The sequence below is a fragment of the Muscardinus avellanarius genome (assembly GCF_963383645.1).
Source record: "Muscardinus avellanarius genome assembly, chromosome: 9".
Lineage (NCBI taxonomy): Eukaryota > Metazoa > Chordata > Mammalia > Rodentia > Gliridae > Muscardinus > Muscardinus avellanarius.
This window is the reverse complement of record NC_137795.1, coordinates 108,429,273-108,499,269: the sequence shown is the minus strand read 5'-3', so window position 1 is coordinate 108,499,269 and position 69,997 is coordinate 108,429,273. Positions and strand designations below refer to the sequence as shown.

Below are 69,997 nucleotides of genomic sequence, written 5' to 3'. Positions count from 1 at the left end.
CAGAGATGATCCCTGGAGTTGGGAGTTTAGGAGGACTCTGGGCTTCTCCACCCCCTCTGCTGGAGAGACAGCTGAGCAAGGGCCCAATGGAGAGTGACTGGGCCCTTCGCCAAGTTGTCCAGAGGAAGCGCTCAGGATGCGCAAAGAGAAACCAGGCCCAGGAGCGAGTCCACGCCCTGTCCCCGCCAGCATGGGCACCCCACTCACAAGTCCTCGCACCCCTCGGCTGCACCATTCTTCAGCCCCAACCCTGTCACGCAGCCTGTGCCCAGGCAGCGCTCCAAAACTTCATACAGAGGGGACGCAAAGCTGGGCGTGGTGGTGCACGCCTGTAATCCCAGTACTTGGGAGGCTGAGGCTGGAGGATCACAGGTTCACAGCCAGCCTCAGCTACTTAGTGAGGCTCTCTGCAACTCAGTGAGACCCAGTTTCAAAATAAAGAATAAAAAATAGAGCTTGGGGTATAGCTCAGAGGTAGAATGCCCCTGGGTTCCATCCCCAGTATAATAATAAATAATGATGATGATGATGATGATGATGATGATGATGATGATGCAGAGAATGCCAGGGGCAGCAAGACTGAGGGGCTACAGGGCGTGATAGTGCACGCCTGTAATCCCAGCACTTGGGAGGCTGAGACAGGAGGATCTCAGGTTAGAGGCCAACCTCAGCAACTTAGCAAGACCATGTTTCAAAATAAAACACAAAAAGAACAGAGTACAACTTGGAGGTAGAATGCCCTTGGATTTAATCCCCAGTATTAAATAAATAAATACTGGTGATGCCACGACTCCTTCCCCCTCCCCCCTGCAAACTTCTCTCTCCCTCCTGTGTGATTCTCCTGTCTCCGCCTCCCGAGCACCCTGGGCCTCACACATGCTGGACCAGTGCTCTACCACTGAGCTACACTCCCTGCTTCTCCTCCCCTCCCGCCCCCCCCCCTTTTTTGGTTGAGACAGGATCTCGCTAAGGTACTGAGGCTGTCCTGGAACTTACCATCCTCCTGCCTCAGCTTCCTGAGTAGCTCAGATTCCGGGGTGGGCGCCACACACACTATAGACCCCACTTCTTAATCTTCCTGCCTCGGCAACTATTTCAACATGAATTCTGAAGAGAGTACAAAGAACCAAGGTATAGTAGAAGGCAAATTGTGTGGGCTGAGTGTTTTACTGTGATTTTTAAATAAAAGAACTCCCGATTCCCTCTCACCCAAATTATCAGCACATGGTCTTGTTTGACCTCTATTTCTCCCCCACTTTTTCCGGGCGGAAGGTCCAGAGGATTCTGAGTCAGCCTGAAAACCCAAAATTTTTTAATTTTTTAATACAAAATACAAGCAAAGGGTACACATACTTAAAGCGCAGAAGCAGACACGAAGTCCTGGAAACTCTTCAGTAAAAGCAAAGCAGGAGTTTTTTTTTTTTTTCCTTTGTCTATAGAGATATGTACAGAGACTGAGATATGTAAAAATTAACATCAGAAAAGACCATCACACAAGTCTACTGATGTAGGTTGCATCTATAAGTCACATGGTCAACAAAATCATGTTCACTCCAACCCCATTTCATTTAAAGAAAAAAACTTTAAATAAAGTGCAAACCCAAATTTTCAACACCTCGCCAGGGACGTCCCACCCCAGCCTTGTGCAGAGATTTTCTAAGAACATGCCAGGCAGCATTTTAGTCTGAATGATAAGGATCCCGGTGTTAGAGTAAGCACATCATAACTGTAACTAAGAGACACTGATGATACTATAATATCAAATATCTGGGTGGTGTCAGGTCTCTCCAGTAGCATCTATATTTTAAACTGACTTCCCGCTGAAAGCAGCCCACACCTTCCCCGGCAATTGTTATCAGGGTTTCTTTACTCTTATTACTTGATTCTTTCTCTCCTCCTGGGCACAGCTGAGACAGGAGAGTTGATGTGTTGCCCTATTTAAATGTCTTCCGTTTTTATGAGCAAACTCTTTGGCTGTGTTAATTCCCATTGAAAAATTACTCAGTTTCTTGAAACCAGAAAAGAGAGAAAGTTCTAACTGTGGTCCTTTCTGTCCCTCTCTATATTAGCCAACAACCTTCATGTCGTCTCTAAAGGACAATCCATTGTTATGACTCCCTTCTTTGGGGCGCTCCAGAAGCTCACGGTTCTACACACGAATTCATTCAACACAATTTCCTGAACGCCTAACGTGGCCCCTGACTGGGCGTCATCTCTATTCCGACATGAACGTGGCTCCCCGGGGCACTAGACAGAACCCGCTCTCCACTCCCGCGGCGTCAGTTCTCGGGATGGGCAGCAGAGGGCGCCACTCTCCTGGGGCGAACGTTTCCCCAAAGCCGGGGTACCCGCCGAGTCCTGGGGAGGTCCTCCATACCAAGTGAAGAATCGCACACAACTTGAGCTTTAAGCGTGAAAGAAATCCCATTTGTTGGGTGCATAAACAAAAGAGGGAGACAGGATTGGCACAATCGCCCCCTGGCAGGCTCCCCCGCGGACGCCGTAGGCAGAGCCTATGGCTTCTGGGTTCGGTTTTCTCATACTAACTTTCCCAGCAGGACAACGCTGGGCAGGACAGCAGCGCATAAGTACTTAGCGCCCGGGCCGGCCTTGCTCCGGGCGGGGAGAGAGTGGACCGTCCTGCGGCTTCCGAGCGCACGTTTGAAGGCCAGAATGAGCAAGCTAACCTAAGCTAGACAACTGCTATAGCTTGGATTTTTTATTTTCTTTTGATACCAGGAATTGAACCCCGGGCGCAAGAGCTCCGCCAATGAGCTGCATTCCCAGAACTTAAAAAAAAAATGTGTGTGTGTGTGTGTGTGTGTGTGTGTGTGTGTGCGCGCGCGCGCGCGGAGGTGGGAGACGGGGGTTGGGACCCAGGGGCGTTCTACCTCCGAGCTACACCCCCAGCCTTATTTTTTTATTCTTCATTTTGAAACAGGGTCTCACTGAGTTGCAGAGGGCCTCACTAAGTAGCTGAGGCTGTCTGAGAACCGCGATCCTCCTGTCTCAGCCTCCTGGATGCTGGGATTACAGGCGTGCGCCACAGTGTCCAGCAAACTTTTGACATTTTAATTTTTAAAATTTCTTCTTCTCCAATGAATGCATTTAAAGGAAAAGTTTTCCTTTAATTCATTGCACAAGTTTTGGTGGTACTGGGGTTCCCGGAAACCCTTCTACCTCCAGGCTACACTCCCAGACCTATTTTATTTATATATTTTTATCTGGAAACAGGGTCTCTTAAGCCAGCGAGACTGGCTCCGAGCCTGCGCGATCCTCCTGTCTCCGCCTCCCAAGCGCAGGGATTACAAGCGTGCGCCACCATGACCGGCGATTTTTTTTTTTTTTTTTTTTTGAGGTACTGGGGATTGAACCCAGCAGCTTACCTCTGAGCTACACCCTGAGCTCTATTTTTTTATTCTTTATTTTGAAACAGGGTCTCCCTAAGTTGCAGAGGGGCTTACTAAGTAGCTGAGGCTAGTCTCGAATCTGTGATCCTCCTGTCTCAGACCCCCAAGTACTGGGATTACAAGTGTGTACCACCACGCCCAGCTCTCATAGATATTTCATAATTTCCATTATTTTTTTTCTTTGAACTGAATTATCCAGTTTTCAAATTCCTGAATATATAGATTTTATTTACTATCTTTTTTTTTAAAAGATAACAAAGATAACTTAAGCCGGGCGTGGTGGCACTTGCTTGTAATCCCAGCATTCAGTAGGTTGAGACAGGAGGATCGTGGTTCACGGACAGCCTTGGCTACTTAGTGAGGCCCTCCACAACTCAGTGAGACCCTGTTTCAAAATAAAGAATAAAAATAGGGCAGGGGGTGTAGCTCGGAGGTTGAATGCCCCTGGGTTCCATTCCCAGACTTGTAAAAAAAAAAAAAAAAAAAACCTTAAAATAACTTCCAGTTTTTTCCCAGCATGCTCACAGAACAGCCTATGCATGATATTTGGTATTTGTTGAGAGTTTCTTTAGCACCTAAAATGGCCTGTTGTATTAACTGATTTTAACCTGAATTTTTCATATTGTAAAACGTTCTGAATACGCTCCAGGGATGGCCAGGAAAACAGCCCTGTTTCCTAATACTCTCTAAGCTTTGGGAAGAAATGGCCATGATAGATGGGAGTCAACCAGGAACTGGAGGAAGCTCTCAAAGTGCTTGTGTAATTCCAAGTCCAGCAGAGGCTCAGAGTATGAATCCAGCCTAAAGCAACGTCAGTAACCAGGCCATCAACCTGTCCCCAGGAGCTTCCCAGTGTCAGACACTGCGGACCCCACACCCGCCCAGCCACACCGCATCCCGCAGCCACGCCCTCCGAGAGCTTGAACTTGGAAAGTGAGCCAGAGAAGGATGCACACATGCAGCTTGTCACTGATTGAAGATCAAGCGAATCTCCGAAAAACAGTAGGGACACAGGCACAATGGCACACTCCTGTAATCCCAGAACTTGGGAGGCTGAGACAGGAGGGTCACAGGTTCGAGGCCTGCCTCAGCAATTTAGTGAGACCTTCAGCAACTTAACAAGATCCTGTTTTGAACTACAAAATAAAAAGCCTGCGGGTGTAGATTGGAGGTAGAATGCTCAGGGGTTCAATCTCAGTACCGCCCCCCTCGCCACTCCCCACCAAGAAAAACCAAAAGATAACCAGTGAGGGCTGAGGCCGGAGCTCAGTAGCTAAGCGCTTTCCCCGCAGGCACCAGGCGCTGGGTTCCAGGCCCAGCACTGCAAAACAGAACACAGCAGTGAAGAGGCCCAAAGTCGTGGGGGATCATTTACCAAATGAGAGGTTTGCCTGGTAAGTTCGAGGCTCTAAAGAAGCCCCAACTGCACTGGAGAACACACCCTGAGCAGACGGCTCCTCACTCCCTCCTGGGCACGGCCCCCATCTCTGCTTTGCGCTTTCTGCCGCCCTCGCAGTGGCCATGGGTCCAGGGCAAGGGCCTGAGCACAGGGAAGCCATTGAGAGGCTCCCTGGACACACAGGGGTGCAGGGATTAAGGCCTGCCCAGGGGACGCCCTAGACAGGTGTCCACCTCTGCCTCCAGGAGGCAGGGAGGGGAGGGTTTTACGTGACATAAAAACCTTCAGAAATGAAGACCCAAGCCGGGCGCGGTGGGCACGCTGGTCATCCCAGCACTCGGGAGGCTGAGACAGGAGGATGGAGGTTCGCGGACAGCCTCGGCTACTTAGTGAGGCCCTCTGCAACTCAGTGAGACCCTGTTTCAAAATAAAGAATAAAAAATTAGGCGAGAGGTGTAGCTCAGAGTTCTGCAGAATGCCTCTGGGTTCCATCTCCATACCCCCTCCCGAAAGAAAAAGAAAAAAGAAAAAAAGAAATGAAGACCCCAAGGGACCAGCTTTTGGACAGTTGCTCAGGTACTAGAGACCGAGGGGCGATGGGAGGGGCTGGCCCAGGGCCGCTGCTGCTCCGGGCGCTTGCTCTGGAGTCTCTGCCACTCCCCTTTCCTCTGGAATGAGTTTCACGACCTCCTCCAGAGGAAAGCCAGTGCCTTCCTTCCTGCTGCTTCCGGGGAGGAGAGCGGCCTTCAGGCCTCTGCTGGCTTCTCACAGGCCAAGGTCCTGCGCTTGGGGATGGTGTGTCCTGAAACCCATGGACGCCAAGCGCAATGACAGGAGGACAAGCAGGAGGGAGCGAGGGAGCACAGGCTGGGGGCTGCGGAGAGCTGGGATACCATGACCTGCCGGCCTGCTGAAACAAGTTCCTTTTTACGATCAAATAGACTCTTCTTCTGTTCCAAATGAGCCTCCCCAAGCCCTGGAGCCAAATATAGTCCTTCCTTTCTTCACAAGCCTCACATACCCCCGCGGTGACTCCGGAGCGTGCAGACCTTCTGTGGAGGCTGCTTGACCCCGGCGCATCAGCCGGTGCCTCTCGGGGGGCCCCACGTGCCACCACACCACCCTCTCCAGGAGCCTCTCTGGCCCCACCCAGGACACGGTCCCACTGCTACTGCTCTCTGAATTCACGTGCTAGAAACACGATCTCAGGGGACCGGAGCAGGTTTCCACACCCAGAGACAGATCTACTCAGCTCCTCACCAGGGGGAGAATTCCTGGTGCTTCCCAGGAAGCAGAATAGCTCTTGCGCCAGTCGGAAGCATTGCATTTGAGGTGCTTCCAGAGTCCAAAGCCAGGTTCAAGAACAAGATGAGTATCTATCGTGCAAGGTAGGTCTCTAAACTGCAAGGGAGGGGCCGGGCGTGGTGGGCACCCTTGTCATCCCAGCATTCGGGAGGCTGAGACAGGAGGATCCGGGTTCGTGGCCAGCCTCAGCTACTTAGCGAGGCCCTTTGGGACTCAGTGAGACCCTGTTTCAAAATAAAGAATAAATAATAGAGCTGGGGGTGTAGCTCAAAGGTATAATGCCCCTGGGTTCCATCCCTAGTACTGCAAAATAAAAATAAAAATAAACTGTAAGGGACCGTGAGCTTCCAGAAACAAAGAACGTTTGCTCCAAGGTGACTGCTGGGAGCAGAGACGATGGGCGCTGTGGGAGGAGCAGAGGCTGGTCAGGCACGCAGAAACAGGCGAGACCAGAGCAGGAGCAGCGCCTTGGCTAGACGTGAGGGCGTCCTTGCACCCTGAGGCCTTGGACACCACCCATCACCCGCCCAGGTGGGTCTCTGTTCCTCACCAGCCAGAACTTCCTCGGCCAGCAAGCTTGGTAGCCACTCCCACGGTGGGCCAGCCCTGGAGCCTGGCATCCCGACGTGAGCACTCGCGGTGGCCTACATCTCAGGTACCAATGGGAATCACCCCAAAGTTGCTCAGCAGGCCTGCCCCACTGTGGGCTGAGCAAGCAGTAGAGACCACGGAATGATCCCAGGGGCTCTAATACCTGTCACCCTAATGCAAACAGCGGCCATGATCCAGGGGCAGGGAGGCTGGCATTAATTCATTGCTGTGGTTTTACTGTTGTGTGATACTGGGGATTGAACCCAGGGGTGTCCCACCACTGAGCAAGACCCCTGGCCTTTTATTTTAAAACAAGGTCTCACTAAATTGCTGAGGCTGGCCTCGAACCTGCGATCCTCCTGTCTCAGCTTCCCAAGTACAAGGGTTACAGGTGTGCACCACCATCCCCGGCCTGCTGTTGTCTTTTAAGTTTTCTACAGTCTTTGGGCACTGTGTTACCCTGAACATAACTCCTGCAGACATGATAGAGGCTGAGATACAAGCCACCAGCCTGCTCCCACCTACGCCCCCAAGGACCACTCCTCACACTAGCCAATGTCAAGAGAACATTTATTCCACTCGGTCAGCTCCAGCAGGCGTCGGCCAGCTGCACAAATAGTCAGCCTGGATGTAGCCATCGAGGGTCCCTCCTGCTCCCAGCTGCCCCCAGCAGCGTCCATCGCTGGTGCAGGGAGCCAGCCCACAGCCCAGTAAGATGTCCCTGCAGGTAACTCCCATGCCCTCCTGTGCCCTCCTCCTCCAGCACTTGCTGACAGGTGTTTCCTGAGAGTGAGGAGCCCAGCCCTGCGCTAGACTCAGTTGGCGTTCAAGAAGAAAATGGCACGTCCTTTGTCCTCAGGGAGCTCGCTGTCTAGTTGGGGACTCAAGACACACACACACACACACACACACGCGCACACACACACACACACACACACACACACAGACTGGAGCCTAAGACCAGACGACACATAGCACTCGAGCACGCAGAGGTGTGTCCGCGGGGTGCTGTGGGCCGCCGCAGAGGAGGCTGAGCGGGGGTGGGGAAGGAAGTGGATATTTGAGTGCAGTACGGAGGAAGGCACGCACAATTAGCAGGGAGGAGACACGCTGGACGATAGCGCACAGGATCTGTTGCTGTCACTTCCCCTAGATTGGCCCGGGATAGGGGCCGCATGGAAGCTTCTAGGGGGTAGAGTGGCCTTCAGAGTGCCCTGCAATCCCAGATGAGACATACCGGAGGCATCCAGGAAGAACCCACAAGCCAAAGTGCGTGAAAGACGAGACCAGCAAGATGCCAGGGCAGGAATCCATAGGTTTCTATCCAGGCCCGGTGGGTGCCACTTTTTCTGATGGGCGGTTCATTTTGGGGAGACAGCTGTGACTTGGGGGCCCCAGGCAGACCTGTTCAGATGTGAAGGCAGGGGTCCTTGTCCCCTCTACCTGTGTCCATTTGCTTGGGGCCCTGTGGGACCCCAGGGGCTTCTCCTACAGCCCGGAGCCACGAGCACCAGGAGGGGCTCTCGAGCTCCTCCCCAGCTCTCCCACCTGACGCCAACTGGGCGGCACCTGGCCAGGCAGGGGACCCACTGGCCAGGTTGGCTGAAGGAAGCAGGAATCCTTCTCCCTAGGGTTGACCCAGCCCAAATGCAGCTTCCTCCAGCTCCTCCACAGTCAGCAGAGACCCCGAGGAGAAAGGGCAAAGAGTTCCCCCGTGAACCCAGACACACAGAAACAGTGCAAGCCAACCTGGGAACCTCCAGCGACATCAGAAACCAGGTTCCAGAAACCTGGGGCACTGGCAGGGCTGAGAGAAGGGAGTAACTGAAAGTATCTGCCTCCGAATTCTTTATTCCCAGAGGAAAGAAGGCGGGGGGGAGAGCAGCGCTGCCTGCGTGGTGGTCTTACTGGGGCTCTGTGAGTGTCAGGTAAGAGGGGCGGCAGGTGACGTCCTAAGGGCTGAGGTGCTCAGCCTGGAGTCCAGGGCTCCTGAAATTGCTTGAGATTTTTGAGTTGAATTGAGCATGTGTCTTTTCCCCGAGGAGGAGGTCCATAACCTTCATCAGGTTTTCAAACGGCTGCATGACCCCAAAGTGCTAAGAATTTTTCTGGCTCAGAAAAGAAAGCAAAGCCTGTTAGTACCGAGCACACACGGGGGTGGGGGAGGTTCTGCCCCAAGAGCCAGGTCGCCGCCGAGCCGCCGACTTGCCACGTTAGCTTAGACTGGTCACTTCCTGTCTCTGGGCTTCAGCCAAGTGGTGGTCACGGCAGGAGCAGGCACCGACTATCCACACAGACGGCTGAGATCCAGGGCCAGGCAGCCAGGAGCCGGCCTGGGAGTTTTCCCGCGGGGTCTGGAGTCAGCCTCTAATTCCAGCCTCTACCAGGCCGCCGCTCCAGGTCACTGTGGGGCACTTCCAGAGGTAGGTCTCCATAGGGATATGTCCTCATGCCAGGGTGCAGTGCCAGCCAGGCCCCCGTGGGACTCCATTCCTAGTCTCTGTGCCCAGACGCGCCCTGCACCTTCTGAGTCATGAGGTCCTGCCCACTTCACATCTGTTCAGAGAAACAAAGAGATGAGGTCAGGTCTGGGGCCCTGACAGGGCCTTGCCCACCCGCCCACCCCTCTGGTGCTGGGAGGGACACTCAGCTGGGCCACCCTGATCTGTCCAAGGTTCTGAGCAACTCCTCTTACCCTGTACCAAGCCCTGCCAGGGTTATTAATCCTGTTTCACATGAGACACCTTGGCTTCAGGGAAAGGGAGTGGCGCCAAGAACCCCAGGACCCCGTTTCGTCCTTCTGACTTTTTCTTTTTCTTTTGGTGGTACCAGGGATGGAGCTCAGGGCATTCTACCTCCGAGCTACATCAGTCCTCAGCCTGCCTTTACTTTTTATTTGGAAACAGGGTATCGCTAAGTCGCTGAGGCTGGTCTTGAGCCGGTGATCCGCCTGTCTCAGCCTCCCAGATCCAGGGATTACAAGTGTGCTCCACCATGCCCGGCACGTTTAATCTTATTCTTTGCCAACAAATACCAGCCTACATTGCAACAGCTCTCAGGGGTGGCTGGCGGAGGGCAATGGATCCCTGAGGAGCCACCCAGCACCGATCTTCCAGCGCTTGGCACAGGTCCGGGCAGCGAGCAAGGACTCTCTCTGAGAGTGGAGGTCCTCCCAGAGGCCAGTGTCGAAATCCTACCAGGTCCATTTATCAGCAATAGAGTTAAAGGGTCTTGGAGTTCAGAATCCAAAGCAAAGCCCTGGCCTTGCACCCCATCCAGTAAGCATAACTATGATCTGGGCAAGCTGGGGCGAGCCTCGGTTTCCCCTCTGCTGAATAGCTTGTGCCCCAGAGAAGCAACAGCTTGGAATCGGAGGTCCTGGGGGCAAGTTCGAGCTGTTCCCAATCTCACTGCAGGACCTGGGTGGAGTGTCTTAGCTGGTGTCTCGTTTTCTTTGGCCTGGGTGACCCCAGGGCTCCGAATCTTCCAACTGTCCCCACAATGCCTGGCGGTCCCCTCTGAAAGCACCGTTCTGAGCTCACTGCACCTATTACTAAAATCGCAGATGTCCCTTAGCACAAAGCCCCTTGTCGGGCAAACTTCCGCCTCCACCAAGGAAACCTCACCTTGCTTACATGGGTGCTCTTTTCCCGGAACGATTCGATTCATCCCAGAGCCACCAAACTCCCGCGTGAAGACAATCGCCCCCGGCCCCAGAGCACTCCACAGGCTGTCCCCACTGTAGCCCACAGCCCTCCGTATAGGGAGCAGTGGCCCGCATGGGTGTGACTCCCACCCAACCCGAGTGGCCGGGCCTGGGGTCCACACAGGGGGTGCTCAGCAAAAGCTCTCTGGACAAGTCACTAGTAGTAGGCAAATCCTCACAATGCCCCAGGGAGGAGGAGCCTCGCATCTTTATCCCCAACTTACAGATGAACAAACTGAGACCCGAAGTGGACTGGCTTCTCAAGGACACCAGTCAGTGGGTGCAGGAGGCAGGAGGCCTGGGGGGCTGAGGTTGGGCCCAGGGGTCGTGGCAAGCGGCCCACTCCAAGTCGCTCTCAACTCTGACATTCTGGGAAGGAAGATCCGGCAAACAGCTGGTCGTAGAGAAACAGACATCGGGCCTGGCACCCCCACCCGCACCCCCACCGACGGGGCGAATCCACACCACACGCCCCACTGGACACCCCCAGCCTCGGGGGGCGTCCCGGCCGCCCTCCAGCTCTCACCTGCTCTAGGCCGCGCGAGCCTGCGGGAAATGAGCGCCGGGCCCAAGAGGCTGCCTGCAGCCCGCGGGGGGTCCCGGGGGGACGCCGGGGCCGGCCCGGCCCTCGCCCCGCAAGCCAGCCCCGCCCCTCTCCCGGGACCCCGTGGGAGACAGGGCGGCCCGCGCGTCAGGGCACGCGGCCGAGGTGCGCCGCGGGGGGCTCGGGCCCGTGGCCGTGGCTGCGCTGGTGCGTCTTGAGCGAGCCCTCGCGCGCGAAGCTCTTGCCGCAGCGCGGGCAGAAGTAGGGCCGCCGCTCCCCAAAGACGCCGGGGCGGCGCGGGTGCGGCGCGGGCAGGCGCGCGTGCGTGCGCTGGTGGTTGAGCAGGAAGCGCGGCTCGCGGAAGCGGCGGCCGCACTGCGCGCACTGGTGCGGCTTCTCGCCGCTGTGGATGCGCCGGTGCGCCAGCAGGTTCTGCTTGAGGCTGAAGCGGCGGCCGCACTCGGGGCAGGGGAAGGGCCGCTCGCCCGTGTGCGTGCGCTGGTGCACCTCCAGGTTGTGCTTGCCGCTGAACGCCTTGCCGCACTCGGGGCACACGAAGGCGGCCGCGCGGCCCGCGCCCGCGTGGGCCTTCTGGTGGCGCACCAGGCTGGGCTGCTGCGAGAAGGTCCGGCCGCACAGCGGGCAGCGGTGGCACTGCTCCTCCGCGGGGTGGTGGATGACCAGGCCTCGCTCTTCCCCCAGGCCCTCCTCCCCGTCCCCCGCGGGGGACCCGCCCCCCGAGGGCTCCAGCTCGGTCATGGGCTCTCCCCGCCGCCGTCACCGGCCCCTGGGGAGACAGAAGAAGGGAGAGAGAGGGTCGGGGGCCGAGGGTCAGCCCAGAGGCCTCCCCAGACCTCCGCAGCTCAAGCCAGAGTCCCCCCTTTGCTCGCTCGGACCCCTTAACTCAGCCTGCCCTCCTCCTGGGCACTTCTCAAGGGCGCCGCCTCTTCCTGGAGACCTTCCCTGACCCCTCTCCCAGCCTGTCCTTGGTCCGCACTGCCCAAGCCCGGGGGCCTCCTTCACCACCGCCGCCGTGGCCAGGCCTGCCCCTCCTGCCCCTGAAGACCACCACTACTAGTTCTTTTTCTTTCTTGGGTACTAGGGGTTGAACCCAGGGGTATTCTACCTCTGAACTACACCCAGCCCTTTTTATTGTGAAACAGGATCTCGTCAGATTGTTGAGAATCTAAGTTGTTGAGGCTAGCCTGGAACTTGTGTTCCTCCTGACTCAGCCTCCCAGGTGCTAGAATCACAGGCACAGGCCACCTTCCCTAGCTCAGAGCTGCCTTTTTTTTCTTTTTTCTTTTCTTTCTTTCTTTCTTTTTTTTCCCCCCAGTACTGGGGATGGAACCCAGGGGCTTTTCTACCTCCGGGCTATACTCCCAGAACTACTTAATATTTTATTTGGAAACAGGGTCTCACTAAGTTGCTGAGCGCCTCACTAAGTAGCTGAGGCTGGCTTTGAACCTGCGACCCTCCTGTCTCAGCCTCCCACGCGCGGGGATGACAAGCGTGCGCCCCACGCCCGGCTAGAGCTGCCTTTTAACTGCAGCACCGAGCGTTGGGCTGCCAGCGCAAGGCCGATGGTATATTCTTGGGGTCTTAGTATTTTAAGGCATCCTTCACCTGGATCTCTTATTTCTCCAATAGATTATCGAGGGGAGGGGAGGGAGGGGGTCCACCCCAAACCTACAGGGACGAGTGGGATCACTGAAAGCTTAAAGCAGGAAACAAAAACCAAACCCTGTAAACCTGAGAGTGACCTCGTGAGTTAAACAGTAAAGGCATGAGTTTTAAAGGTGGCAGGTCACTGAGGCTGTGGGGCTCCCAGGGGCCAGGTCTCTGCTTGGTCCCTCTTGGTGTCTGCTGACCAGCAAAGCCTGGTCCAAGGCTGAGCAGCACACTCAGAGCCAGCCCCAGCCGGCTCCCTGAGGATCCTTGACCCACGACACTAGTTCCTCTTAAATCATTTCCCACCGTCCTCGCAGCGGCCCTGAGAAGGGAGCAGAGCAGGGTTGTGGAGCCCCGTTTTAAATGTGGGTCAACTGGAGCCAAGTGAGGGCAGTATACTTGTCCAAGGTCACACAGCAAGGTGAGCCAGGACTAGGCCCTGCGTCTCCTGGCCCACTGAGAAAGCTCTTCTCCAATGGCTAGCTGCTCAACACACACACACACACACACACACACACACACACACACACACACACACACCACGACCACTCTCCCAGCCACCACAGAGCCTCCATTCCCCAGGGGTCATTGCTCCCATAGGGGCACTGTCTGCTGCCCCCCTCCCGTGCACCCCAGAGACTGCAGGGCACTGGGACCCGCTCCTCAGCACACAGCCCCAGCCCAGCCCCCGGATCGCCAGGGACGCTCGTGTTCTCCAGCAGCTCCCTGCAGCCCTTCTACCAGCCTCAGGAGATCCGTCTGCAGACTGGGGTCCCCCAGACACCTCTCTGTCCCCCCTACCTTCAGGCCAGAGGGAAGGATCGCTTACTCAGAGGGAGGGAACTACCACTGGCCACAGACCCCACCCACAAGTAGTCTTCCCAGGCACCTGCCCTGGCATTTGCAAAGACCGACCATCGAAGTCCCCTTGGCTAACTCAGCCCGGCCCCACCACGGGACAGCTGCCCTACTCTTCCCGGCTACACCCCCCCACGGAGGCCCCGCCCGCCCCGAGGTCCGAGGCCGCGGCCCCTGGCCCTCCCCCAAGTTCCTCCATCCCGCGCCACACTCACAGCCCAGGCGGCGCCCCGGCTCCTCCGGTCTCCAGCGGCAGCTCTTTCCTCTAGAGTCTGCGCCGCTCGCCGCAAATACGGTAACTCTCCTGCAGCGCCTCCCGCGACCCCTCTCCCCCGCCCCCATAAAGACAGCAAGCCTCCTCAACGTCGTTCTGATCAAACAGTTGCATTGATCGGAAGAGCTCGCCCCACCCCACGCGACCCCCGCGCGCAGCCTCGCCAACTCCAGGGGCCCGAGCGACCCTGGAGTACTGTGGTAAACTGCGTCGCATCCCCGCCCCCACGACAGTACGTGGGCCGCCACCCAGCTGCCGCAACCCCCCCCCCCGGTGGGCGGCGAACCCAGCCCCCCGAGGGAGGGAATGCAAACACACACCCCTCGCCGCAGCGCCCCCCGCGGAACCTCGCGACCCTGGACAGATAGCAATTAAGTCGCGGCCCCGCCGCTCCAGGAAAGGACCTGCGCGGCTCCCGGCAAATACGGTAGAGCCCGCAGCGACCCGCCCCCAAGGGTCCGGCACCGGCCTCCGTAAATACGGTAACCACCCTCCCGCCGCGGCCCGAGCCTGGGCGGGGGACTCACGTGGCGCCGCCTCCCCAGCCCGCCGAGTCCGCCGCAGTCCCCGACGTCGCCGCAGCCGCACAGCAGCCCCGTGAGGCTGGGAGGTCTAACTCTCCAGCACCCTGGCTGGGGGGGAAATGGAGGCCGCAGGACAAGGCTCCAAGCGGGGTCCGGCTCCGGGGCTACGACGCCCCGCGGGGTGGATCGCCCCAGGTCTCCAGGGCCCCTCCGCCAGCCATTCCCTTTCAGATGCCCCAGGCCCAGATTCCGCAGCTACAGTACCATCTTCATCGCCCACATCTCAAGCAGGAGCATGGCCAGGCCCACAAGCTGCCTGCTCCGAGCCTGGGAAGAGGGGGCGCTGGAGGCAGCGCCCTTTCCCGGAGTGGGACACGCCGGAGCCCAGCGGCGGAGCGTCTCCGAGCACCTCCCCGCGCGAAGGCGAGAGGCCGCGGTCCGGGCACGGAGGGGAGAGCGGCCCTCCTGCGGGGCCTGGCCCAGCCCCCTAACCATCCCGCTCGGGTCGCAGCACTGGGATGGCCCGCGGCGATGGAGGAAGAAACGACCCCCACCCCCAGCCCCGACCCCTCCGCCGCAGAACCGCGCCCTCCGCGGTCCAGCGGGAGGCAGGCAGCCCATAAAACAGCTGCGGGTCCCACCGGGGCGGCAGAGGGTGTGAGACAGGCTGGCTCCCAGCTTCCCACTCCAGATCGATTCCTAATAACACCCTCCCCCGACGTGCCTTTGATTTTTACACAGCCCTTCCCGTATATTATCTCATGGGAACGTCCAATAACTGTGTGCATTCTAAGTTGGGCAGGGATCGTTAACCCATTTTATAGAAGGGAAAATCAAATAAAATGGAGACACACCGTGGCTTTCCCCAGAGCCTCAGCTCTAAGTGGCAGAGTCCAGGGTGGGAGGTGGGCCTCCTAACCCTTCCTGTGCTCCCCTGCCTGGGCCCAGGCCCCCAGGCACAAAGGAGGTCGTGACCTCAGTGGCCTGCAGAGATGCGGCTGGGCAATGCTGCTGGCAGGTGAAGAAACAGGGGAGAGGGGCCTGACTGTAAAGGTAAGGCTACACGGTTAAGTAGGCTTCTCTCTAGCCGGCACGGTGGGCACGCTTGTAATCCCCGCGCTTGCGAGGCTGAGACAGGGGGATCGCACAGGTTGGAAGCCAGCCTCAGCTACTTAGTGAGGCTCTCAGCAACTTAGTGAGACCCTGTTTCCAAATAAAGTATGAAATAGATCTGGGAGTATAACCTGGAGGTAGAAAGCCTCCGGGTTCCACCCCCAGTACCACCAAAAATAAAAAATAAAATAAATAAATAAATAAATAAATAAATAAATAGGCTTCTCTCCCGCCCCATAGATGCAGAGTAGGGAGGGGCTAAGGTCTCCCAAGACCCATGTGGGACCTCTTCTGGGGCAGTGGAGGATATGGCTGCTAGGGTGGGCTTTCCTGGTGAAGGCTTTGGGGGACTCGGGCCTCCCTCCCCATCTCATGAGGGTCCGGGGCTCCATGGATGCCCAGTGTGCCTTTCAGTACCTGAGAACTGAAGAATTCCAGGGGAGGGAGGTACTGTGCCATCACACACACCATTCTGAGCAGCAGTCTGCCCCGCAGGCCCAGCGCGGCCCACTCCCGGCCTCCACCGGGCCGCCACAGCCCATGCTTCCCCTGCTGCCCCTGCAGCACCTCACTGAGGCCCGCGGGCACCCCAGTTAGACATCCCGAGGAGACTGTACCCCCCCCCTTTTTTTTTTAACCACTACATCAACTTCATGAGCTTTAATTCATCAAGTACTCGTGGTTCACCTGATGTCAAGACCATGGCAATCACAAGTTCTTTTATACCAATCCAATCTGAATTGTTAATATCTATAATACTCAAGTCACACATCATCTTTCTTTTTTATATTTTTTTGGATAGAACCCAGGGGCATTCTACCTCTGAGATACATTCCCAGCCCTATTATTATTTTGAAACAGGGTCTCACTGAGTTGCAAAGGGCCTCACTAAGTAGCTGAGGCTGTCCTCAAACTGGGATCCTCCTGTCTCAGCCTCCCAAATGCTGGGATTACAAGTGTGCACCACCACACCTGGCTTTTAGCAGCATTTTCTAGATAAGCTGTGCCAAAATAAAAAAGAACACAGCCAGTGGGGGTGGGAGAGACTTCTGACCGTCTAAACCCTGGATCTCTGTGGGCACTGCCGAGGGCCTGGGGCCTCCGTTCCCTGCCACTGTGGGACTCTGAGTCGCCCCGCATCTTGGGCTCCATGCATGCACACTTCCCCACGTGTCTCCCGTCCCCACCCCGACCTCACCGGCCTGGGGAGTAAAGTGGAGACATCCTGCAAACACAGCCAGGCTTCTACCACCAGGCAGCAGTGATGGACTGCCAGCTCCATGTGGCAGCTGGACTCTGGCCGCCATCACAGGCCTGGGCTGCCCGCAGCCAAGGCACCCTGGACAGCAGCTGGCCCACTGATGCACCGTGCGGGAAGGAAAGAACAGCCCCTGCCCAGGGCTCTGCACTGCATTTGCCCCGGGGCAAACCAGCTGCTCAGATGATCCTGGGGTCTCTCGGGCAGCTTGGACCACTGCTCTGGCCACCTTCCAGTTCTTCCTGCATGGGGCTGTCCCTAGAGCTTCTTCACTACTGGGGACTTCCCATAAGCTCTTACCAGCCCCAGAAATTAGACACTGGTCCCAGATACCTCTCTCCAAAGTGCTGACCTCTAACTTGGACTTGGCACACTTCACTGTCCCATGAGGCTGTGGACTTCCAAGGGCATGGCTGTGTTTTTAGCCTTCCTGCACACCAAGTTCCCAGCACATAACGGGTCTTAGTCAGTGCTTGTTGAATGAGTGAATGCATGGAAGCAGGCTACACCGAGTCTCCTCCCATCACCTCCACCTCTTTCTTCTGGTAACAAAGTGCAGGTGAGCGGCCAGGAAGGGAGAAGCCGGTCCCAAGGCCAACAGTGAGCTGGTCCAACATGAAGATCTGGAACCTGGGAGGTTGAGACAGGGGGGTTGCAGGTTTGAGTCCAGTGTGCAGGAACTTAGCAATACCCAGTTTCAAAAGAAAAAGAGGCTGGGGGTGTAGCTCAGACATAGAATACCCCTGGAGTCAATTCTCAGAACCACATACACAAAATAAAAAAAGGAGAGAAAGAGGGGAGGAGGAGGGAAGGAGGAAGAGAGAGGGAGGAAGAGGAGGAGAGAAAAAGAATGGAGGAGAGGAAGGAGGAAGAGGTACAGGCTGGACTCAGCCCCAGCCACAACTCCAAGGGCTGGGAAGAGTGACACCCACATGAAGACTTGGGCTTGGGTATGAGGTCTCATCTTCTCGAATTAAAAGCCAAGGCACAGGCCGGGCGTGGTGGCGCACGCTTGTCATCCCCGCGCTTGGGAGGCAGAGACAGGAGGATCGCGCAGGTTCGAAGCCAGCCGCGCGCGCTGGCTTAGGAGACCCTGTTTCCAAATAAAAATATAAAATAGGTCTGGGAGTGTAGCCCGGAGGTAGAAGATCTTCCAGGAACCCCAGTACCACCAAAAAAAAAAAAAAAAAAAAAAAAAAAACCCAAGGTACTACCTGTGACTAACTCACCCGTGCCCTTAAACTTGCTGCAGGGCTGCCTCCTGAATAAAGGGATGGCTGATTCTTTATGGAGACTGAGCTAGATAAGGAAAAGCCTTTTATCTCTTCCTACAGACAGGCATGCTCTGCAAATAGCCATGTGTGGCTCAGTATTGTTGTTAGAGTAGTAAAATCATAGCTACCACTTTTATAGAGTGCTTGCTCTGTACCCGGTGCTACATGATTTATGCGGGTCACTTGCCAAGGCCCCGCTACTTAAACGGCAAAGGCAACATTTAACCTCAGAACTGTCTGACTCAATTCCCAACAAAGAAACCAAAGCTCTTTTTCTAGATTTGGGCCATGGCAGGCAGGAAGAAGATGGCTTCTAGATTCTTGCCAATAGAAGGATTACTTCTAGGTCTGTACTATCCAGTAGGCGCATGTAGCTATTTAAATTTATTAAAAGGTGGAACACACTTGTAATCCCAGTACTTAGGAGGCTGAGACAGGAGGATTGCAGGTTCAGGGCCACCCTCAGCAACTTAGTGAGGCTCCCTGCAACTTAGAGAACCCTGTTTCCAAAAGAAAAAAAATAGGACTAGGGGTGTAGCTCAGAGGTAGAACATTCTGGTTCTCTGCCCTGTATCACACACATCAAAATAATTAATTAATTAAAATTAAAGTTGAGCTGGGTGTGGTGGTGCACACCTCTAATCCCAGTACTTGGGAGGCTGAGACAAGAAGATTTCAGACTCAAGGCCAGCCTCGGCAACTTAGCAAGGCACTCAGCATTTTAGTGAGACCACTCAGCTTTGGAAGAACTAAGAGGTGACCTCCAAGGGGCGAGAGGTGCCCCGGGGTGCGTGGGAAGACACTAAACCAACTTGAAGGCCAAGGGAAGAGAGAAAACTGCCCTCCAGCCCCAGCGAGACTCAGCAGTGCGCAGGGCCTTGGCTCCCGGCAGGAAGGAGCTCACAGGGACCTGGGCTTCAGCCAGGGCCGCTCAGAAAGGACAACACTGGTGGGATACTCAGTCCCTTTATTTCTCTTCAAGTCCAGATTGGATAAGGGTCAAGTTAGTCACAGCCGCCGACCCCCTGGGGAACAGGAGCAGAAGCAACAGAGGTGGCTTCCTCCTCACGGTACCCTGGCGGCCAAGCTTGGGGAGGGGGGGACCAGCCGCCTGCAGCCCTGCGCTGACCTCACACACGTGCCAGTTCTAGGGTCAGGCCTGGCACACGCAGCACCCTGGGGGGCGGGGCACTCAGGGTTCCGCAAATGTTTACTGGCTGGCCATGAGGAGCCAGGACTGGCCTAGGAGATAAGGAAGCACCTGCCCCTCCCTTGCCGCAGAAGGCTCCATCCTTGGCGTCCCCAAGTCTGTCTCCGCCTTCCCACGGGGACCTCTGCGGCTGTCCTGCAGCCTGAGCAAGGCGGACTGGTGCTTCGGCTGACCAGTCCTAAGCCATTTCACACCAGGGAGCCTCTCCCAGGGTGCCCGACAGCCCCCTGGCTGGGTGCGCGAGGCCTAGGGCACACCGTGCAGGCAGTCCTGCCCATCAGCCGCGTCCAGGATGGAGGGGGGGGGAGCGTGGCTCTCAGCTCCCCCAACACACCCCGGGCACGCTTCTGAAACTCTCTTCTCAGGTCTCAGGGCCTCGAGGAACAGCCTCTGGCCAGGTCTCCCTCCCGGACCGCTAGGAGCCGCCGCCCCGGCTGGGCGCGGTGCGCTCCGCCTCGGGCCGCAGACCGGGGCCTAGGGCGCTGGGTGTTCGGGGCCGGGCGCGGGCGCCGGGGCCGCGCGGTGCACGCGCTGGTGCTTGAGCAGGTGCTGCTTCTGGCGGAAGCCGCGGCCGCAGGCGGCGCACGCGTAGGGCCGCTCGCCCGTGTGGTTGCGCCGGTGGCGCGTCAGGTTGGGCTTCTGGCTGAAGCGGCGGCCGCAGTCGGGGCAGGCGTAGGGCCGCTCGCCCGTGTGGATGCGCTGGTGGATGGTGAGCGCCGACCACCACGAGAAGCTCTTGCCGCACTCGTTGCAGATGAACTGGCGCGGCTCGCCCGGCCCCGCGCGCCCCCGGCCCCACGGCGCGCCCCCGGCCCCCGGCGGCGGCGCGGGGCTGCGCGCGGCGGGGGCGCGCGGGCGGGCGCGCAGCGCGGCGCGGGGCGCGGCGGGCAGGTGCGTGCGCAGGTGCTTGAGCAGGTGCTGCTTCTGGCGGAAGCCGCGGCCGCAGTGCAGGCAGGGGTGCGGCCGCTCGCCCGTGTGGTTGCGCAGGTGGCGCGTCAGGTTGGGCTTCTGGCTGAAGCGGCGGCCGCACTCGGGGCAGGCGTAGGGCCGCTCGCCCGTGTGGATGCGCTGGTGGATGTTGAGCGACGACCACCAGGTGAAGCTCTTGCCGCACTCGTTGCAGATGAACTGGCGCGGCTCGCCCGGCCCCGCGGCGCCCGCGCGCCCCCGGCCCCACCAGCCCTGGCAGAGCCCCAGCCAGGCCCAGTCGGGGCGCGCCGCCGCCGCCGCCGCCGCCGCCGCCGGGGGCAGCTCCTGCAGGCGGCCCCGCGCGTGCGCGCGCTGGTGCACGCGCAGGCCCACCTGGTGGCGGAAGCAGCGCGCGCACTCGGGGCACGCGTGCGCCGCGGGCCGGGCGTGCGTCTTCTGGTGCTTGAGCAGGTGCTGCTTCTGGCTGAAGCGCCGCGCGCACTCGGGGCAGCAGAAGGGCCGCTCGCCCGTGTGGTGCCGCTGGTGGCGCGCCAGGTTGGGCTTCTGGCTGAAGCGCTTGCCGCACTTGCCGCAGAGGTACGGCTTCTCGCCCGTGTGCGTGCGCTGGTGGATCTTGAGCGACGACCACCAGCTGAACCTCTTCCCGCAGTCCACGCACGCGAAGTGGCCCTCGCCGGCAGACAGCGCGGGGCTCAGCGGGCCCGCGGCGCCCGCGGCCGGCAGCCCGTCCTGCTCGGAGGGGGCCCACCGCGCACCCCCAGTCTCCTCCTGCGCCCCCAGGGCCCGAGGCCGCCCCATGGCCTGGCAGGGCGGGAGGCCCCGGTGCCGCTGGAAAATGTTCTCCTTGTCCTTCTCCGGAAGCTCCGTCTGCAGCAGCCGCTCCGGCTTCTCTTGCTTGGTCTTCATGGCCAGCCCAGCTCCTGGGAGAGGCAAAGGGGCAGGATGGGGAGAGGCCGCCGGGCCTGGTGCGCGGAGGGAAGGGGTGCCGAGGGCACAGCAGTGCCCAGAAGGAGGGCAACTTTTTCTTTAAAAGGAGGAAAGAAAATGGCAAAAGTTAAAGGGCAGGTTGGAGATGAGCTCAGCGGCGGAGTACTCACCAAGCACGGGCCGCGTTTGACCCCAGCACCACAAAGCAAAGTTAAAGGGAGTGGGGAGAGTCAGAAAGGACAGGAAAGGTCAGGCGGAGGTGCAAAATAGGGAGAAAAAGATATAGGAAGGATTAGAGCAGAGCGTGGTGGCGCACGCTTGTAATCCCAGCATTCGGGAGGCTGAGACAGGAGGATCGCAGTCTGTGGACGGCTTCAGCTACTTAGTGAGGCCCTTTGCAACTCAGTGTGACCCTGTTTCCAAATAAAGAATAAAAAATAGGGCTGGGGGGGGGTGTAGCCCAGGCGCAGAATGTCCCTGGGTTCCATCCCTAGTACTGCAAAATAAATAAATAGATAAATAAATAAATAGGAAAAATTAGTGAATAGCTTGGGTGTCCATGACAGGGGATTCCCCCATGCAGGGGCTGTCCTGCCTCCTCTATACCAAGACCCAGGAGATGCAAAGAAAGTTTAAGAACCGCCTGGTGAGCACCTCTGATCTTCTGATCCAGGAAGCTAGGAGAAAAAGTGTTTCAAAACATACCAGTGAGCCAGGCATGGTGGCACACACTTGTAATCCCCGTGCTTGGAAGTTTGAGACAGGAGGATTGCACAGGTTCAAAGCCAGCTTCAGCTACTACTTAGTGAGGCTCTCAGCAACTTAATGAAACACTGTTTCCAAATAAAGTATAAAATAGGTCTGGGAGTATAGCCCAGAGGTAGAAAAGCCCCTGGGTTCCATCCCCAGTACCACAAAAAATAAAAACAAAAACAAAAAGTGTGTGTGTGTGTGTGTGTGTGTGTGTGTGTGTGTGTGTGTTGATACTGGGGATGGAACCCAGGGATGCTCTCCCACTGAAGCTACAGCCCCAACTCTACTTTTTATTTTGAGATAGGGTCTCTCTAAGTTGCTATGCTGGCCTTGAGTCTGCAGCCCGCCTGCCTCAGCCTCCCATGTTCGGGGATCACAGTTCAAGAAGCCTCAGATGATAGATGTGCTGGGAGCTTTTAAGTAAGAGCATGCCCAGTCCCTCAAAGATGGGAATGACCAACCCCGAGCCACTGCCATGCCCTCTCCACTGGCTGGGTCCTGCTCAGCGGAGTCGCCTCTGTGCGTCCACACCTCACCTGCCGGGACCTTCACGTTGGGGCACCTTCATCTTCAACAAAATTAAGATCAAGAAAGTAGGCCAACACGGCCTCATCCCTGGAAGCAGGAATCGCCTGGTCTTTGTATTACCCCACTTCACTCACGAGAGTGGCCCCACACTGCTCCCACGCACACCTCTACCTGGCCACAGGCCTCCAAAGGTGCTTTGTCTGCCCAGCTCAGGGATATCAGAAGCCAGAATGAAAAGGCTTGCTGCAGACACTAAAGAATTCGTCCTATATGATCCCGGCAAAAATAACCCAGGGGTTAGAGCAAGATGGAGGCCCATTAAGGCAGCGGGGTCCCGGGGCTCTGGCTGTGTTCTCTGGAGGTGGTTGTTGGCTCAGGGCCCGTCTTCCTTAAGTTGCTGAGGGCCTTGCTAGATTACTGAGGCTGGGCTTCCACCTTCCACCTTCTGTCCTTCTCCCCATTCCTATTTTATTTCTTATCTTAAAAACAAAAAAGGTCTAATGACTCAGAGGTAGAACTCCCCTGGGTTCGATTCCCAGTAACACACACACACACACACACACACACACACACACACACACACACACACACGATGCTATAAAATAACTGGGGATAGGCCTAATAAATATGCAAAATTCCTATGAAGAAAACCATTCGGGGTGCAGTGGTGCATATGTTAATCCCAGCTACTCTGGGGTCTGAGGCAGGAAGATTGCAAGTGAGAGGTCAGCCTGGGCAACTTAGCAAGACACTAAAATAATCAATTAATTAAAGCCAGGCGTGGTGGCGCACGCTTGTAATCCCAGCATTCGGGAGGCTGAGACAGGAGGATGGCGGTTTGTGGACAGTCTCAGCTACTTAGGCCCTTTGCAACTCAGTGAGACCCAGTTTCAAAATAAAGAATAAAAACTAGGGCTGAGGGTGTCACTCAGAGGTAGACTGCCCTGGGGTTCCATCCCCAGTACCACACACACACAAAATTAAAGGGTTGGGATGTAGCCCAGTGGTAGTGCACCCTGGGTTCAATCCTTACACACACAGAGCTGCTCACAGGTGCCAGGGCTGCCTCAGCCCAGATGCAGGGCTGCTGGGGAGAACTGCCAAGAGCACATGACCAGACAGAAAAATTTTCCACTCCCGGCAGCACTTGCCCAAGAGACACCCAAACTGAGGACTGCATTTCATCACTGCGGTCTCAGAGCCAACAAGGACCCTGACCTCTGCGTGACCCCAGGAAGCTCCAAAGGGCTGCATCAAAGAAGCTGTGGGGTCAAAGAAGGGCGGAGCTTGTTTTAACCAGCTTTCCTACCCAGAGTGCTGGCTTCCCCCATCCCCAATGTAAAACACATCTCAGTCTCCACCTGGCGAGTGCGTCTCCCCTGGCTTGGCAAGATAATGGACTGGGCTTTGCCATTTTTTCCCTCCCATAGCCTCTGTCTTTGCTCTGCTTTTTGGATGCCCTTCAACGTCCTGGTTCCCACCCTCAAACTGTATTCTGGAAGCAGAGGACAGCAACCTCTGCTTGGCTAGGGGAGGGGGCGGGAAGCTGGGCGTGGGGGCACCTTCTCCTCGTCTCTTACCTGTGCTGCTGACAGGCAGGACACACTCCATCCCCGGAGGCAATGCTCAGCATCCAGTATCAGCGCCAGGGGGCCCCTGCGCTGCCATCTGGGGGAGCATAAGAAAGAGACCAGCGGCCTGTGTGTTGGGGTGAAGCCTGGCTTCCCCAGGGTCTCCCATCCTGAAGGCGGTGGGCTCCTTCTTTGAGCTCTATTCATAACCTCAGTTGAAATGAGCAGGGTTTGTGTGTGTGTGTGTTTTTTTTCCCCCTAACTGCATGAAGACCTGCTGAGCAGGTAAAAACAGCAGAATTCCTATTTTACAAAGAGGAAACTAGGCCAGAGAGGGCCCCTGACATGTTCGGAGTCCCAGAAGTGGCTAAATGTGAGAGCTGGACTAACTCAGGCCCCCCCAACTCCCAGACCAGAACTGCCCACCTCAAACCCTCAACCCGGGCAGAGTAGAGGAAGACTTCTGAGGCAGGGTGGCCCCCCTGTTTCCTAAGAGCCCCCCTCAAAGTCACCATCCATGTTCCAGCATCAACCCTACCAGGTATCTCAGTGACACCCCGTAAACGGGTGGGCTCATTCACTAGTCCCTAGTCCACAGTCCACAGATCTAGGCATTGTCATTTTTCTTTCTTTAGTGGCTGAGACTTATTATTGTTGTTGTTATTTTGTCAAAGGTTACACCCTCAGCCCTTGTTATTTTTATTTTGAAATAATGTCTCCCTAAGTTCCTGAAGGTCTCTGTGGGAAGGCAGGAGCCTCAGTCTGGTCAAGCACCTGACTCTAAGCTGCAAACTTTCCTTCTGCCATAAAAACATGATGTTTATTCTTCCTTTTTACAAGGGTGATTAGCTAACAGATAGTTACCCCAATTACAGGTGAAATTAGGATGAACTAGACCAGGCGTAGTGGAACATGCCTGCAATCCCAGTACTTGAGAGGCTGAGAAAGGGAGATCACAGGTTCAAGGCCAGCCTCAGCAACTCAGCGAGACCCTGTTTAAAAATAAAAAATAGGACTGGGGGTGTAGCTGGGAGACAGAATGCTCCTGGGTTCAATGCCCAACACCAAAAAGAAAAAAAACTGGATGAACTACACTTAACGAATTGTCATGTGCTTTTACTTGGGGACCAGCTAGGTTTATCTGTCTAGCTGGTTCTGGAGTGCAAGTCTTGTCTGTCCCAGCAATCTTGGCAGATTGCAGAGAAAGTCACCACATTTTCATAATGCTTACTCAACAACAATAACAACAAAAACTGCTTTCTTTCTCTTCTGCCTTTGTATAAGCCCCAGGAAGGCAGGGACCTTCCCTCTCCAGCTCCTGGGTGATCCCTGGCCCTACACAGGAAGTGCCCAATACTGAACTACTAATTTCACAATGGAGACTCTGAAGAGGCTGCTCCCCGGCCCCTGGCCTTCATCACATCAATAAACACTTCAAAATGGGCTCATGTTCTCTGCCCGGGAAATGGATTTCAACGAATAACAGTGATGTTTTCACTTAAAACGTACAAAAACATAAGGGGAACTGATGTAAACAAAAGCACACGCAAACACACCCAGGCACAATCATCTCTCAACCCAGCGAAGTTAATACAAGTTTGAAGATAAAAAATACAGAGATGCATGCACGTGCGTCCTCTCCAAACTCAGCTTGCTTTTCAGCGAGCTGTGGGCACTCACGGCTGACCAGGGCAGTACAGTAAGATATTTGGGGAGAAACAATATTCACAAAAAATTACAGTACACTGTGGTAACTGTTCTGCTTTATTTTTAGTTACTGTACCTAATTTATAAATTGTGTGTGTGTGTGTGTGTGTGTGTGTGTGTGTGTGTTGCTGGGTGTTGAACCCAGGGGCCTTATACCTCTGGCCTACATCTCTAGCTCTGTTTTTTTTTTTTTTTAATTTGGAAACAGGGACTTGCTAAGTTTTTGAGGGTCTCACTAAGTTGCCGAGACTGGCCTCGAACCTTCAATCCTCCTGTCTCAGCCTTCTTCAATTGCCCACTTTGCTCCTCTCCAACTAAAAGCCTCCATACCATCCCTGACCACGGAGAGCAGACAGAGCCCAACCAGCAGGTCACTGCTCCTACCAAGACTATCCCATTTAATGCCTCCAAAACCTACTGCCCTCCTGAGTTCAGGTCTCAGTACTCACCTGGCGGACTTCAGCCACTTCATGGCTCCCTCTCATCTACCTGCCCCCCAGGACCCAAACCAATCTCTCTAACTTGGAAACTAGACATGTCACCCCTTATTTATTTATTTTATTTTATTTATTTATTTTGGTGGTACTGGGGTTCCTGGAAACGCTTCTACTTCCGGGCTACACTCCCAGACCTATTATATACTTTTTTTTTTTTTTTAATTTGGAAACAGGGTCTCTTAAGCCAGCGAGGCTGGCTTCCAACCTACAGGATCCTCCTGTCTCCGCCTCCCAAGCACGGGGATCACAAGCGTGCGCCACCATGCCTGGCTCAACCCCTTATTTAAAATCATTCCGTGACGCCTGCACACATGCAGAATTAGCTAAATATTTCTTGGCAAGGCCACTCAGAGTCTGAGCTCTGGCCACCTCTCCCCGGCACTGCAGCATCGCCAATGTTCACTCCCCCACCGGCCCTGTCCTCACATCCCTGCACACCGCTGGCCTGGCCTGACCACCCCTCTCAGCCCAGGCGGGGGACAGCTTTACCCAGGAAGCCGTTTTGCATGCACCAGGCCGCAGAGGCTCCCTCTCTGTTAGCTACTTCTCTGTGCACCGTCCAACCCAGCCCCGTCTCCACAGAGTCACTGTCATCACCATACTTTCTCGGGCTGGGCCCAGACCTGGAGGCGGTGCAGTCCTGCAGTTCCAGCTACTCAGGAGGCTGAGGCAGAAGGATCACAAGTTCAAGGCCAGCCTGGGCAACTTAGCAAGATCCAATGTCAAAATAAAGTGTAGAAAAGGCTGAGGATGTAGCTCAATGGTAGAACATTTGTTTAGCTTGTGTGAGGCCCTAGGTTCAAACCCTAGTACTGCAAAAAAACACCAACACCTCTGTGCATGAAGCGCGTGCACACACACACACACACACACACACACTCCCTCCCCCCTTTTTTTTGGGGGGGTACTGCTAGGGATTGAACCCAAGGGTCTTCAGGTCTGGCTATGTCTTGAACATGCAATCCTCCGACCTCAGCCTCCTGAGTAGCTGCAATCACAGGTGTTCAACACCAACTACACATCCGAACACAGGAGTGCTTCCTTCCCCCAGCACCCAGCATGGGCCTCGAGTGCTGTACACCATGACCAAACATGGCTAGAAGGGAACATTTAAGTCAAGTGAATTTCAGCCCCAAAACAGATGAAAGCACAGAATTCTGGAAGCTTAGAGCTGAGAGGACACAAGTGCCATCTAATCTCTTCGTTTTATAGATGAACACAGAGACTTCCAAAGAACTTAAGGAGGGCCTCGCAGGGACTGTGGCTCCAGCTCCTGGGCTTTGACCACACCCAGCCCCATCGCACTCCATCTTGCCTAAGGGCTGAAGGAGGCAGCATCTTTACATCCCCCATCTTTACAGAAGAGGCCCCCTCCCCACCCCGTCCTACCCTTCCAAATTGTGGCCGCCGAGCTCATTTTCCTGGAATGACGATTGCGCTGTGTTCAGAAACACACACACACACACACACACACACACACACACACACACACACACACACACACACGCCCTCACTATTCACCCCATCCGTATCCCCACTCACTTAATGCACATCTGTCGGGCACCTACTATGGGTCACTCTGCGGGGAGCACCGGGTTCCTGCCCCCATGGACTGACTGCTCTATCAGGGAGGCGAACACAGACCCACAACAGCGGGCCAACCCAGGAGGGACCACACGCAGGCGACCCTCGCTCACCACTCGGTCCTCCCTCGGGTCCTCACCGGCCTCCCTCCTGACCTCGCTGCCCTGGCCTGCGGCCCTCCTCACCCTGGCCCAGGCTCCTTCCCCCTGGGTTGTATGGGAATGGAGAAAGTTTGGGGCCCGGAGCATGGGGGTGTGCAGGGTTCGGGGCACCCCGAGGCCCCCGCCCCATCCCTGGGCTCCAACCCGGGCCGGACAGGGCAGCTGGGGAGGAGCGGGGCCGGGTGCCAGGCCATCCCTCGCACTGCCCCTCCCCGCCCGGAATGCAGAGGGACTCGGGGGGAGGGGGCCGGGGAAATAAATACCTTTGACTTTGTAGCTAAGGTTAACGGGAACTGCCACCCCGGGGGCGACTTGGGCACCGGGCTCCCGGCCCTGGCCAGTCCCGGGGCAGGCGGGGCGGGAGCGCGCGCCGGATTGGTTGGCGGGCCTGGCCATCCCCCAGCCACCCAACCACCCGATTGGTTGTGCGGCTCAGATGACCCTCCCGGCCCTATCGGAGCAGCCCGCGGGGCGGCCCCTTTGTTCTCCCGAGCCAATAGCCGGGGGGGCTGACCTCGCCCGGCGGGCTGCCGGGAGGAGGCCGGCGAGGGCTGGCCGCTGGTTCCCGGGGCTGCCGGCCACTGCACGCCCCGCTTCCAGCACTTGCGCGTATTGACACCTAAACTCGGGGTGCACGTGCCGTTAGCCCTTGGTGGGCGCGCTGGGACTCTCCCCACCCACGCCCCAGCGCACGCCCATTCTGTGCCCCCCATTCAAAGCTGCGTTCCCACGATGATACAGCGCGCAGCCCGGTGCCACACATCTCAAGCGGCGCTTTTGCCTGTGCGTGCGTGAGCCGCGGTCCCGCAGCGCGAGGTGACAGCTGAGGTTTAGGGCTCACCGTGAAAGCACTTGGAAACGATTGTATTTAACCCCGTTCTACAGCCGAGGGAACAGCCTAGGTATGGTTGTTACCGGGTCTGGTTTCACTGCTCACGAGGGCTCGGATGAGTGGACACAGTTCCCATCTGCTTACCTGGTCCAGACAGCCAACAAGGGTGTTCAGTTCCCAAGACCTCTGACAAGAATATATCCTCACATACCCTGCCTGACTGGAAGGAAATCCCTCCCACTTCTACCTCAAAGTGGACACACTGGGTCAACTCCCGCTGGCAGGATTGTCCGCAGGACTGCTTAGAAACTGGCTTTGCAGGAGCGGGGCCTCCCTGGCTTCCTTCCTTTCGGTGCTTAACAGTCAGCCCCTAACGAAGCACCTGCCATCCGCCCAGCCGCTCCTCAGCCTCAGAACCCAACAGAAATCAGGGGCCGAGATCTGTTTTGCCACTAGATGTAGTGTGTGTGTGTGTGTGTGTGTGTGTGTGTGTGTGTGTGTGTGTGTGTGTGTGTTACTGGGGTTTCTGGAAGCCCTTCTACCTCCGGGCTACACTCCCAGACCTATTTTTACATTTTTATTTGGAAACAGGGTCTCCTAAGCCAGCGTGCGCGGCTGGCTTCAAACCTGCGCGATCCTCCTGTCTCTGCCTCCCAAGCGCGGGGATTACAAGCGTGCGCCACCACGCCCGGCTTACTTTATTAAATTTGGAAACAGGGTCTCTTAAGCCAGCGGGGCTGGCTTTGAACCTGCGCAATCCCCCTGTCTCCGCCTCCCAAGCGCGGGGATTACAAGCATGCGCCACCACCCGGCTCTATATGTAGTTTTCATGAGATATTTTTCTTTCTCTGGACTATGGCATGTTCATCTGTAAAACAGTTAATTTCCTAATTGCATACATACCAGATTGGGTTTGCAGTTATATTTGGTTTTAAGTCTATAGAAGCACTTGTGCTTCAGAAAACCCTACGCACCCCACAGAGGCGACACATGGCTAGCAGTCAGCTCTTTCAGGTCTCATTCTCACAGACTCTTTCTGGAGTACCGCAGAGGCTCCACACAGGCTCATTCCTCAGGGTTTCAGGCCCCCGCGGTCACAGCATGCCCTGGGCACTCGCTCCACCCTGGGCCTGCTTCCTCTAGAGTGAGAGCCTTTCTGCAGACTGCCATTCTGTGGCCAGGCGTGGGAAGAATGAAGCACATCTGGGTCCTGTTCCCATCTGCTAAAAAGGGAAGGCTGTATGTGTATGTCTGCAAGTTTACAGGAGAAAAAAAGTTTGGGAAACATGCCCTCAAACTCTCCTCATGGTGTAAAGAGGAAAGGTATTGGGGGTGAGGTGAGGGGAATGCAGGACTTTTGCTTTTAAATGCATGTGTATGAGCCAGGCGTGGTGGCACACGCCTATGATTCTAGGACATAGGAGGCTGAGACAGGAGGATCGCACAGGTTGGAAGCCAGCCTCAGCTACTTAGTGAGGCTCTCAGCAACTTAGTGAGACCCTGTTCCAAATAAAGTATAAAATAGATCTGGGAGTGTAGCCCAGAGGTAGAAAAGCCCCTGGGTTCCACCCCCAGTAATACACACACACACACACACACACACACACACACACACACACACCAAAAAACCCTCAAATTTTCAGAAGAGAAGGGGGGCTCCTAAGGGCAGCACTGACCCCTCCCACCTGGCAATCCTTCCCATGATGGGTCTGGATGACCCAGGCTGAGTGAGGACTCCGGATAAGGCCGGGGGCAAGTTCTTCTTGTCCTCGCTCCCTACGGCCACCTGTGTGGTCTCCTCCGTCCTTAAGAACTCTCCTCACATCTGAACCCATAAACAGTGGGCAACACAGCTCTGAAGACACCCAGTGCCCATCCGTCCATACCCAGGTCATCTCCCTGTCTTTCTTAAGGTCGTGGCCCCGGTCGGATTCTCTCTTCCCTTTATCCTCGTCCCAGTCTTCCAATATTAACCAGATGCAGAAAGACCTGTCTCCTTCCTGCACATCAACCACCTCCAGACACCTCTTCTTTCCTGGTCATCTCCCTTCACTGCAAGACATGTTCTCCCTCAAAGAGCAGATACACGTGGGCCCGATAACCACATAAAACAGCAGGAAGCTTTGAAGGTGTTGGCTTCCTTCCTACACCCCAAGCCCTACTCACCCCCACCCATCTCTCCCTCGTCTCTATATCCCTATATTCATCCTCTCTGACCTGGGCTTCATAGGGTAGGGATTGGAACTTTTGCTTTATTTTTTGGTGGTACTGGGGTTCCTGGAAGCCCTTCTACCTCCGGGCTACACTCCCAGACCTATTTTTACATTTTTATTTGGAAACAGGGTCTCCTAAGCCAGCGTGCGCGGCTGGCTTCGAACCTGCGCGATCCTCCTGTCTCTGCCTCCCAAGCGCAGAGATTACAAGCGTGCGCCACCACGCCCGGCTGGGATTGGAACTTTTGATAGGGTAGGGATTGGGTCTTTGAGCCTCCATCCCCAGGTTCCATCCCACGGTACACAGCATTTAATACTTACCTCAACCCAAAGCAGCAGAGCACTCGAATCCACCCAGAAAGCAGGTGGTGGTGGTGAAGGAGGAAGGGGCCCAGAGCCCTACAGACTTGGGCTTGTAGCTGCTGGTGGTCATCGCCAGTTACATGACCATGCACAAATAATTTCATGTTTAGGGAGTGGACGAGAGTCCTTGGAGCTCAAGGATCACGCGAGGCAAGATGGGGAACTTCTCTGCCAGGTGCCGCCATGCACACAAATGGTGCTTGTTAGCCGGGCGTGGTGGGCACGCCTGTAATCCCCGCGCTTGGGAGGCAGATACAGGAGGATCGCGCAGGTTCGAAGCCCGCCGTGCACGCTGGCTTAGGAGACCCTGTTTCCAAATAAAAATGTAAAAATAGGTCTGGGAGTGTAGCCCAGAGGTAGAAGAGCTTCCAGGAACCCCAGTACCACCCAAAAAAAAAAAAACAAAAAAAAACAAATGGTGCTTGTTCTCAGAGACTCCTGTGTGGCAGGTTCTAGGGATCGATGCACAGATCACTAACACAAAACGGGGCTTGTTGAAGCTTGACAACAGGCCCTTACATCTGCACGGAACACCCAGAGCAGGGAGGACACAGCCAGGGACCCATGGCAGGGCAGCCCCAGTGGCCCTCAGCCCAGGACCAAATCAGCCCTCCTTTCTCTTCTGGTAACGGGCACTTGGTAAGTTTGACTTCAACCCTCAAAAGGCTGAACCCTGGCCATGTGGATGTGCACCCGGTATGTAAGCAATGTGCAAGCCGGGAGCCGTCTTTGCTGCTTATATAATTGCTTGGCCATTCCAGAAATCTCCTCTTCCATAATGTCTTCCTCTGGGAGGGGCTGCAGGTGTGATCAAAGTCTGTATGGTCCACTGCTCCTCAAAAAAGGCTCTCCGTGCTAGCTCAGTGACAGGAGGGCCACAGTGGTGAGGAAGACTTGGAAGCTCTGGCTCCACCACCGGGCCAGTGGCTAACAACCAATGTCTTGGTTCCAGCTGAGAGCCGTCCATCCCTCAGTCCTCTGGAGCCCTGGTCCACCACGTAGGGAATGAGCCCAACTGCGGGGAAGGACTAGATGGTGGATATAGAGGTGCGCGGCAGCTGACAGAGCCCAACCCCCCACAGGCCCTGTTCCTCCCTCCATCCACAGCCCCCAGGAAAAGGAACACTCCTCTGCCACCGGTTCTAAAACCAAATCTTTATTCTCTAGTTTGAAAACGAAGGTTAAGTGGTTGTTCTGCTTAGATCCAACAACAGAACACGGCCCAGTAGGTAGAAGTTACAGGAAAGCAGGATTCGGTCGTTATAAGGAAGAATCTCTGACAGTCAGGATCATCCTGGGGTAGAACCAGGGCCGGGGGCTCCGTCACCTTGCTGCAGTGCTGGGGTGGGGGCTGCCTGGCATCTTCACCTAGAAACCTTGGGAAGGCTCCAGAACCCTCCCTTCATCCGACCCTCCGGCACGGGTGGCCAGCCCTGCCCATAGTGCTTTGAACTCTGGAAGGAGTGAAGGCCAGGGGTCAGACAAGACGCAGGAAAACCCTGCCCTGGGCGGGAGTGGGTGCAGCCGGGCGGACCCTGGGTGTCCTCGCGGAGGAGTAGAGGATGGGACCACTGGCAGTAGATGGGCCTCTCCAAGTCAGGGGCGGTGTGCGGGGGGCACCCACGAGGGCGGGCAGGGCACGGCGGCTCGGCTGCACCCTCCTGCCAGGAGAGGCCCGTGGGCTCCCCGGGGCGAATCCCGCTTCCCTCCCGAGTACTGGCTTACCAAGGGCTGTACCACACCTATTGAAAAGTGACCTGAAAAACACCGGGGGAGTGACCTGAAGTCACCAGTCAGGACGGGGACGTTAAGGCCTGAACGCCGGCGGGCGGGGCTCCCCTCCCCCGGCGGCGCCCCTCGCCGGGGCGCCAAGGGCAGACAGACAGCTGCTATTGCTACTTCTCGGGCCGGGCGCGTCCGCCGCCCTCAGGCGTCGTGCTGCCTCTGGTGGGCCAGCAGCCGGCCCTCGTCGTCGAAGGTCTGGCCGCAGATGGCGCAGCAGAAGGCGCCGTCGCGGATGTGGCTCTTGCGGTGCGTGATGAGGTTGGACTTCTGGCTGAAGCTGCGGTCGCAGTCGGGGCAGGCGTAGGGCCGCTCGCCCGTGTGGATGCGCCGGTGCGACACCAGGTTGGACTTCTGGCTGAAGGCCTTGCCGCAGTCGGGGCAGGCGTAGGGCTTCTCGCCCGTGTGCACGCGCCGGTGCGCCGCCAGGTAGGGCTTGTGGCGGAAGGCCTTGCCGCAGTCGGGGCACACGAAGGGCCGCTCGGGCGCGTGGTCGCGCCGGTGCGCCGCCAGGTGGCTGCCCTGGGAGAAGAGGCGGCCGCACTGCTCGCAGGCGAAGGGCCGCTCGCCCGAGTGCACGCGCGCGTGCGCCGCCAGGTGCGTCTTCTTGGCGAAGCGCTTGCCGCAGTCGGCGCAGGCGAAGGGCCGCTCGGCCGCGTGCTGGCGCTCGTGCGCGCGCAGCAGGCGCTCCAGGCGGAAGGCGCGGCCGCACTGCGCGCACGCGTGGGGCGCGGGCGCGGGCGCGGGCGCGGGGGGCGCGGGCGCGGGGCCCGCCGCGCGCCGGTGGATCTTGCTGTGCGACAGCAGGTTGGGCTTGTGGCGGAAGCGGCGGCCGCACTCGGCGCACGGGTAGGGCTTCTCGCCCGTGTGGATGCGGCGGTGCGACGTCAGGTAGGGCTTGTTGGTGAAGCGCTTGCCGCACTCGGGGCACTGGTGCGGCCGCTCGCCCGTGTGCACGCGCCGGTGCGCGATCAGGTTGGGCTTGTGGCGGAAGCGCTTGCCGCAGCAGGCGCACTGGAACGGCCGGTCCGCCGCGTCGCCGCCGGGCTGCGGGGCGGCCAGGGCCGGCCGGCCGCGCGGCCGCGGCCCCAGCGCGCGCGCCGCCGCCTCCTGCAGCGCCTCGGCCACGTGCACGCGCTTGTGCGCCACCAGCCGCTCCCAGCGCGCGAAGCTGCGGCCGCAGTTGCCGCAGATGAAGGGCCGCGCCGCGGGGCCGGGCGGGTGGCGCCGGCGCACGTGCGCGCGCAGCTGCCGCCGCCGCCAGAAGCGCGCGCCGCACTCGGGGCACGCCAAGGGCCGCCGCGCCGCCGCGTGCGCGCGCAGGTGCAGGGCCAGCGCCACCCAGCCCGCCAGGCCCTGCCCGCACAGCTGGCAGCGGAGGCCCGGGCCCGGGGCGGCGGCGGCGTGGACTTGGCGGTGCAGGGCCAGGCACGGGCCGTGGCGGAAGCGCCGGCCGCACTCGGGGCAGGGCAGCGGCAGCCGGGCCTGGCACCGCCGGCCGTGCAGCCACAGCGCCACCCAGCTCGGGAAGTGCCGTCGGCAGTGGGCACAGCGCTGGGCCCTGCCCGGCGGGGCCGCAGAGGCGCCCTGGGGCCTCAGCCTCCTGGACTCCTTCTCCAAGGCTTGAGGCGACTCCTGGGAGGGCCCCGAAAGGAGTCTGGCCTGGGCCGGGCCCACGGCCACGGGGCCCCTGCAGCGCTGCTCCAGCATCGGCTCTTCCTCTGCTGAGGGTAGAAAAGCAGAGTCACTGTGGGGCAGCAGCCCACCCCACTCCCTCCCCTCTGACCTCGGCCCCGAGGGCGCCCCCCCCAGCCCTGACGTCAGCCTATACTCCACCGCAGATTACATACTGGAATCTCGGGTTTCTGGGTAACATTTCAAGTATATCTGGTTGATAGCTTTACTGCCTTGGAAACTTCCAAGAAGGGAGATACTGACTCTTCTTGGAATTCCCCAAGTGCCAGGCAGGGAGTAACACTCCAGGGTGAGCTGCAAACATTCTGGCTACAGAATTGACCAGGAAAGATGGCCACCTTTCCCTGCATGAGCGCCTAACGCGCTCAGAGCTCCCCAGGTGCCCCTTTCCGGTGTCTACACAACTCGTACTGCCACAGGAGAGGGCCTGGCCGCTTGGTGGGGCCAGCTGAGCAAGCTCAGCCCCTGCCTCAGATGGGGCAAGCAGGAGGCATCAAAAGTGATGGGGCGGGGAGCCCGGTGTGGCGCTGCAGCCTGCCATCCTAGTACTTGGGAGGCCGGGACAGAAGGACCCTTAAGGCTCAGGATCAGCCTCAACAACTTACACCACTTCAAAATAAGAAATAGGGCTGGAGGTGTGTGGCTCGGAGGTAGAACACCCCGGAGTTCAATCCCTAGTAAAACACACACACACACACACACAGACACACACACACACACACACACACACACACTCACCAAAGAGACACAGTAAACCAAGGGCAGAGCTAGACGGCGTGTCTACATTCCAGAGAAGTAATTCCTCTAAAACGCCTGGGTTTTCAAGGATCCCCAGAAATGAAATTGCTATCACCTTTCATCAGGGGAGGCACATTTGAAACAGACTCCCTATGAACTTATGGACAACTTGCTCATTTTCAGAATTAAATTTCCAAATTATTTCACTTCTGCCTTCCTCACACGGAGAGTAAAGGCTGAAAGGCTGGAGCCCCCACCCCGCTGCGGGTGCCGCGGGAGGGAGACCGACCCCAGCTCCTGGCTGTCCACATCCCTTTCTTTTGTCCACTTTGCGGCCTCTTCTCCAGTCAAAGCTCCTTTAAAGTTCTCCAAAGGTACAAGACTGTTTCTTGGTACTGGGGGTTGAATGGGGTGGGGAGTTCTACCACTGAACTACACCCCCTTTTTTGTTTAAACAGGATCTTTGCTAAGTTACCTCATGCTGGTCTTGAACCTGTGATCCTCCCATCTCACCCTCCCAGAGCTAGGATTATAGATGTGCCACTGCAAAGTGGTTCCAAAGAGGATTTGAAACAAAGTTTCCTCTGTCTTCAAAGCTGGCTTTGAATAAAACCTATTTTTCTGCCAGTTTGACTCTGGAGTATTTGTGGAGCAGAGGAGCAGAAGCTAGCCGCTGGCCCCTGTGCCAAGCTTCACCTGGCACTTTTTTTTTTTTTTTTTTGCAGTACTGGGGCTGGAACCCAGGGGCATTCTACCTCTGAGCTATACCCCCAGCCCTGCCTTTTTTATTCTTTATTTTCAAACAGGGTCTTACTGATCGCAAAGGACCTAAGTAGCTAGGCTGCCTGCGACCTGCAATCCTCCTGTCTCGGCCTCCCAAATGCTGGGATTACAAGCGCGCGCCGCCACGCCCAGCTAGCCTGGTAACATTTTTGATGAGCAGTTTTGGGAGCAAATTTTCTGTCCTTAAGTAGCTGGCCAGCCTTACAGCTAGTTCAGAAAGCCTCCAGGAGCTTCCCAGGGGCACTCTAGATCTTAGGTATCCACTCCCGTCCTTCCTGTTAGAGCCTCAGCTACCTAGAAATGGCTTTTTGGTAAGGATCAAAGGCTACTGGTCTTGTGGTTGATGAGCCACATGGCTGCTCCTCGCGTGCACACTGAGGAGTGTGTGGCCGCAGCTTGAGGCTCTGGGCCTGGAGTGGGTCGCGTTGTGGTACCGCGACCTCAGGGCCAGCTTTGAGCTGGTCCTTTCCTCCACACTCGGAGGGGCTGCCTAGCCCACAGGTGAGACGGTGGGAGGAGCTGCTAAAGACTGCACGCTCCACTGACACACAGCGTCATCCTTGCTTTAGTTATCAAACGAGACTCTACTGAAACTTATCTTTGATTGCTTTGAGCCCATGCTTTTTTCTCTGATGAATTCACTTTGGGTTCTGAGATTAAATTACATTTTTGTTTTGTCTAGTTAAAAGCTTGTATTTTCTCTGAGTCTCTCTCTCTCTCAACTGGTTATTCAAGATTTGTTAGCCTAGTCTTTGAGATACAGATTTTCTACCTGGCCAAACTGAGAATGAATATTTAAGATTTACAGGCTGCTTTCAGATGGTATCAGATACCAGTTTGACCTTTTAAAACTAGTAAATGATAAATCTAAATCTAAGCTTTGAAATTTGTGTGCACCTATACATTTATATGCTTATATACAGTGTTTGCATGGTACCAACACTAGTGTATACCTAAGTAAGCACATAACTTAAAACCAGTCAAATTAGCCCACGTGCCTTTTGATTCACATAACTTTAGCAAGTCTGTGACAAATTCATTTGAACTGGGTAATAAGAATGTCTTTTAAATTTGGAAACTTTTTTCTGGTCTGCTAATTAATGGGGATATTTGTCTCTAGAAAGTTAAGATATAATGTTCTATACTTTCTATATCCATCGATAATCTAAAGATGTGAAAATAAGTAAATTAGCTAAATATGAGACAGGCATCTATCAACGTTCAGTTTCTTTCTTTTTTTTTTTCTTGCAGTACTGGGGGTGGAACCCAGGGGCCTTTTCTACCTCCAAGCTATACCCCCAGACCTTTTTTATACATTATTTGGAAACAAGGTCCACTAAGTTGCTGACAGCCTCACTAGGTAGCTGAGGCTAGCTTTGAATCTGTGTGATTCTCCTCTCAGCCTCCCAAGCGCTGGGATTACGAGCACTGTGCCACCATGCCCGGCTTTATTTATTTATTTATTTATTTATTTATTTATTGGTACTGGGGGTGGAACTCAGGCAGAATTCTTAAACTTAAGGAATCTTATTAGGTACTTCTTTGTTCCATGCTTATACTAAAGGAAAATACAGATTTTTTTTTTTTTTTTTTTTTTTTTTGGTGGTACTGGTGTTCCTGGAAACCCTTCTACCTCCGGGCTACACTCCCAGACCTATTTTATATTTTTATTTGGAAACAGGGTCTCTTAAGCCAGCGTGGCTGGCTTCGAACCTGTGCGATCCTCCTGTCTCTGCCTCCCAAGTGCGGGGATTACAAGCGTGCGCCACCATGCCCAGCTACAGATGATTTTAAATGCTAATAATCTGTGGTAAATTAATTTCTTATTTCTGAAATGATAGCTTTTTATATAACAAATTATAAATTGTGAGGTTTTTATTACAAGTTGATCATGAATAATAGTTCAGAAACTGTCTGTCTATACCTTTATGCAGTAACCTAGAAATTTGATGTTTGATACATGTTTTTAAACATTAGCTTTTAAAATTAGTTTGACTCAGCGGGGCATGGTGGCACATGTTTGTAATCCCAGCATTTGGGAGGCTGAGACAGGAGGATCATGGCTTGCGGATAGCCTCAGATAAAGTGAGGCCCTTTGCAACTCAGTGAGACCTTGTTTCAAAATAAAGAATAAAAAATTAAGCTAGGGGTATAGCTTGAAGGTAGAATGCCTCTGGGTTCCATCCCCAGTACCACAAAAAAAAAAAATTAGTTTGATTCATCTAGGTGTGGTACATATAATCCCAGTATTTGGGATCAAGGACAGCCTCAACAAATAGTGAGACTTTCATCAACCTAGTGAGACCCTGTTTCAAAATAAAAATAAAATAGGGCTAGGGATGTAGCTCAGAGGAAGAATGCCCTGGGCTCAATTCCTAGTACCACAAAAAGAAAGTAAAATAAAAACAACGTAGTTTGACCCTTAAATTTATTTTCACAACCACCTTGTTAGAAAAGGTTCACATTGGCCGGGCGTGGTGGCGCACGCTTGTAATCCCCGCGCTTGGGAGGCGGAGACAGGAGGACCGCGCAAGTTCGGAGCCAGCCTTGCTGGCTTGAGACCCTGTTTAAAAAAAAAAAAAATATATATATATATATATATATATAAAATATAGTAGGTCTGGGAGTGTAACCCGGAGGTAGAAGGGCTTCCAGGAACCCCAGTACCATCAAAACAAAAAAAAAGGTTCACATTGATTTACAGACCCTAAATTTGTGATTGTTAAAATTGATGTTAATTAGCCTTTGGTAAAAACAGAAGCCTGTTAAAATTAAGAAGCCTGTTTACAAGTCTCTGTAGACTAACATCAGTCCCTTTGCTGACTTAAGAGTTCAAAATAAACTGTATGGTGCTGTTTATTGAACAACTCTCCGAATTAGGATAGCATCCCAAAGTGTACTTAAGCCCTCATGGACCTGTGTGTGGGAGACTCTTTCTAACCTTAGGATAGCTGTCTCGCCCTTTAGAAGATAGAGCTAGGATTGAACACCGTGCATAGCAGTGGAGATATATACTAACCGCTTTGCATGGCTTGCTGCTCCTAGGTTTGCATATCTGACAGACCGTCCACTCCATGCCTCCACCCTGGAGACACAGTACTGCTGAAACGTGGAATGTGTAGGGTTTGGCCAGCAGCTGGCTAAAACGTGGAAGGGTCCATTTGCTCATCTGCTGTCCTATTAACTCACTTCATTAAAGCTTGCGGGCCTAAACCTTGGATTCCTCACTCTAGAACAAAACAAGGCCCCACCTCTAAAAACAAGGAGTAAAAAGCTACACATTTCACCACGTCAAGATCATCCACTCCCCAAACCCTGCTTGTTGCCCCACTCAGCAGGACGCAGTCAGATAACAGGTGACATCCCACCTCTCCCATGGAAATGGGTGGAAGATCTGACAGTGGGAAATGTAAGAGAGCAATTCAGGGAGCTTTTCCTTTTTAATAACAAAGGTATTTCCATTTGTGATTTGTATTTTATGTATAAACAGCCTAGGTTTTATTATTCTAATCAGCAAGTTGCTTCACTGCCTTCTTAAAATGTCCCTCAAAGTTGTAAAATGGATCTTGTGCTGTATCTGATGCCAACATGATACTGGAGATGGGAATTTTTGATTCACCAAGGAACTCCAAGTCAAGTGACCATAAATATAAAGGCAAAACTAACTGGGAAAAGAAAAGGGGAAGCCGGGCGTGGTGGCGCATGCTTGTAATCCCCGCGCTTGGGAGGCGGAGACAGGAGGATCGCGCAGGTTTGAAACCAGTCGCTCTGGCGTAAGAGACCCTGTTTCCAAATAAAAATATAAAATAGGTCTGGGAGTGTAGCCCGGAGGTAGAAGGGCTTCCAGGAACCCCAGTACCACCAAAAAGAAAAAAAAAAAAAGAAAAAAGAAAAGGGGAGAGGACTTCACTGTAGGAGTGGACAGCCCACGCTGAGTCAAAGTTGTCCAGGAACAAGCACGGTGGTAGATGCTTGTAATCCTAGCATTGGGGGGCAGAAATCTGAAGATCACGGTTCGCTGACGACCTCAGCTACTCAGCGAGGCCCTTTGGAACTCAGTGAGACCGTTTCAGAAATGAAAAGACTTTAAAAAAAAGAGGGTTGGGGTGTAGCTCGGAGTACAATGCCCCTGGGTTCCATCTCTGATACCACACACACACAAAAAATGCTGTCCAGGAACAGAAGAACAGTCCAGCTTTTATTGAGTGGCCAGGACAAGAAGGATCTGATATTTTTATTATAATTTCTTTAAGGAGTTTCTCTCTTGTGGAGGAGACTCACGTATCTCTTGGCATGCCCCTACACCTGGTGTTTATGGTTGGTTGATTTGATTATAAGTAGGATAAGAAAAGATATATTTCATACACTGTAAGAGTGGGGGAGAATAGAAAATTTATGAGTTAAGGTCTTAAGAGTTTGCGTACCATTTTTTATGTGTCTTATTTTCTCTACTTGTAATTGCCCCAATCACAAGATAATAGTTTTGACTAATGCTTATATTCTAGAGAAACTTAAAGTAACTTTTAAAATGCATTTATAGGTAGGATACAATAGTTTGGCAATGACTGATCTGCTCTTAGCAAAGTTTACAAAAGAACTGGCTTAAAGAACAAAAGTTCCGCCATGCTCCCCCCCCACCCCCCACCCCCGCTTGGGAGGCGGAGACAGGAGGATCGGGCAGGTTCAAAAGCCAGCCTTGCTGACTTAAGAGACCCTGTTTCCAAATAAAATATAAAATAGATCTGGGAGTGTAGCCGGAGGTAGAAGGGTTCCATCCCCAGTACCACTGGGGGAAAAAATTTTTTTTAAATAAATAAATAAATAGAACAAAAGTTCCATTTTAGGAAGATAATTTCCTATCTTTTATGCTGATTTTGTTAGGTTTTGATCACTTAAAAGACAGGTCTTAGAAGAGTTAAAGTTTACTCAAATCTTCATTTGCTCTAAAGCCTGGTGTGTGAATCTGGTTAAGTGATCTACCATTTTATAATGATGACTTCTGTTGACACAAATACTCTAAACTTTAAAATGTGATAGTCCAGATGTAATGTTGTCGATCATGACTGTTGTTCCTAACACTGTAAAGGTAACTAAATCGCTTTGCTAATTTACTAAGTTTTCCGAGTTATAGTTATGTTTCCTCTGTTTATTGTCTGTAATCATTTTATTTTTTATTTATTTTTATTTTTTGCAGGTCTGGGGATGGAACCCAGGGGCACCTGACCTCCGAGCTTCACCCCCTGCCCTGTTTTTATTCTTTATTTTGAAACAGGGTCTCACTAAGTCGCGGAGGGCCTAGTAGCTGAGGCTGTCCGCGAACCGTGATCCTAAGCCTTGGCTTCCCGAATGCTGGGATGACAAGCGTGCATCACACGCCTGGCTGTAATCGTTTTGATGAGAGCGCTGCTTCTGTAGTGATCAGGAGTCATCTGCTTTATTCATCCTCCATCCCAAAATGAATTTAAGGTAAAAAATCTTGGTATAGAATATGTATATAAGACTGGCTATTTTAAATGGTTTTATTCCCCTCTCAGTTGTACTGTTTACATTATGACCTAGTTCTTAAAGTACCTTTAAGTATATATACATATGTATGTTCTTAATTGATGGAATGACATGAATTCTCATAGACTATGTTCAAGAGCTTTCTTCCCCCCATAAAATGTACTGAGTCCTAAAGAGCTGGATACAGAATGTGCTGTTACACTTTCTACCCAGGTAGTAATTAACGCTGATTTGCACCAAAGGACTCTAGCTGCAGCCACTCCTCAGAGCAGATCCGACAGAAGTACTTTACAGAGATCGCTCTTCTTTGATTAAAGACGAGTTAAATGGTTATACTCATCAGTTCAAATCTATTATTCACTCTGGATTGCTTTGTTCTTACTAACGTGTTGTGTTTTGCTGGCCTAAGAGCTAACCGTTCCTAAATCCTTGTTGCTTAAAATTGCCTAAAAAGAAGTCTGCTTCTGCTTACTCAAACTGCAACTTCCCTTTTGATGTAGGGCTAAGCGGATCAAAGAACTAGACTAGAACTCCTGCACCATGGGGCAAGATGCCTGGCAAATCCTCAGCAGTGTCCTCAGGGAATCTGTCCAGAGACAGCACGGAACACGTGGAGTCACTTGTCAAAGCTGACCCGAAGAATCAGCCAGAGGCTGTGGAAAGAGTTCTTATGTAAAACCGCACGGGAGGCTTCCCCCGCCAAGCCATGAAGCATTTCAGACTTTGCCCCTTCAGGACTAAGCTTCTGACTACTGCGCTCCTTCCTCGACGGACCTGCACAGCGATCCAGCAGAGGACTGCAGGCTGTGACGCGAGCCTGATTCCCTCAAGCCTGAGACGAATAAGAACAGGGGAACTGAAACAGACTCCTTCTGAAACCAAAGACAGCTTGCTCATTCTGAGAACTAAATCTCCAAACTGGTTAACTTCTGAGCCTTTCCTGCATTTCCTCATAATGAGAGTAAAGCTGGTGGTTTGGCTGCCCACCTGGCCAGAAAAGCTCCCTGGCTATCTAAATCTGCACTTGTGTATTTTATTTCTCTTTCTTCCTTCCTTTCCTTTCCTTTCTCCCTCCCTCCCTTCCTTGCAGTACTGGGGATGGAACCCAGGGGCATTCTACCTCTTAAATTATACCTCCAGTCCTCTTTTTTTATTCTTTATTTTGAAACCGGGTCTCACTGAGTTGCAGAGGGCCTCACTGAGTAGCTGAGGCAGCCCGAGAACCGCGCTCCTCCTGTCTCAGCCTCCCGAATGCTGGCATTACAAGTGTGCCCCACCACGTCTGGCTTATATATTTCCTTTCTTTTGTCCACCTGGCCGTTTCTTAGTTTACAAAAGCTTCCCATGCGTTCTCTAAAGACAAAAATGTGAACCAAGAAAGTTTCCTCTATTTTCCCTCAAAGCTGGCTTTGAATAAAAGCTATTTTCCTGCCACCTTGACGCCAACTATTTGTGGTGCAGAGGAGTGGGAGGGCATAGCCAGGTAACACTTCTACCCAGTGACACTTAGAGCCTCACCCACCGGGCCTTGTGGGAAACAGCCTGGAAATCCAGTGAGCAGCCTTTCTCTGGGACAGGAGGGGAGCTTGGCGCACCACTCCCAGCACAGCCTAAAGCCAGGCCACCGCCTGTCCAGAACAGCGGGAGCCTGCCTGCCTGCCCTCCTACACCCACATGCGATTAGGACGCCACAGGAAGCAACGCTGTCCTGAATCCAAGAAACACCCACAGCCTGCTGCCCTGGGGCCGATACCTGGCCTGACTCCCTTGGGGTGCCAGGGATTACTGGGACAAGATGGGGAGGGAAGAAGAGATTGTAATCTCTGTCCCCTGCCCAGTCCTGCTCCAACCTGGCCTGGTGCTGGCTCAAGTCCAGCTCTTCCTGAGCTCGGGGGAGTCCAGATTCCTGCCTCAGAGTCCTCAGAGCGCTGGGGTTGCAGTTAAGAGTGCTAAGGAAGCTCCCTCACAGACATCCAGACAGAGCCCCTGAAATTCCCTACAGCCTGCTCTCTGGGGGAACACCTGCTGAATGAACACAGGAAGATCCCAGGATAGGAGATGGACCCTTCCCCACGGGTCCCTCTCCCAGGGTAAGGAGGCCAGAGAGCTGAGGCTGCAGGCTGGTTTGGGAACACAACACGGGCCGGACCCTACCCTGCAGCCTGTGGAGCTGGAGATGAGGCTCCTCCCGGCTCCTCCCGGGGATGTTCCTGGGGATACTTCTGCCGCTGCAGCGCCTGCCTCGGCCCGCACTCCGACAGCCCCCGGATGCCAGAGAAAACTGCAGCAGTAAAGACACCCCTACCCCCATGGCAGAGCTCAGACCTCTGACTGCAGAGAGGCCAGCCTTACCTGTGGGGAGGGGACAGAAAACATGTGTGAGGCTCTGCGCCCCGCGGGCGTCGCCGGGTCCTCCCCGCCCAGCCCCACGGGGCCTGGCAGGGCGACCTTAATGCCTACTCGCGGGCGCCGGCCCTCCACGAGGAAGCCCAGCCGCCTAGGGGGTCACCTGGTAAGGTCACCGAATAAATCCGCCAGTGGGCGGCCGAGGCCGACCCGGGCACCAACTCAGGTCCCAGCCGGCTCCCCTCCCCCGCCGCCTCCGGCCAGAGCTCCCGGCTTCCTTCCCACCGGGCTGCGCAGGGCGCCAGTGCGGCCGGCCTCGGCGGGGCCCTGGCTGGCGGCCGGCCCCAGCTCGTGCCGCCGGGTCCCCGCGCCCGGGCGCAGGTGCGCGCCCCCGAGCCCGCCGCCCGCGCCCCCGACGCCCGCGCCCCCGCCCCCCGGCCCGCGCCCCCGATGCCCGCGCCCCCGCCCCCCGGCCCGCGCCCGCGCCCCCGGCGCCCGCGCCCCCGCCCCCCGGCCCGCGCCCGCGCCCCCGACGCCCGCGCCCCCGCTCCCCGGCCCGCGCCCCCGCTCCCCGGCCCGCGCCCCCAGGCCCGCGCCCCCGCGCCCGCGCCCCCGGGCCCGCGCCCCCGGGCCCGCCGCCGTACCTCTCCCGCGGGCTGCGCCGGCGCGCCGCGCCCGTCCATGGAGCCCGGGGCGGCCGGCGCGGACAGCGCAGGTCGGGTTCTCGCCGCCAGGCCCGCGCGCCCCGCCCCGCCCGCCACGTGACTACGGGCGCCGCCGAGGGTCAGCGCGGGCCGCCGTCGCCTTGGCGACCGCCCGCCGCCGCCGCCCTTTGTCCCCGCGGCGCCGCCGCCGAGGCCCGGGCGCGGCGGGCCGGACGGCTCTGCCTCCCAGGAGACGCGCCCGGCCGGCAGCGTCGCGCGTCCTCGCAGCCGGCAGAGGCGGATTCTGGATCGTACGGTGATTTTAAAACACTTTAAACATCTGTTGCATAAACAGGAGCTAGGAAGACGTCAAGACCTCATTTCTACCTCATTGGGTGATGGCTTGCAAAGATACATCTGTCTTTTGCACTTTTTCTCTATAATCTTGAACATGCATAACTCTTTTTTTTTTTTTTTCCGGTGCTGGGGATTGAACCCAGGCACATTCTACCTCCTAGCCACACTCCCAGCCCTATATATATTTTTTTTTAATTTTGAAACAAGGTCTCACTGAGCTGCAAAGGGCATCCATCACTAAGTAGCTGAGGCTGTCCACGAACCTGGCGACCCTCCTGTCTTAGCCTCCCAAGTACCAGGATTACAAGCATTCACCACCACACCAAGATAACATAACTCATAGAGGCTGCCTAAATGTGCAAATAAATTACCTATGAATTTTCTGCTTTTCAGTATTCTTTTAGATTCATGTTCTCATTTCTTGTTCTCTTTTCTTTCTCTGTTTCTGTACTGGGGATTGAACCCAAAGGCATTTTACCTCTGAGCTAGCCCCTCAGCTCTGTTATTTTTTATTTTGAAATATAGTCTCACTAGCTGGGCATGGTGGCGCACGCTTGTAATCCCTGCGCTTGTGAGGCTGAGACAGGAGGATCACACAGGTTCAAAGCCAGCCTCAGCTACTTAGGCTCTCAGCAACTTAATGAGACCCTGTTTCCAAATAAAATAGAAAATAGGTCTGGGAGTGTAGCCTGGAGGTAATAAGCCCCTGGGTTCCAACCCCAGTACCACACAAAAAAAAAACCCCACCTTATTTATTCTTCCAAGTGAAAGAGCTAGGCAACTCTTCCTGTGAACTTTGCCTCTGACAGCATCCCTACCACAGACTGCAAGACTCCCACATCACTTCTTGCAGGCGTTTGCAGACAGTGTGGGCAGAGTAGAGGATGAATCCTCTGAGTCAGGCTGTTTGAGCCTCAGATGCCCAATGATCACATGCAATGCCCAGCGCAGTCTGCATTCTCTGAGCCTTCCGGCTGGAGCACACAAGGAGAGACCAGAAAATGTCTCCCCAAAAGAGGATTGCTTGTTGAGCTGAAGACCAGAAGTGGATGCAGGAAGACTCACTCTCCTCCTGTGCTTCAACAGGGCATGGATTCCCCAGACCAAAGGCCGGCCTTCCCCATCGTCTGGAGTGGGCAAGGCGCCATGGTCACAGGCTCCACCAACTTGCCTCGGCCTGCCAGCTCTTCCCTTCCACAAGCTGTCACCCCTTGCACCTGTCACCTCCCTAACCATCTCCTGTTCTTTGTTAAAGATGCTGAGTAAGTTGGAGTTCAGAGCTCCTCCTTGAGAGCCATTCATTTCTGGGTGTCTCCCATCTCTCTGTGTGAAATACACATGTTAAGAGACTTTGGTCTGTTTTGCTATAGTTAATCTGTGTTTTGTTACAGGTGTCTTTTTTTTTTTTAACTAAGAATGAACAGGGAAGGGTGTGGTGGCCCAGGCCTGTAACCTCAGACACTCGGGAGGCTGAGGCAGGAGGGTTACAAGTTGGAGGTCAGCCTGGGAAAAGTAGCAAGATCCTGTCTCAAAAAATAAACTGAAATGCCAATACTTGGGTGGCTGAGTTCAAGGATGGCCTCAGGAACTTAGTGAGATTCTTGGCAATTTAATGAGACTGTTTCAAAATATCAACCAATCAATTAAAAAGGGCAGAGAGTATAACTCAGATGTAGAATGCCTCTGGATCTAATTTCTAATGCTAATAATAAACAAATAAATAATAAAATAATTTAAAGGGTTGAGGGTATAGTTTGGTGATACGGTACCACTGGGTTCACTTCCCAGTACCCTCTCCTCCCCCTCCCTCTGCCACACACACAGAGAAACCCTACAACTTCTCTGGCACAACTCAAGAAAGTCCCAGCCCTGGGTGAATATGGTCTGTCTCCTCCAAAACTCACAGTAAAATTTAATTGCCAATGTGGTGGTGTGGGAAGGTGAGGCCTTTAAGAGGGATGAAGGCCTTTCTTTCAGAGATGGGTTTGATGGGGATGTGGCCCAGTGGTAGAGGGATTACCTAGCAGAGCAAGACTGCCTTCCTCTTGTGTCTCTTCTGCACGCACGTGCCTGTCGGCGTCTGAAAGAGCACGGGGCCCTGACCAGATGTGGCTGCCAGATCTTGGGCTTCCCGGACTCCAGAACTGTGAGTCAAAATGAACCTCTTTCCTTTATAAATATCCTCACTCTGGACATTTTATTATAACAATAGAAAACGGACTAAGACTGCCTCTACCTTTCCAAGGTTGGGCCCCTCCGGTAAAAGGTGGCTTGCTAGGTGTTGTGGAAATTCTCCAGGAAAAGACAAAAGTGCTCCTGGCTCTGCCCTTCTAAAAATAGCCTTCAACACATGAAAACACACGGGGCCAGGACAGGCCCTGCAGGAGCAGCCTTGCTGGAGATCAGATGTCAGGCTCCAGCTGAGCGCACAAGACACTTTCTATTGCATATCTCATTCCAGAGCCCATTTTGCTGGAAGAAAAAGAACAGTTAGTAAGAAAGATACCAGGTGGGTAGCTCAGGTTTCCTGCAGAGGACACTGGTACCTGCGGGTCTGTAGCTGAGAGAGAGGCGCCGCTGCCTCTCCCCTGGCCGGCTGCAGCCTCTCTCCCGGGCTCCCAGAGCAGCTGCCGCCACTCCTCCTGCTCCATCCTCCCTGGCTCCATCCTCCCTTCATCAGCTTGCCCCTCGACATCATGAATCAGATCAGACGGCTCTCGTGGTGGGGAGCCCCAACGACTCCCTCACAAACCACTGCCAGGGCCTGCACGATTCCACCAGACCAAACCGCCGCTCTGCCTCTCAGGCATGCCTCATTCCTGCTGGGCGCTGCCCAGGCGAAAGCCCTTCAGGCCTCGTGGTTCTCAGCCTCCCTGGATCCTCGCCCCTGCTCCACCCGGAAGCCTTCCCTAGCGCCCCGGAATCATGGGCACCACGACGTTCATTGTCTTTCCGGTGCAGAGCTCAGGGTCCAACACCCTTCACTGGGCCTCCCCTCCAGAGCCTTGGGGAGGGCCCCTTTCCACACCCTGTTGCCCATTTGCTTGTCTATTTATTATTAATTTATTTTATGTTTGATCTTTTGGGCTCTTTTCAATTTATTGTATGAAGGAGTTACACGAATCCAAGTTAAAATCAGACCCCAAATGGTTCCATTATACAAGCAGGGAGGTTTACAAACGTGACAGGGGACAGAAGGGAGATTTACACATTGTACAGAAATCCTAATTTAAGCTTCAGTAACTATTAGCACATAAAACCCACCAACCTTTAGTTGACCGGTCTCGGCCAGTCCAGTGTTTACCAGGGACCAGCTCGGCCGATCTGTAGCTGAATCACTACTTCATCTTCCAGATGCCCAATCGCAGGACCCACCATGGCAGGCGGTTCCTTCCTGAGCACCTGCCCTAGTTTCCCTTCACTGTAATCACCAGGGGTGCCTTGGACGGTAGTAAGGGTCTTTCTGCCATTTCTCTATTAAATTCCTTTTTTAAAAAAAAAGAGCTGGGGATTGAGCCCAGGGGCATTCAACCCCTGCACTATACCCCCAGGTGCCCCCGTTTTTGTTTTTTTCGGGGATAGTTTTTTTTGTGTGTGTGTGGTACTGGGGTTCCTGGAAGCCCTTCTACCTCCGGGCTCCACTCCCAGACACCTATTTTGTATTTTTATTTGGAAACAGGGTCTCTTAAGCCTGGCTTCGAACCTGCGCGATCCTCCTGTCTCTGCCTCCCAAGCGCGGGGATTACAAGCGTGCCCACCACGCCCGGCAAAGGGGATAGTTATTTTAATTACAGCTCAATGAGTTAGAATCTCCCCATGTTCTGGCCATGGTTGTCTCCCTTTCTGTCAGCCACAGAATGACTTCTCCACAACACACTTAAAAGTAATTGTGAATCTCACACAGGAAGGAATGAACACGTCCACCCAGACCACAAAAAGTACAACGGCAGCTTCCCGGGCCAAGGCAGAAATCGAAAGGGTGACCTGCACAGGAAGTGCCCCCCCTTTTTGGACAGGGTCTCCTTAAGTGCACGAGGCTGGCCTCAAACTTGTGATCCATACTGGTTGTGGTGGCGCACACTTGTAATCTCAGTACTTGAGAGGCTGAGACGGGAGGCTGAGACGGGAGGCTGGTTCATAGCCAGCCTCAACTACTTAGTGAGGCCCTCTGCAACTTAGGGAGACCCCGTTTCAAAATAAAGAATAAAAAACAGAGCTGGGGGTGTAGCTCTGAAGTAGAATGCCCCTGGGTTCAATCCCCAGTACCCTCCCAAAAAGCAAACAAACACACAAACAAAAACCTGCAATCCTCTTTTCTCAGCCTCCTAAGTATGGGATTTCACATATGGCCACCGAACCAGACTTGTTGATTTCTTTTATGGACAGGACTCTGAGTCTTAGCGCCAGCAGGAAGCAGCCAGCACCTTTATCTGCATCATTAGCAAAGGGGTAAAAAGCGTGGAGGTTCTGAATGGACAGCAGCATACACTATGATTCCTTTTCCTAGGAGAAAGGGCCTGTGAAAGCCGGCTGCAGGGGTGGGGCTGGAGAGGCTGAGTTCAGGGAAATGGGGAGGGGCGATGGGGAGGAGGCCCCCTTCCTCCATCTGCAAAACCAGCACGAGTGCCCTGCTTCAGCTATCTCCGTGTCTCTACTGCCATCGAATCTGTGCTCTTAGAAAGATATGTGTTAGCCGGGCGTGGTGGCACAAGCTTGTAATCCCAGTACTTGGGAGGCTGAGACAGGAGGATCGCACAGGTTCGAAGCCAGCCTCAGCTACTTAGTGAGGCTCTTAGCTACTTAGTGAGACCCTGTTCCAAATAGAATATAAAAAAATAGGTCTGGGATATAGCCCGGAGGAAGAAAGCCTCTGGGTTCCACCCTCAGTACCACCAAAAAAGAAAAAAAGAAAAGAAAAGAAAGATATGCGTCATTGCACTCAGGGCCTGCCTGGACAATCCAGAATAATTGCAAGGGCACATAACAAGGTAAAAATAAGAAAGGCAAATTTTGATTCTCTTTGGTGCAAAAAGGGAGAGCTCTCCCATCTCGATCTCCTTTGATCAGAGTATTTACTGCAGAAAATTTATAATCCTTTTAATTATGAACTTTTATCTGTGCATTTGAGATGCATATAAATCTTTTTCAAAACCAATATTTATTTATTTATTTATTTATTTATTTATTTATTTATTGTGGGTCTGGAGATGGAACCCAGGGGCATTCTGCCTTTGAGCTACACCCCCAGCCCTATTTTTTATTCTTTATTTTGAAACAGGGTCTCACTGAGTTGCAAAGGGCCTCACTAAGTAGCTGAGGCTGGCCGTGAACCTGTGATCCTCCTGTTTCACCCTCCCGAATGCTGGGATCACAAGCGTGCACCGCCACGCCCGGCTGATTTCTTACGGTAAGTCCAAGGCTGAGCAGGTGACAGGGATCTGGCAGCACTTGCCGCATGGGTACCACCTTTGCAAAAGACGGAGCGATGCAAAGAACGGGAGCCTGGGGAAATGCCGAGCCTGTCAAGTTTCTCCTGGAGGACTCTGAGTGCAGGCAGCAGGACCTTAGATGCTCTGTATGGAACATTATTCCAGTTCGGATAAGTGGAATGCAAGACTCTTGGGGGCCTCAGGCCCCTGGGGTGGGGGCCTGGCAGGGCAGAGGCACACCCTGGATGGAACGAGGTGCTCTGCTTCCTGTGGCCGTGCCACCAGTATGCCTCTCGGTGACCTGCTCCTAGGACCATGCACTGCCAGGAAAAAAGGCTACAACCAACCACGTTGGCGCCTCAATCAAAAGAGAAGGTGCTTACCCTTCATTCCCCCTCAAGGTTAGACCTCGTCTGTGATTACAATGCTGTGCCTCTTTCTACATGGATCTGGGTATATCTTCTTCCACTGAATTCTAGAGCTGGATTTAGAACCCGTGTGTCCCCGTCCTTGGTTTAATGTCTACCAGACGCCAAATTCGACTTGGCAATGCAAGGAAATTCTCGCCAGAATCTCTGGAAAGTCCTTTCAGCGGTGCAGAAGCAGCTGCAGCAGGAGTGGGGCAGAGCTTGTGAACACCGTCTGGACTCCTTCACCAGGAGCCCCGCCCCTAAACAGCTCGTTCCTGTCCAGACTCTCTGCTGGCAGAACAGCTTTGTGACTTGAAAGAATCAGAGCGTCAACCTGGATTTACTGTGCGCTCTCTGATCTGCTTCCAAGGCCGAATCTGGGTCACAGTTACACTCGGTGCTTTCCTAGCTGGCCGGGGAGTCGGAGATGTGCTCGGGAACAGTTTGCCTGCCCTCGGTGCTGGGGATGGAGCCCGGCGGTATTCTTCTGTGCTACATTCCCAGACTCTCCCTTTTTTCTAACATGCATCTGCAGTAGTAAAGACTGAGCCCAGGGTGCTATACCCACTGAGAAACACGCCGCCCCTTTTTCACTTTTTATTTCAGACAGGATCTTGCTAAATTGCCCAGGCTGGCCTTGAACTGGTGAGCCTCCTGCCTCAGCCTCCTGAGTACCTGGGATTAAAGGCATGTGCCACCATGCCTAGCTCTTGCCTTCAATATTTTTACTCATTTATTATTATTATTATTATTATTATTATTATTATTTTATTTTGTGTGTGTGTGTGTGTGTGTGTGTGTGTGTGTGTGTGTGTGTGTGTGTTAACCCAGGGCATTCTACCTCTAAGCTACAACCCCAGACCTTTTTATGTGTTTTATTTTGTTTTGTTTTGTTTTGAAACAGCATCATGATGGGTTGTTGAGAACCTCGCTAAGTTGCAGAGACCAGTCCTGAGCATGGGATCTTCCTGTCTTGGCCTTCCAAGTACTGGGATTACACACATACACTACCACACCTGGCCTTTGCCTTCACTTTGAGACACAAGAAGGGCCAGGTGTGGTGGCCCATGCCTATAATTCCAGTACTTGAGAGGCTAAGACAAGCAGGTTTGCAGCCAGCCCCAGCAACCTAGTGAGGCTCTCAACAACCTAGTGAGAACTTGTTTCAACATAAAAAATAAAAAGGGCTGAGAGTAAGCTTAGAGGTAGAATGTCCCTGGGTTCCATCCTCAGTACAAAACAAACAAACAGGAAGAGAATATCTCAACAGGACAAAAGGTTTATCTTTCCATATTATTAAGAATTTTGTCCGCATGACCCATTTAACAATTACATGGTACGGAGGGTGGCGGTGCAGCTCTGTGGCAGAGCACTTACCTGGCACGCGCCCACCCTGGGTCGGAGCCCCCACCACAAAAATAAATAAAGTAAAATAACTATAGTCAACAAATAGTATGCTAAAGTCTAGTTTTTAGTTTTTACACCAAATGTACATATATATTACTCATGTCATACTATATTGTACAGCATATACAATAATTTACTAAAACTAATTTTAACAGAATTTAGTTGAAAACATTTAATTTCACATCTAAACTGCCCCCAAGTGCCTCCGGGGGGCTGCGATGCTGCTCGGGGCTGCGGGTGCCCCGACTGTGTACAATAGGATTCCAGCATTTGGGAGGCTGAGACAGGAGGACCGCGGTCTGCAGACAGCCCCGGCTTCTTAGTGAGGCCCTTTGCAACTCAGTGAGACCCTGCTTCAAAATAAAGAATAAAAAATAGGACTGGGGGTGTAGGTCAAAGGTAGAACGCCCTGGGTTTCATCCCCAGTACTGTTTAAAAAAAAAAAAAAGTGTGGCAAATGGGCCTGGTCAGAATGGAGTAAGATAGCAGCTCCTGGAGTTAAATCCCAGATCAGTAAGTAAGATCAGGCTACCATAAGCACATAAGACAATAAGCCTCACCATTTGAAAAACGAAGTAAACGTCACAATTTAGAGCCGTACACTGGCCGCGGCTCCGAGGCGCCACCTAGTGGTCGGTCCTGGAGCGAGGTCTGGGGCTCCCAACCCCATCTGTCAAACATTCAGCTTGGGATCTGCATTCAGTCCAGAGTCACTTAGAAAAAGATTTTCACTCACGACGCTGACATTTATTATGTACTTTATGAGGGGGAGGAATTCCCTTTTACTAGTGTGCTGAATTTTCTTGAAAGGGTGACGACAAGTGTTAAAATGTTCCTGTGTGCGTTCATGTTAAGGAGCGGCCACTTACTCAGATCTGAGTTTCATCTGCTGTCAAATTCAAATGTGGAAATCGCGCCCTAAGTCAGGTGTGGTGGTGCACACCTGTGATCCCAGTACTTAAGAGGCCGAGACAGGAGGCTTTCAGGTTGGAGGCCAGCCTCAGCAATTTAGCAAGAGCCTGTTTCAAAACAAGTGATGATAAGCCGGGCGTGGTGGCACACACTTGTGATCCCAGCATTCGGGAGGCTGAGGCAGGAGGATCGCGCTTCACAGCCAGCCACAGCTACTTAGTGAAGCCCTTTGCAACTCAGTGAGACCCTGTTTCAAAATAAAGAATAAAATAATAGTGCAGGGGCTGTAGCTCGGAGGTACAATTACCCTGGGTTCCATCCCCAGTACTGCAAAAAATTTTTTAAAAATGATGGTGATGATGAGGATGGTAATAATAATTGGAAGTAGCTCGTTTCCAGTACAAAAAGTTGCATCCTCTGGTTCCATCCCCAGTACCTCAAAACTAACAAAATTTATATTTTTTGCCTAGTGTGTGTGTGTAACAATTTGTTTTTTGAGTGACTTATAGACTGGTTAAACATGGTGGATCACACGTGTTTATCCATATTCTCTCCCCAAACCCCATTAAAATAACAGTGTAAATAAATAAAAAGGTATAAACTCACGAAGAGAAGGTGGTGGTCAAGGCGCGTTGGTGACCTTCCGGCAGGGGTGGGGGGCTGCAGGGAGCAGGAGAATCCCAGCCGCTGACTGTGGACGCTGAGGCTCTGGGCTGGGAGGCTTGGGGCAGGGAGGCAGCTGGGAACATCAAAGGAAGCCGGCCACCACTGCAGGGGACACCTTGAACCCAGGAGGACAAAGGGCCGAAAAGAACCAGGATGACCCAAAGTCCACCTACTACCTGTGGCTCCTGGCGCCCGCCCACCCGCACCAGAACAAACAGCACTCAGAGGCTGGGCACCAGCCCAGAGCATTCTTCTTTGGATAACATGTATTGGGCCAAAGAAAAGACAAATAAATAATACTAATTTTTTCAAAAAATAGGGTTTACTGCCTATAACACAGCCAGTCTATACCACAGCGGCCAGATGACAAGACCCCCCCACCCCTTCCACAGAGCTTTCCATCAGGACTCGAGGACTGTGTACCTCAACAAAAAAGACCAAAACCATATTTGAAATGAGCACGACAGAACTTCTATTCTGTTCTATTCTATTCTTTATTTACTTATTTTTGAGGCATTCTACCTCTGAGCTATGTATACCCCTAGCCCTGTGTTTTATTCTTTATGGAGGAAACTTGTTGGGTGTTTATTTCCAGCAAGGGCCTTCTGTGCTGTGCTCCTATTGGCGGGGACAGAGCCTCACAATCTTTACGCCATTGGCTGAAGGGGCTGCCGGGGAATGGTTGGCACTCACAATTTCCAGGAAATGCTATCTTTACGAAAATACAAGCACACATAAAGTTACCCCATGGTGGTTTTAGGACATAGAGTCCCACTCAAGCTATTCCTTTGACGGAAAAGATACAATTATATTCTCGCAGGGACTGAGCCCAGGGGTGCTGTCTCAGCCAACATTCTTACCATTGTGATCCAAACACCTGATACACAAAACTTTAGAGAAAAGAAAATGTATTTGCTTTTGGGTCTGGAGATTCCAGTCCATGTATACAGCCGACTTACGGCTGGACTTAAGCAGGGGCCAGGACTAGAGGTGCTAGGGTATGGTGGTGGGGAGAGCGACGCAGGGTGAGGGTAGAGTCCTCAAGGCCACCCCGGACCCACCTCCAGGCGTGGCTGCCTGGAGAGCCTGAGGGCCAAGGGACAGCTCACTGCCCAGCCAGAGCAGGTGTTTACCACGAGCGAGCGACATCCCCACTGCAGAAAGGAGCCGTCTTGTGGACTGGAGAGTCCCTGGCCCCACTGCAAATCCTGTGGCTCCCCTCCCTCCCCTTCTGCCTTCCCCCCAGGACTCCTCTCTGAGCTAAGTAAGAGGAAACGGAGCCCACACTCCCCGGCCCGCTTTTCTCCAGACTCACGGGTTCTGCCTTCTTTCTCTTGCCCTCTTGCTAAGGGCGCCTGGCCTCCGGGGCCCAGTGGCTTCCATCATCAGTCACTGGGCCTTCAAGCATACCTTGCCCACCCTGCCTCCTCCCCAAAGTGTCCCTCCCCTTCTGTGATGCCAGGTGCTCCCTATTGCCAGCTCCCCCTCCACCATCTTGGTGTTGTCCAGTACTGGGACTCCTCCCAGGGCCTCCCCAACTGCCCCTCCTCCCTCTCCAGCCTTGTGGGCCATCCAGCCCCTGCTGCAACCCTCCCCTCCTCCCTGCTCCAGCCTGGCCTGCAGATGACATGGCTCCCCAGCCTCCCTGCACACTCAGCAGCTCCCTTGCACACCCCACAAACGCCTCGAGCTCCCCTCCCCAGGAGCTCCCTGCCCGTGTCTCAGCTTCCTGGGAACCTCCAGCGCCTCTAAGTTTGTTCAAGTCAGACACCTGGGAATCACTCCTGTGGCCCCTCCTTGACCCCTAAGTGCGCCCAGGCGCCAGCCCCGCTGCCGCTGCTCCCAAAGCGCTCCTGGAGTCAGGCTTCTTGTGTCATCATCAAGACATCCATTTGTCCAGGAAAACTCATCTCTCACCTGGACAATTTCAGCTGCCTCCCTGAGTATGCTTTTAGGAATACTATTTGGCAAGGCGTGGTGGCCCATGAGTGTAATCCCAGTATCTGGGAGGCTTAGACAGGAGGATCACAGGTTCAAAGCCAGCCTCGGCAACTTCGTGAGGCTCTTAGCAACTTAGTGAGATCCTGCTTCCAAATTAAAAAAAAAAAAAAAAAATAGGGCTGAGGGGCCGGGCGTGGTGGCACACGCTTGTAATCCCCGCGCTTGGGAGGCAGAGACAGGAGGATCACGCAGGTTCGAAGCCAGCCGCGCTGGCATAAGAGACCCTGTTTTAAAAATATAAAATAGGTCTGAGAGTGTAGCCCGGAGGTAGAAGGGCTTCCGGGAACTCCAGTACCACCAAAAAAAAAAAAAAAAAAAAAAAAAAAAAAAAATAGGGCTGAGGGTATAGCTCAGAGGTATAATGCCCCTGGATTCAATCCTCAGTACCACAAAAGAGGCGGGGACATACTATTCATTTATTTTGTGATTTTTTTTTAAAGGTTTAAAAATTATTTTCACATTTTAAAAGACAAATTATTCACAAATGATGAAAATTGAAAAGTACAAAGGTTAGCCGGGCGTGGTGGCGCACGCTTGTAATCCCAGCATTCGGGAGGCTGAGACCTGGAGGATCGCAGTTCGTGGACAGCCTCAGCTACTTAGTGAGGCCCTCTGCAACTCAGTGAGACCTGGTTTCAAAACAAAGAATAAAAAAATAGGGCAGGGGCTGTAGCTTGGAGATTGAATGCCCCTGGGTTCCATCCCCAGACCCATAAAAGAAAAGAAAAGAAAAGTACAAACGTGTGCAGTTCCCTTTCTTCCCCCTTTCCTAAGCTAGGCAGTTCCTTTCCTTAAAGGCAACTCTTAGAAGTTTCTTGTTTTTCTCTCTAGAAGCTTTCCATGCAAGCCAGCGTGGTGATGCGTTCCTGCCCTCGAGGCTGGGGCAAGGGGACCACAAGTTTGAAGCCAGCTTTGTCATCTTAGCAAGGCTTGTCTCAAAATTTAAAACAAAGGCTATTTAAAAGGGTTGAACTTGTAGTTCAGTGGTAGAATGACCCTGGCTCAATCCCCAGTACCAGAAAAAAAAATTTTTGCTTTCATGCATTTGCAAACATAAAGGAGATGCATATCTCTCTTTTTTTGTTTTTGTTTTTTTTACTCACATGATTGGAAACAGGCTCCAGGATCCTGTGTGGCAGCCACCAGCCATATGTGGCTTAGGGCCACTTGACACACAGCTAGTATGGTGAAGGTATTAGAATTTTAAAATACAAAGTATGATGGAGGCACTAGGATTTTTAAATGCAAAGCCAGATGTGGTGGTGCATGCCTATAATCCCAGTACTTGGGAGGCAGAGACAGGAGGATGGCAGATTGCAGGTTTGAGGCCAGCCTCGGCAAGTCGGCAAGATCCTGTTTCAAAATAAAAAATAAAATAGGGCTGGGGTGTAGCTCAGAAGCAGAACAGCCTTAGGTTCAATCCCCAGCATAAAAAAGGAAGGAAGAAAGGAAAACAAAACAAAACCCCCAAGATTTCTGTTTCCTGTTTCTTCATTCCACTGTGTGGTGTGTACTGGAGATATCTGTGCTCAGTTATCTAAAACAAACTCTACACAGCCGTCATGAAAATAGCTACTAAAATCACTCAATGTTGAGGTACAAATGCTGTGAGTCATTGCCAGTGTATGGAACTGTTGGAAGAAACAGAAGACAATACATTTAATACTCTTTTCTTTTCCAAAGCTCATTGGTTGGGTTGTGAAAGAGTTTTTCTAAGATAGATTGTACTCCTAACTCTTGAAACAAACAAAATGCTTACCAAGTAGTCAATAATCAAAGATTTTAACTGGGTGTAGGGGCGCATGCCTGTAGTCCTAGTACTTGGGAAGCTGAGACAAGAGGATTACAGGTTCAAGGCCAGCCTCGGCAATTTTATTGAGACCCTGTTTCAAAATAAAAGTTTTAAAGGGCCTGGTTTTCACTCAGAGGCGGAATGCCCCTGGGTTCAATCTCTAGTATCCAACAACAGCAAACTGAAGATTTTACAAGTCACTACCAGTTTTCTCTCCGGTACCACACTACTTATAATTGAGCTAAATTTGAAGCTCTAAGGAGAGGAAAGCTGGTTTGTGACCTAGCCAGACAAATATAAGAAATTCAAATTAAATTCTTTCATAATAGTGATTATAAATAATTATGATTTTTTGTGGTACTGGGGATTGAACCCAGGGACATTCTACCTCTGAGCTACAATTCCAGTTCTTTTTTTTTTTTTAATTTTGAATGAAATGCCACTTATGGATTTCAGGCACAAGTCGCTGGTTCTTTGGAGCTGAGGCTCTTTTTGGTGACCTCAGAGTACAGGTAAAGGAAGCCCTCTGCTCTAAGGTGGAGAATCCTGGCAGAAGGAGAATGAGGAGTGGACAAGCACCTTGTCATTTGTGTGTGTGTGTGTGTGTGTGTGTGTGTGTTTGTGTGTGTGTGTGTGTGTGTGTGTGTGTGTGTGTGTGTGTGTGTGTGTGGTACTGGGGATGGAACCCAGGATCATTCTACCTCTGAGTGACACCCCCAGCCCTATTTTTTATTCTTTATTTTGAAACAGGGTCTCACTGAGTTGCAGAGGGCCTCACTAAGTAGTTGAGGCCGGCTGCAAACCTCGATCCTCCTGTTTCAGCCTCCCGAGTACTGGGAATACAAGTGTGTGCCACTACGCCTGTATTATACCTTGTCATTTTTGTGAGCCCATCTTTCAGATGAAGAAGTTTAGCTAGGTATGGTAGTGCAGACCTATAATTCCAAAACTTGGGAATTTGAGACAGGCTATCTCAAGTTTGAGGCCACCTTCAGCAATGTATCAAGACCCCCAGCAACATCATGGGGCCCTATTGGGTTCTTTTGTTTGTTTGTTTGTTTGCTTGTTTTTGTTTTTGCAGTACTGCGGATGGAACCCAGGGACATTCTTCCTCTGAGCTGCACCCCAGCCCTATTCTTTATTCTTTATTCATTTTGAAACAGGGTCTCAATGAGTTGCAGAGAGCCTCACTAAGTAGCAAACAGTGATCCTCTTGTCTCAGCCTCCCACATGCTGGGATTACAAGTGTGTGACACCACACCCTGCTGAGGAGGCCCTGTTTTTAAAATTAGAAATTAAAAAAAGGGCTGGAGGTATAGCCCAGAAGTAGAATGGCCCTGGATTCAATCCCCAGTACCAAAGAAAGAAAAAGTCCCGAGGCCTTTGGAGACTGTGAGACCATTTCAGGTGACTGACTGGCTAGGGTCTAGAACTAGACAAACGTGGCGGCCACTGGGAGTTGAGGCAGTAAGTGGACACTGCCTGCCCACACTTTGCACTTGCCGATGGCCCCACCAGGCCATTCTATGCATCCAACACTCCACAAGCGACCCTGAGTCTGTTGCCACCACGGTGGGCCCAGGAAGGGCAGCCTTGTGGGAGAGCCTTGCTCCTCAGGGCTAGGGTGGCAGGGAGGGGACTCCTCAAGTCTCCTTCGGTTTGAGGGTGGCTAGGTTTCTGGGAAGAATTTCCTGAAATGAGTGTTTTGGGAACGCTCGGGACTCCCTTCACTAGGAAAGGGTCCCAGAAAGGGCAGCCTTACCTGGGCAGGTGGGGCGGGCACCGGAAGAACCTCGCAGGGAGCAGGGCGGCCCTCGCCCTGTGGGAGGAGGCCCTGGGGTGCAGACCAGCTCATCGCTCAGCCTGGACGCGGGGCCGGGGACTTCGGGCCAAGTGAACCCGGTCAGGCTGCCGTCCTGGGGGCGGGAGGGATGGGGCAGGCTGGGGAGGAGCGGGAGCTGGAGGGGGCCCAGGAGGTGGGGTTGTGGGTGGGCTGGCCTGTGGGAGGGAGGGGCGCTGCGCACCCTGGGAGCAGAGGGCAGGGAGGAGGCTGGGTAGGTTCTAGCCTCGGCAGGCTAGGAGAGACCCTGAACGCGCCTGAACGCGGGCAAGGTTGCCGGATCAAGGCTGGGAGATACCCCCAAGGCTCAGGCAGGAGGTGAGAGCAGGAGGGCAGCCAGAGGGCGCGTGGGGTGGCTCCAAGGGCCGTGCGGACAGCCCTTGCTCCAAGGCCGAGCCCCTGGCACCTGTTCACCGAGGGGCCTCAGCTTCCCCGCCTGGGGCTTTCTGGCCCCAAGACCACCTGTTCAGGCAGGGTTTTGGGGAGGGCCCTGCCCGAGGGGATCAGAAGAGCTAGGAGGGAGATTGCAGGGAAGGCGGCAAGAGGGAGGGTCTGCTGAAGAAAGCCAGGGCCTGGCGGAGAGGGGACCCCACCTCTGGGGACGGAGCACGGGGGTTAGCAGCCTGGGAGCCCAGTGCCGCGAGGGTTAAGTTCACACCCGCTGGGCTCCCTCCCACGTGTTTACGTCTTCTCAAAAATATTCAGTCTCCAGCCGGTCTCCTTTTGGTGCCCCCGCCCCCGCCCCTCCCCCACTGTTGGCGGGCCTGGGATGGGGGTGGACCTCTGGGGCAGGGAGATTCCTAACTGGGGCGAAGAAGAGAATGGGGGATGCCGAGGTGGGGATTGCAGGGAGGAGAGGACGCTGGAGACCCAGGGGGAGAGAGAATGGGCTAGAAATGGGCTGAAGAGCTAGACTGCTTCCCAGGCTGAGGGCCAGGAACGCAGGGAAACTTTGGGAGTCCAGGGACAGTGTCAGGCGGGGTAGGAGGGGCCAGGCGGACAGCAAGGGCTCCGGGAATGGGCGGGCCCCCTGCCCTCCTCTGCCCAGAGTTCTTGCAGCCATCACTGCCGGGAGGAGCAGGGCAGGTGAGAGGCGCCCGCTGGCTGGGGGCGCTGAGGGCCTGGCACCCTCTTTCAGGGCCAGGGCACCGAGGTCACGCCATGTGGCAGCTGCTGATCCCGCTGGTCCTGTGGCTGGGCTCTGCAGGCGCAGCCCAGCTCACAGGGGCGCAGCGCAGGGGCCTGCAGGTGGCCCTGGAGGAGTTCCACAGGCACCCACCTGTGCAGTGGGCCTTCAAGGAGACGGGCGTGGACAGTGCTGTGGACGAGGTGAGTGTCTGGTGTTGGGCGGAGATCTGCGTGCAGGCGGCACCCCAGGGGCAGCACCTTCCCAGGAAGCTTTCAGATAGGCCGCCAGCCCAGCCAGGGACTGCCTTTCCCACTCTGCTGCCCACCGTCCTGCCTGTCTGTCTGTCCACAGCCTCTCCCAGAGGGCACCTTTGTGAAGCTGGAATTTAAGCTCCAGCAGACAAACTGCCGGAAGAAGGACTGGAGGAGAGCCGAGTGCAAAGTCAAGCCCACCGGGGTGAGTGGAGGCTGCGTGTGCAGAGCCGGGATCCAGGGAGGAGCACCCACTGCGAGCCATCCTGGATGGGAGGGGCTCTGCGTGCTCCCACAGCTGGGAGGTGGCCACAGCCCCGGATGGGCTGGGAGAAGAAAGAATTTCTTGTCATCAGAGCGGGGTTCACCTCTGAGTTCATCTCTCAGACTGTGAGAAGCCCCTTGGGGTTTGCCGGGCACCCACCCCAGGCCATGGCTGACTCACACTGGGGTTCACAGTTGTCAGCACCTTGCTGTGAAGCTGCTGCCCCTGGGCCATCCTGGATGGCCTGGGCTGGGGAGGGGTGGGGTGCGGCCACCTGGACACTCGTCCCTGCTCCGGGAGCACCAGCTCTAGGCTCTGTGGGTTCCATGGAGGCCTCAGTTCCCTCCATCTGCTAAGGGAAGAGACTAGATTCTATGAGCGATTTTCAGATCTCTAGATCCAGACCTTTTACTTTGAATTAAGTCTCACAAGAAAATAGAAACGAACAGATTAGGAGACAGCAGATGGCTCTGGTGGAAGTCAGGTAGGGAGAGCCATCTGGGGAGAATTCCTGTCTTTACCCGTGCACATATACACACCCATGTGTATCACTGTATAGACGAGTGCTACATACTTGCATGCACACTCATGCATGCACACTCATGGATGCACACTCACCTGGGAAGGATTCCTACCTGCACACATGCTAAAGTTCATAGCTTGGAAACTGGAGACTGTCGGCCTTCCAGGCCTAGGGTGGGCTGTGCCTGAGACCAGCTGGCCAGTGCTTTCAGACACAACCCCTACTCTAGGGCCTATGGGCAGCTCCAACCCTCACTCTTGTGGCACCCCATGCCTCCCTTCCCCTCCCCCCTTCTCCCTCCATAAATGGATTCTGGTACCTGCCCCAGTTTGCCAAATCAAATAACTGGGACAAGCCTTTGGGAAGAAGAAAAAAGAAATTATTGATTTGTTAGCATATAGGAGAAACCAGTGAACTTAAGTGTTTAGGAACAAGCCCTGGGTTCTTCCAAAGGAACCAAATCCCTTTTAAGAGTTAGTGCTTAAATCGGGCATGTTGGCACAGGCTTGTAATCCCAGTATTTGGGAGGCTGAGACAGGTACACGCCAGCCTCAGCAACTTATTGAAGTCCTCTGCAACTTAGTGAGACCCTGGTTTTTTTTTTTTTTTTTTTTTTTTGGTGGTACTGGGGGTGGAACCCAGAGGCCTTCTACCTCTGGGCTATACTTCCAGACCTATTTTTATATTTTTATTTGGAAACAGGGTCTCACTAAGTTGCTGAGAGCCTCACTAAGTAGCTGAGGCTGGCTTCAAACCTGTGTGATGCTCCTGTCTCAGCCTCCCAAGCACGGGGATTGCAAGCATACGCCACCACGCCCGGCTAGTGAGACCCTGTTTTAAAAAATAAAATAAAATAGGGCTTGGGGTGTAGCTCAAGGGTAGAATGCCCCTGGGTTCAATTCTTAGTACCAAAAAAAAAAAAAAAAAAGTTAGCTCTTCTAGCTCATCCTGGTGTCTTACCAGAAGGGAGCCGGTTCATGGCTAAGTCATCCTTGAGCCAGCCAGGTCCGCAGGCCAGGGTTGTGCTATACGGTTACCAGAAGGACTCTTCTATGAGTGTTCCTTGGGTCAGTGCTTGTGTAGATCCACAGGTGCCAGGTCTCCTTCCATCAGTAAACAGGCAAGAACATGTCATTTGTTAACGGGAGGGGGGGGGTGGGGGGGTGGGGGGGTGTGTGTGTGAAGGAAAGGGGAGGACAAAGGAGAGGAATGTCAGCCTTGAAATAGGCTGTCTGGTAACTGCCAGGGCCCCGTTACATTTCCCCACTGTCAGAGTCTGCCGTTATTATTCTAAGGAACGGGCATCCAGAGGAATTTTTATAAGGAAAGGTTTCTACTCATTGTTGCCACTTTTTTCTCTTGGACTTCTAGGACTCTGGTCATGAGTTTTGTTTTGTTTGTTTTGGCACTAGAGATTGAACCCAGGAACATCATCATCATCATTTATTATTATTATTAATTATTATTCTTATTATTATTATTATTATTATTATTATTATGCGGTACTGAGGATGGAACCCAGGGGCATTCTACCTCCGAGCTACATTCACAGCCCATTTTTTATTCTTTATTTTGAAACAGGGTCTCACTGAGTTGCAGAGGGCCTCACTAAGTAGCTGAGGCTGTCCGCGAACCGTGATCCTCCTGTGTCAGCCTCCTGAATGCTGGGATGACAAGCCTGCGCCGCCACGCCCGGCCCCAGGAGCATTTTGACTCCAAGCCACACCCCCAATTCTATTTATTTGGAAACAGAGTCTCACTAAATTGTTGACAGCCGCATTAAGTTGCTGAGGCTGCCTTCAGACTTGGATTCTCCTGTCTCAGCTTCCCAAGTATGGGGATTATAGGTGTGTACCACCACGTCCAGCTCTGGTCATGAGTTTTAAAAAAGAAACCAGTAAAACAGAGGAGTAAACAGAAAGACACATGTCCAAAGGCAATAATAACTAGATGGTTACAGCAACTTGGGAGAGTCCCATAAATTTCATCTAAGGATGCTCTGGGAAAGAACAGTAAATCTCTGCTTTTTCTTTTTAAAGAAGCCTGTTTTTTTTTTTTGTTGTTGTTTTTGGTAACCATTTATTTTCCAAGGTCCTGTTCCCTTACTGCCTACCCAAAATCCAACTCATTTCCCTCCCTCCGGTGAGGTACTGCTGGTAGGGAAGTGTGCCGATGACCATTCCGAGCTGCCTCCTGTGGGGGCGTAGTAGGGCTGTGGCAGCCAAGGTCCCAGCAGACGTGGGCAGTCTAGGGCCATGGAAGACAGGGTCGCCGCCGTGTGTTTCCATTTCCATAATGACCTGTAACTCGAGGGCAGTCAGGTTACAGGTTAGCATCACTGAAGGACACGGCACAGGAGAGGACCCACAGGCCGCTTCCTCCTAAGTGATCACACTCTTGCCGTACTGGTTGGGTGGCTGCAGTGGGCCCCTACATGGAATTTAAAGAAACCCGACACATTAGTACAGTAACCCAGAGGCCGTGTCAATGCTTTCTTCCCATGACTCTACCAAGGACCATCTGCCTATTAGCATCCAAACTGGAAGTCAGGTAGCCGGCCCATCCGCAACGGACCTGAGCTAGTGTGTACATGTAACACATTGAAAGGTCCTAGTGGCTGAAGCCCCAGCAGACATTTTCATATTATGAGGCTGCTCATCTTTTTGCTTTTACATATTTGTATTATTTTGTTTTGGTCTTGGTCTTAGAGATAGAACCCAGAGGTTTTATCTCTTTTAACTTTCTCTGAGATACACCCCCAGCCCTATTAGTTTTCTTTTTGAAAGAGGGTCTCCTTAGGTTGATGAGTCTCACTGCTTGCTGAGACTGTCCTTGAATCTGCAATCCTCCTGCCTCAGCCTCCCAAGTACTGGACTTACAGGAGTAGCCATCATGCTGTTTTTAGCTTAGCTTAGAAGGTTCCTCTTTTTTATTTATTTTTATTTTTTGGTGGTACTGGGGGTAGAACCTAGGGACTTTTCTACCTCCGGGCTATATTCCCAGACCTATTTTGTACTTTATTTGGAAACAGGGTCTCACTAAGTTGCTGAGAGCCTCACTAAGTAGCTGAGGCTGGCTTTGAACCTGTGCGATCCTCCTGTCTCCGCCTCCCAAGTGCGGGGATTACAAGCTTGCGCCACCACGCCCGGCTTTAGGTTCCTCTTTTTTAAAATGTTTGAACAGGACGCATAGGTTCTAATCTTTCCTTTATGTGATGTCTGATGGCTCTAGAACTACAGAACTTCAAGAGGAGATTTGTGTACTTGGGAAATCACAGTTACACAGGAGTTAACTTTTACTTTTGAAATGAAATTTAGAATTCATGGCTCATTAAGATAACTATAGAAAACAGAGATAGGAAAACACAAGAACTTATCTTAGTAAAACCTCACTACAAGCTTTTTAAAATTTTAAAAATATAACTATCACACATATAAAATTCCTTTCAAAGCTTTGTACTCCACAAACATTCTATGACTTAAATTTTCTGTGATTTTCTTCTTTTTTTTTTTTTGTGGCTCTGGGGATTTGACCAGGGGCATTCGATCTCCAAGCTACACCCCTAGCCCTATATTTTAGTCTTTATTTTGAAACAGATTCTCACTAAGTTGCAAAAGGCCCCACAAAGTAGCTGAGGCTGTATGCGAACCACAGTCTTCCTGTCTCAGCCTCCCAAAGGCTGGGATTACAACTGTGAGCCACCACGCCCAGCTTCAATTCCTTTCTTATTCCCACAATATTGTCTTTTTTCTAAAAACTTCCTTAAAAAAAAAAACTCCCTTACCAAAAATCCTCATATTCATGCACTTTCTTTACATTTTTTTCTCATTCTTACATATTGGTTCCTTTTTGCCTTAATTCCTTCCTTTAATTTACATTTTGAAGCAATCCTTACAGAATTCCTAAATGTAGTTGAAATTTTCTTTCCTCAATGAAAAGAGAGCTACAGAGGTTAAAATTACATTTTATAACAAAACAAGAAATAAGTTAAAATTATCTGTTTAAGTTTTACAGTGGCCTGGATTTTAAAGGGACAAGTTTTTCCTTTGGTTTCATTCCATCTTGAATATGTATAAAAGCTAATTTATAGATGTTTACATGTCAGCTAGGACTGCCTAAAATAACAAACTTCCAAGAAAACTTGGAGAGCAAAATTAGTATAAGCAGAAGGATAGCAAGAGAAAAGATAGCCTGACACCTAAATTAACTCTGTAATGGAAATACAGGAGTTTACATATTTTCTCTGTTGGGCTTTCCCTGGAGGGATGAAAAGGTGACTACAGCCTTGGAACAACCACGCTCGTGTAGAGCAGCTAATATTTGCCCACCCTGTGCCAATCGGGCACTTTTCCTGCTGTAATCACATATTCCCTTTCCCCAGGGCACCAGGAATTCTCCCTTACATTATTTTAGGAGCTTAATTTAAGCCCCCCTTCTGGGGTCCACCTGTTTCCAGAGGGGGTCAACTGGCTATCCTTACCCCACCGTGAGCGTGCTTTCTTCAAACCGCGATCCGTCGTGTCCAGCTCCCCTTGGCCCTTGGGGTCTCCAGGACGCACGCGGCCTCCTTCAGCTGCCCAATCCCTCGCTCGCTGGTTGAGTCACCTCTGCAGTGAGGGATGGCCCCCTGGCGTCCTGCATCAAGGAGGGGAATCTATATCTTGAAATCAGCTCCCACAGAGAACTTGTTTGGGGAGATTTGTCTTTTCTGGTGGGATAGACCTCAATACCTGAGGTACTATCTTCTTTCCCTTGGACAGTCAAAATATGTCTGGCAAATTTGATCTAGACATCTGGAGAGTGCTTCACAACTCTTAGAAAAGTTTAAGAATCTTGTTTTGGAATCTACTCTTTTATCTCTGAGCTTCTCTGCAGACGCTAACAGGGCCAAACGGCAGGTAGGTGCACAGGTGAGGACAGCTGGGAGTGCCTGGAGGCCCTTTGCTTTCATTTGACACAAGTAAAAAGCAGCTTCAGCCGGAAGTGTCTGTGGAGCAGCATTAGGTGGAGGAGGGTGTCACAAGGTGACCTTTTAAACCGTGGGCTGGCTTTTTTCTTTTTCCCTTCCTAATGGGATAGTGGGGTTTGCCTTTCCCTTAGAAACTGGTGTTCCTTGGCCACATAGATCTTAAAGGGAGAGACTTTTCTCAACCTGGTGTTGCCCCTGGAGGGAAGAGTGCTGCTTCTCAGTACACCAGGACAAGAATCCACCTTTACAGACAGGGACAAGAGCCCCAGATGAAAGGCCCTGGTTCCTACCTAACCATGATTCCAGCATGAGAGGTACCACAGGAGGACCAGACAGCTTGCGCACAGGTGACCCCCTGTGGGGACCATCTGTGTGGAATCAAGGGTCATGAAGGGCACCCAAGAGGAACGTACCCAGGGCTGTCACAACCTACAAATAAACTTGAATGGTGAAGGGAGCTGGACCCACTCAGGAAGAGGAAACAAGTCCCCAAGACAGAGAAGCACCTCGAACTGCCGGGAGGTCTCCAAGCTTCTTACCCCGCCCCTTGCAGATGTCTCCATCCAAACAGTACCACCCCAGGCTGGTCATCCCATCTACAGATCCCGGGAAGCTGGCTCTCAGGTCTGGGCTGCCAAAAATTGTAACCGAATCCTGGTACCTGCCCGTTTTCAAAATAAAAAAAAAAATTGAGGCAAACCCTTGGGAAGAAAAAGAAATTTATTGATTTGTTAGCAAAACAAAGAAACTAGCGATATGAGTGTTCAGGAACAAGTCCCTTTTACGATTTAGCTCTTGAGGGTCACGCACCCTTGAGTCTGTTCAGAGCCACGGGCCAGGGTCACGCTTGTGTGTTAACAGAAGAAACACAACTGTGTTTCAGTGTCCCTCCAGTCAGTTCTTACTCAGATCCACAGGCACCCTTTTTTCATAGATAAGAACATGTTTTCTGTTATTTGGAAAGGGGCAGAACAAAGGAGAGAAACATCAGCCTTAAGACCCGCCTGCGCTCTGTTAGCTGCCAGGGTCAGAAGCAGTCCCGTTAACCCCCACGCTCCCTTCCCCAGAGGAAGCGCAAGTGCCTGGCCTGCATCAAACTGGACCCTGAAGATAAGGTTCTGGGCCGGATGGTCCACTGCCCCATACAGACGTCACAGGGGAGATGGGTAAGGCGGGGCAAAGAGGCTGGGAAGGGGGATGACGGATGGACAGAGGCTGGATCTGCAGGAGAGGTGGAGGGCCATAAGCTGTGGGAAGGGAGGGGCTCTGGGTTTGGTCCAGACCTTCCCTAGGGCATGAGGAGGTGCTGCCTTCCTCTGGGCACAACAGGAACCCCAGGAGACCCAGTGCAACAGGGTGAAGGAGGCTGGCAAGGACCCCCACAGCTACTTCCCTGGACAATTCGCCTTCTCCAGGGCTCCACTCCGCAGCTGAGACCTGGACAGGTAGGCAGCAGGGGCCGGGAGCATCCCCTGGATGGAGATGGGGCTGCTGTTGGGCTGCGGGAGGCCGGAAGGGGATGAGTCTGAGCCTGGGAGAAAGCTGGAATGGAGACCAAGGCGATCTCCCTCACACGCAAATCTGGTTTTTCCTTGCCTCTAGATAATGTCACTGCACTTCCTGGACAGCTGCAGACAGGGCCTAGTGGAAGGCCCGCCCTCCCAGATGCACAAGCTCTATTATATCCTGGGCTAATAAACTGCTTTCCCAGTCTGATCTCTCCGCCCCTCGTGTCCCCTCCTGCCCCCGCTCAGCCCTGGGAGGCCAGCCAGAGAGGGAGCAGCAGGGTGTGCTTGCACAGCAGGGGAGCCTTCCTCCACACCCCCAGGGGTGCAGGCCCTGGGAGCCTAGCTTCCTGTGCAGGACAGGAGGGCAGCAGTGAGCACCTGGAAGGAACGCGGCTGTTTCATGGGGTGGCGGGTGACGGGACACACAGGCCAGCCGCCTGGGTGGGCAGTTCAGAGATGGGGGCTCTGGCTCTCGGGATATTTGGGGCCACTTGGCTGCATGGGATGGCTGCTCACCCACCCTGCCTTCTCAGCCAGAACCTCGAGCAGGAATAACCTTCCACCGAGTCTCAGGCTGGGATAACCAGGAGCGGCAGCTGCTGAGGACATGGGCTCTGCAGACCCCTTGCCCAGCCGCACAGCGCTGGTGCCAGCTGCTGTCGGCGAGCCTCTACACCTGCTGGGGGCACTGCGGAGGCTCCCTGCGGGGCGGGGCAAGGGGCTACTCTCTAGCCGGGTTCACATGAGTGTGCAGGGCTGGTGACCAGCACAGGAGACGGTGGTGACAAGTGAAGGCTGGGATGAGGACACAGCAGACAGGCCACCTGCCAGGCTGTTCTGGGCTGCGGGGCGGGCACATTCAGAAGACAAAGGAAGAGGGGTTGCCCTCAGGACTGAGGGCCTGCTGGGCCCTGGCCAGGCTGTCACTGGCCTGGTGGTCCAGGTCCTGGCACTCCTGCAGTGTGAGCTGGAACTGTCGGCAGGCCTCCTCCAGGATGGCGCTGCTCTGGGTGGGCCACACGTCCCAGTACCCGGGCTCCACCCAGGGCTGGGCCTCCGTGGCTCTGGGGCGAGGGCTGGAGCCAGGGCGCAAGGAGCTGTCCAGGTCTTGGCAGAGCTGGTAGAGCTCGCTGCCACGCCCACTCACGCGCTCCCCGTCAATGACTTTCAGGCTGGGCAGCAGCTCTCGGATCGCGGCCCAGTAGGAGGGGCTGGAACAGAGCGGGTTGCTGAGCCGGGCCAGAGGGTCCCGGAGTCGCAGGTGCTCCAGGCCCCGCAGCTGGGCCAGGCACTGCAGCCTGCTGGGGGTGGCCAGCAGGTTGCCGGCCACGTTGAGGCTCTGCAGGTTCTCACAGGCGGCCAGCGGCTCCAACCCCGTCAGCCGGTTGTTGGAGACGTTGAGCACGGCCAGCTGGCGCAAGGAGGCCAGAGGGCCCAGCTGGGTGAGCGCGTTGCCCGAAAGGTCCAGCCACTCGAGGCCCAGGCACTCCCCGAGGCAGCCCAGGTCTGCCAGCCCCAAGTCTCGCAGCTTGAGCAGCAGGATGGACTCCAGCGCGAACTCGCCCGTGCGCGACTTCAACAGCTGCGGCGTGATCCGCGGCCGCTCGGCCTCGCCCAGCTTCTCACCTGGAGGCTCCATGAGGCAAACCGGCCTGGGTAGCTGGGGCCTTGGCGGTGCCGTTACAGGGACAGCTGGCTGCTCTCTCCACAAAAGGCACCCTTCACTCTCCTTGGGTCAGTGCCGAGAGGCTGTGTCTGCTCTCCAGAGAGGGGTCCATAGGTCCCTGAGGAGAGACAATTAAAAGAGTCAGGCAGGCCTCTCCACAGCACTCCCTGTGCCCT

At 53.6% G+C, this 69,997-nt stretch overlaps 4 protein-coding genes across 4 annotated transcripts; 1 reads left to right on the top strand and 3 right to left on the bottom strand.

Moving 5' to 3' along the window:
• Positions 1-11,102: 11,102 nt before the first annotated feature.
• On the bottom strand, positions 11,103-11,714 carry LOC308266908 (uncharacterized protein; the record flags this gene model as incomplete). The annotated part of the gene is made up of 1 exon (XM_080701287.1): positions 11,103-11,714. The coding sequence occupies one exon, from the start codon at positions 11,712-11,714 to the stop codon at positions 11,103-11,105; it is 612 nt and encodes a 203-aa protein (XP_080557413.1).
• Positions 11,715-19,611: 7,897 nt separating this feature from the next.
• ZNF775 (zinc finger protein 775) lies at positions 19,612-28,191 on the bottom strand (the record flags this gene model as incomplete). The annotated part of the gene is given in 5 exon segments (XM_080701286.1): positions 19,612-20,987; positions 22,410-22,483; positions 27,619-27,671; positions 28,059-28,100; positions 28,102-28,191. Coding segments are annotated over 5 exon segments (1,635 nt in total).
• Positions 28,192-60,671: 32,480 nt separating this feature from the next.
• RARRES2 (retinoic acid receptor responder 2) lies at positions 60,672-68,081 on the top strand (the record flags this gene model as incomplete). Its single annotated transcript, XM_080700846.1, has 4 exons — positions 60,672-60,839; positions 60,991-61,095; positions 67,715-67,813; positions 67,977-68,081. The coding sequence occupies 4 exons, from the start codon at positions 60,672-60,674 to the stop codon at positions 68,079-68,081; spliced, it is 477 nt and encodes a 158-aa protein (XP_080556972.1).
• A 933-nt stretch (positions 68,082-69,014) lies between these two features.
• Positions 69,015-69,794, bottom strand: LRRC61 (leucine rich repeat containing 61; the record flags this gene model as incomplete). Its single annotated transcript, XM_080702029.1, has 1 exon — positions 69,015-69,794. One exon carries the CDS (start codon positions 69,792-69,794, stop codon positions 69,015-69,017), a length of 780 nt encoding a protein of 259 aa, XP_080558155.1.
• Positions 69,795-69,997: the final 203 nt, after the last annotated feature.